Below are 72,089 nucleotides of genomic sequence, written 5' to 3'. Positions count from 1 at the left end.
ACCTCCATTCTAACTTATGCTTGATTTTGGGTAGCTAATTCCCTATTGACCGGTCATCGCTTCCTCGCCCCTTTCGACCCCTTGCTTCAACACCTCTGTGTTCTCCAAGCAGCTCCCTTTGGTCGATGGAAAGATAGACTGCAACTCCCATGCATGGCCTCTGCCATCACGTTGTAGGGTTTGCACCTATTATGTTCTCCTTAGCTTCCTTGGTAGCAACGTTCGCTTACTCGACCTTGTCCTCTGACTTGCCAAGCTCTAGCGAATATAGACTCTGGAGCAGTCCAACTCTCCAACTGCTTCGATCATACCTCTGCATGATCAAGTTCCTCTCATGAGACTCACTGGTACTTGCATTTGAACTTTTCCCTTGGTGGAACACAGCCCCCATATGCTAGTGACCAAAGCTTTCATCTGATGCAAAATTCGATGCACGCACGGAAGACCCGCCTCTGTGGTACTATGACCTTCACTCCTTAAATCCACAGCCTTCTTACCTTCGTGTTGTTCACTGAAGTGGAGCTTCCAATAGCTCGCAATCATACCTCTGTATGATCTAATCCCTCACGGGACTATATCGTGTGTATTGCATTATCACAAACTGTTCCACCACGATCCACTGCACCATGTCGCCTCCTGGTGACATCTCTATTGCATTCTGATCCTTGTGGGATGAACTCGAATTGTGATCCCTCCATATGTGACCTCTGTCAATACATTGCAGGGTCTCTTTCACCTTCGATTTTGTTCGCTCATTTGGCAATCGACCTTTATCCACCCGCTCTTGGGTCACACCTAGATGAAGCATCGCCCTAGGACAGTTCGTCTCCTAGTAGCTCCCAAAGTCCATCGACTTTGCTAAAAGTGGTGCACTATTGTTTGGATCCAGGGCTTTTGCCCCCACTAGCATAATCTCTACTGCGCACCGCTTCCTTCATGACAAATTGAATGCCAACACTGTGGCATATTCTTTAAGAGTACCCGCCTTCATGTTCTCTTGCCTTGTGCTAAGGCTATCTGAACCTAACTTTGCCTTCGCAAGTTGAGTCGCCTTAGTTCCTCCGTCAAATGCTTCTTCGAGATAAGGTGCATGTGCTCAGAAGCTCCCTTCGTCTTTGGCACTATGCAAGATGAGTCTGCTCCGTCATGAAGGACCCATGGAACAATATGATCCTGCTCTTGCCTCTGCAAGAGTTCATATCCTTGATCTCTGTCCAAGGAAAGCTCTGTGCCTCCACTCCATGTGCCATCTTCTATGCTGGCTCCCTTCATGCGGCTTGGGTACTTCGCTAAGTTACACCCAAGTTGCTCTGCTCCTCGTTTTACATTGAGTTGATGGTAGCCCTCATGGCCACCATTCCACGGGTCAGCCTCTCTTGAGTCTGATCTTCATATCGACTCCAAGTGTGTCTTCATTTGTGTTACTTTTGGGTCGCTCTCCCACTTGATCTCGCAATGCATCCACCAATGCATTCTCTCAAGCGAGATCATGCGACGACTCCTCACCGCTTGCTCTGTCCATTGAGCTTCGTGGAGTTGTTGTTTGTTGAGGTACTCCTCCTCAACATGTGCAGTCTGTTGCACATGATTCTCCCTCTAGAGAAATCGGGATCTATCCCTCCTAGATAACTATCCCGTTGAAGCAATATCTCTCTTCGTTTCGAAGACCACCATCCCCTTGGACTACTTTAATTTTCTAAACAAATTATGCATTGTTCTGCCTCCTGCAAACGCACTTGCTAGATTGCGACTCCACGTCAATACAGCCCCCGCTGCACCACTCAAGGCCTAGCAACATGCTAGACTCGCTGCACACTTTAACATCCTATGGACATATCCTTCACATGCCGAAGAAAAAGTTTTAATGCTCCATAGCATCGAGTTTCGGTCGCCTTGGGATGACCACGAACATTCCATCGTCCGTATACAAGCCCATGTATGAGTACCGAATTCTTTGAGTTAGCAATTCCCCTCACCTCTATGAGCTTTGCACAACTCTTTCGGTCGATGAGCAACTCATTCCACCTTGCATGGTCTCATCCTTTACCAAGCGCCTCGCTTGCCTTGAGCACAATCAAGTATAGTTGTTAACTTTGAGCCGTAGCTCAAACTCAGCCATCCCAACCTTTGTGCGCTCCGCATTCTTCTAAGCTTGCTTGATCTCGTGGTGCCTCTTGTGCGAAGGGTTGGACATTCCTCTGAATGCCAATCTTAGATGCCCGCTCCTCTAAGCAACTCCTTTTCCCTACATCTCCATGGCTGTTTTACCCCAAATGGTCACACGTGTGTTAACTACCCTCAACACAGCCCCACTAGGTCTCCCACGTTTGCATGCCAAGTGTTTCTATGAGTGCTTGTCCCACTTTGATATCATCTATCATGGACTTAGCTAGTTTTACCTAAGTTGTGCGGCACCCTTGCGTGTCCGTCCGCAAAGGTCAGCCTCCCCGAAACCTCCCATGGTCCCTTAGGACCTACAAAAGAGAAAACGGGTTAGAGAAAACATCTCACTCGGGATCCACAAGCAAACATTACAGAAAACACTTCATAGACAATGTAAATTATAAACAAACTTTACAAGCTCTGAACAGTTGCACAACAAAGGGTCAAAATAGTCCACTACAGATCAAAAATCTCTCACAAGTGTTCAAATGACACAACCTTTATTTATAAGCCTAAAGCAGCCACCAAACCTAACTAAAATGGGACTATTAAGCCTTCGGTCGTCCCTCTACATGCTATGCAAGCATGAACATACCAAAAGACACGAACATACGTAAACATTACATCAAACATCATGCTTAGAAGTTTGTCTGTGACAATGGGGTCTAAGAATTAGACCTTAGAAGAAAATCCTAATCACCCCTCTTCTCCTTCTCGAGTCTTTCCAAAGTCTAAGTCTAGATCAAGCATTCCTCTATCTAATCCATTGGCCCATTTGAAGTCCATGGGTACTCCACTTCCTCCTTAACCTCCTCTAATGAAAGCAAACTTTTAGTTCTCAGCATTACCTCCTAAAAAATAAATCTACTTAAAACATCCTCAAAGACATTAGGCTGAGGGCACTCTTGTTGATGACAATTTACTAAAAGGAAATCTTGAAGCAGAATGGTCGGCTCCTTTTTAGTCATCTAACATAATCAGGCGGTAACCTATTCAGGGAAGTTTAAACCATTTCCTTCTTACTCTTAAATATAAATAAATAATAATAAATCTAAGAAGGCCAACACGGTCCAAAGCATCCCGCAATAAGTTTTTAATATAATTTAGTTAACCTATGTATCTTTTATTATAAAACGTTAGAGGGGTGCTTAAAAAAGATTATAAAGAAGTTATCTTTAACTTCGTTCAAAGTTATAGATTAAATTATTTAATCCTTCTTAAATCTTTATAAAAAGAAATTCTTAAAAAATTATTAAAAGAATAAGAAGAAATTGGTCAGAAAAATATTCAATTGGCACCGATAGACTGAAGGTATACTGGTGATATGGAGATCAGAGAAAATTAAAACTTCATTAGTGACTAAGAACTCCTAAGCTCATAATCTAGTTCTTCAAGTTGAAGGTATATCCCTTTGCTTCTTCTTAACTATTTATGCTGATAATTTTTTATTTTTGCGGAATGAATTTATTACTATTGACTCCCTCTCTTAGTTTCATGATTTTGTTGTAGTGATCTTATTTATGTTGCTTGTCTTGATAGATAAAATTGGTGACCATCCATTTTCTCTTACTCTTTCTGTTTTGGACTTTAAAGATTTTTTTTTCAATCGAGTTTATAAGATTTAAGTTTCAACATAAATCATTTTACCTGATATAATAATTATTTTAGTAAGGATCAATGTGCTGCTTGCTTAAATCATGCTTTCAAGTTATGGTAAATGGATCTCTATATTTGATTATTGTGTTGTGTCTAATATTCCTAAAACTTTTTTATATCATTTCCCATCTTAGTTATGGTCAATGTTTGAGAATTATTTATTGACAAATAAGGATATCAATTCCTTGGTTCTCAAATCATTTATAGCTTCTATGGTTTGCATTCATCATCAGCTTACATCTCTTAGTCTTTCTCTTAATCATTAGAAAAAGTATAACATTCATAATCTAAAGGACTCTTTAAGCATACTACATAACAATTAGCTAATTTAGAACTTAAGAATTCTTCCATTCCCCTTTCTGATTCTGAACTTAATCAACTTTATTCCTTTCATAAGAAACTTATTGCTCTCAATATGCAACTTCACTTAAAATTATAGTCTTAGGGTAAAATTCAATGTATCAAGCAAGGTGACAAGAATACTAATTTTATCCACAAATAATAACCTATAGACACAAAAGAAATTATATCTCTCTATTAGCTAGTGAGAATGACTCCCTTGCTACTAAAACCAATGAGATAATCTCTTTGAGCCTCTACCTATAACAATTCTTCTGATTGGTCAATTTGTCTTTCTCTCTCTAATCTACCATCAATAATCTTCCCCAATCTCTATTGTCCCTTCTCTCTCTCCAATAGATTTAATCTACATTGAATCAAATGGGCTTGAGAAAGAGCCTAGGAAGGATTCAATGTTGAATTTTATAAATATTATTAGAATATTCTCAGGTCTCCTCAATAATTTCTCATTATTTCACTCAACATGCAACCAACCTAAGAGCTAGGGAAGAATTCACATTATCTTTATTATCAAGAAAAATAATCCATTAAAAGTTAAGGATTTTAGACCCATTACCTTATGTAATATGACCTATAAACTCTTATCTAAAGTACTAGCCAATCGATTAAAGCTATATCTCCAAGATTTAATTAGTCTAAAGTAATATACTTTTTTACAAGGTTATACTATTCATGATAACTTCCTCGTTGCTAATCAACTCATTCATACATTCTCTAAGTCTAAAAGCAAATCCCCTCTTGTTCTACCAAAACTAGATATAGAAAAAGAATTTGATTCCATCTCTTGAGAAGCAATAATATAGGCTCTTTATCATATAAATTTTTCTTTAGATTATATCAAATGGACTGGCATATCTTCTCCTATTTTTTTTTATATTTAATCAATGATACTTCTAATAGTTTCAAATCTTATAGAGGCATAAGACAAGGGGATTTCCCTATCACTCTACTCTTTCATTATTTCTCAACAAATCCATTCTTCCTTAATTTCTCATTATGGAGACCAAAAACTTGTCTCTCCCTTTAATCTTAAGGGAATTCATATACCTTACTTAATATTTTCTGATAACATTCCAATCTCTTTTTGAGCAAACCCAAAATCTAGTTCAAATGTTCTTAAAGTACTTAAAACATTCTAGATGCTAATTTAATACCTTAAAGTTAATTTATCTAAATCTAACATCTATTTTTCTAAACATGTCTCTCCTTCCTCCAAACACTTAATTTGTACTTCAACAGGTATTAGAGAAAATAATTAGTCTATAAAATATCTAGGTTCCTATTCCTCACTTAGTCGTCTTCCTCAAAATTATCAAAATATTATGGTTGATAAAACCGATTCAATAAGGATCTAATTTTTTGAGCTAGTAAAATGGTGCTTATTAATTTTATAATGAATTCAATCCCAACTCACTTCTTTTTAACTGTAATATTTTCGAATATCATACTTAATCATAACCCTAATCTTTATAAACTTCTTTTGAAATTCTAATTCTTCTTCCTGGTTATGAAGCTTATTAGTCGGAATATCATTTCTAAGTTCAAAGACTATGGAGGCCTTGGAATTCATTATCTCCTCACTAGAAGTACTCTTCTTATCTTAAATAAACCTAACACTCTTTGAGTTTGTATTCTTAGAACAAAATATGATGACTTACTAACTTGGACTAAACATATCATTCCTAATCCTTCTCGATTGAGTGAGATTAGTTAATTAACCATAAACATTGGGAGAGGATTTAGAAACATAGGCAATGATCTTAATATAATTATATGGCCTGATCCTTGGATTAATAGGATACCCATTAGTCATTGGCCTACACTCATTACTGTGGGAGAGTTCAAAATATTTTGTTCAGATTCAATGTTTTTTTCTACTAACAATTGGAATATTTTTTTCTCTAACTCGATTTTTTCACCCATCCTTTATTTATAGGATTCTTAGAATTTATGTATCCAGAAACTCAGAGAGCTCACCATGGAAGAACATCTTGTCCTTCAACTTTCTGTAAAGTGGATGATCCTTTCAGTTCATCCAACCCTCTAACAGTGTTCTTTAGTTAATATTATTTTTCTATTTCAAAGAAAATTTACATACTGCAATTGTTGAATCCATTAAAATTTCCAAATGAATCTTCACACCATTTTATGATCTCCTCTTCAACTTTCATATCAGACATGCCTTGGATTTGACTCTTCTCATCCTTCATTTCAACTGCCCTTATTACTTGAAGCTGATCCAAATTTTGAATTATGCTTCATTATTAGTAATTTAAATTGAGTAAAATTCTCTCTCTTTCAGGTTGCAGAAATGATTATAATTTAGCTCTATTTATTGATCATTTCTTGGCAAAAAAAGATAGCAATAACCATGTTCTTTAAATCTCATTCAACTTGCAAAAACAAAATAAGAAAAAAAAAAGGAAAAATTTAGTATTCTACATAATAATTTTTTTCAAATAGAATCAATTATTTTTTTAGGGAATTAGTTTTCTCAAGAAGATGATTTTATTACATTAAATAACATATAAATGTCTAAGGTCAAACCTCAAAGCCATCAATTATGTAATAATACACTAACCAATATAACATCACAGAGGTATACTAGTTGGAAGAAGAGATTTATACTTCATTCTTGACAATGATAGTTGTTCCATGTGTTGATTAGTGAGTGGATTACTTGCCACAAATACTCTTTTTTTTTTTTTTTTTGACATATGGGAACATAATGGCCAAACTATTGACTAAATTTGTTGACACACACACACACACACACACACACACACACACATATATATATATATATATATATATATATATATATATATATATATATATATATATATATATATATATATATATTCTTTTGATATTTGACATATCATTCAAGATCACATCAACTGAAACCATAGCCAAAGACAATACCATCTTCTACTTTTCACATGGGATAATGTGGTGTCTTTTTTTTTTTTCTCTTTTTGCAAGCTTTTCTATACTATATAAAAGTAAAAAAAAAAACAAATTTATCATTTGCAGATTGTTATTTTATCATAAAAATTATCAAGTACCTTTTAACCCTCATGTTATAAAGTTGTTGTGCTTTTCGAATTAGATGAGCATCAATTTTAATCTTTTAAGTGATTATATCTTTTCATAAATATTTTAACAAATTACACATTAATATACAATAAATAACATCAATAGTTTCTCTATAAAGGTGTCATTCTTTTCTTCCCTTTTTTAAAAAATGAGATATAGATTAGATTATTGCACTTTTTATTAAGATAAAAATGTAATATAGAAAAATCCATAGCTTTCAATTGCTTCAATCAAGCAAAAAACTATAGCAACAATATCATCTCTCTCTCTCTCTCTCTCTCTCTCTCTCTCTCTCTGATAATAGGAATAAGATTCTCTGCAAAACAAAGGTATATAAGATCATTAAATTCCAAAAGACTTGTAAGTTTAAGTTATTTATAATACGAATTAAGACATATATATAGTCTGACTCTTTAATCATTTAGCAATATAAGACTAATCATTTTATAATCTCTTAATCTATCTCATATATGAACTTTTCCAACATAAGTGACCCATTAAAGTCCCAATAGTCAGCCCAAAATTTGTCAATATTGATATTACTAATACCAAAATGGAGACTCCACCTGTAGTTATTTGAGAAGTTAGCTCTTTACCAAGATGGGGAAGCTTGAAAGTTAACCCTTCAAAGTTCATTAGTTTGATGTTATCTTCAAATCCTTTCTCCAATCAATGCCTACTAGTACTAAATGTTGTCACATTGATGATGCATAATCCACCTTCCATGCAACATCTTAGCCAAGAACATTTAATATCATCAAATTGTCATATGATAAATAGGATAGGAACCCATAACTTTTACTTCATAAGAACAAGTGTTTTGCATTCCACATAGCAAGTTCCATGTGATTTCTCCCCTAACCTGGTTCCCTTCATCTTCTACCGAGGAAGTCCAAGATATGTAAATGATTGATTCTTATCCATTCCATCTCTCATTTGAGCATTTCCATTAACCAGTGTTGTACGTGCTCTTCAGTTCCTTATCTTCCTCTCTATCATCTGAAGAATATTGTTTGATGTGCCAATCTAATCTGACAAAAATTCAAGGCAAAGATCTCCTCCCTATATGATTTCCAATTCTCAGTGCAATCCAATTCCTGAGTATGGCAAGAACTAAACCTACCCATCCACATGCATCATTTAAGTAAGACCAAAAATCCTCCTCTCACATTTCCTTTGTCATTTAATTCGATTATATTGCATAGTCGATCTCATAAATAATAGTATATGAAGATTTTATTTGAAATTCTTTTAATAATTTGTTTGAGAGCAACGCTATAATAAAACCTAATCCCACCATAAAAAAAACTCATAGTAATATTTTATTTCTTCGACATTTATTATAAACATGACCCAATCTTCTCAACAATAGCAAGAAAGTCACTATTCTCTCTCTCTCTCTCTCTCTCTCTCTCTCTCTCTCTCAAACACAATATATGTGAATCACTTGAGATTGATATGCTGCATTGCTAGTTCACACAATCTGGTTATATTGGATCCAAGTTTAAACGACAATGTGACAATGTTGGGCCCAATTTGACAACGAGTTTTGATAGAATAAATACTTGAAAACAAATTGCTCAACTCGAGATAAGAAAATTCATGATAGATTATTAAGAATTGATACATAGAATATCAAAAAATTTGTCATATATCATGACTATTATACATACGGGATAGCCTCATAAACCTTGTAAATGGAAAAAGATTGTTTCTTTCTTTGTGTACATGTTATAGCGGACCTTTAAACCTTAAGCAAATTAAGAAGATCTATTGCATTCTAGAATAAGTTATATATATATATATATATATATATATATATATATATATATATATATATATATATATATATATATATATATATATATATATATATAATGAATATATATAATGAATAGATAATTAAGACACTAACTGAAATAGAAGTGAGTAGCACATTATTTATTTATTTATTATTTATTTATATTTAACAATTTTATATTATTAATTGGAAATTTTCAATGCTCACATTCTAACATAACATTTGACCAAATATGATTGTTTTTAGTCATTTAATTTGTGTCCATTAAGTAGTCATTACCTACTCATATTTTTTATTTTCATAATTATTTCCTGCTTTCCCATATTTTGGTCGGTAAGTATTGTGTCATTGGAAACTTGATGAGCCCGAATTATCAGAAAGAGTTCTAATATTATTATGAACCAATCAAAAATTTTCTAAGTCTGATTACAAATAAATTGAGCCTTCCAAATATCATTCGACAAATTTTCGATATATGTTGAGCACGAAAACACATGAAAGATATCGGTAAATACCTTACTTGTTAATAATAAGGTAAGGTCATAATCAAATATCCTATTATTAATTTATTTTTAATTATTAATTAAAAGGTCATGTGATCTAATCTTTTATCTTTCTAACCTATCCTTGGCAAATAAGAAAATTAAGCACCAAGAAAACAAATCTCTTACCCTTGTGGATGCTCACTTAGCAATCACCTCCATTCATTCACAAAGGCAGCTGATTCAAACACAACAGAAATCAAAGACAAGGTTAATTTGATCTGAACCCTAACATGACCCAAAGACAGGGGTTGGAGATGGCCATCAAGTGCCCAAGCACCAAAGTTCGGAAAGGTCAAGACCTCATGAGTGGATTCATGGTTGGATTCAAGTAAAAAGCAGCAACACCACTCATTACCCTCACCCACCTTTCTTCTCCTTTTCCTCCCCATGCAGCCATCCCACATGATTGCTCACCCCTCCCTCATATCTTCTTGGGTTTCAGGCCAAGCTCATGATTAGTCCCCCCCCTCCTTTCCTCCTCACTCACTGTCCTCCACTACAATTATGACCAAAACCCTAATGATTGTTTCTCCTCCACCCACCATTTCCAAGATCACCTCACTCTACCACTAACTCACCTCTCTTTTTCTCTCTTTCACCCCAAATCATAATGTTCACCCTAAATTAGGTTTAGCATTTGGATGCTCCTTTACCATCCAAAAACTTGATTATATGTTTTTGAGGTTGATTGATGGAGTTGACAGCCATTTCACTGAAAGAATAAAGATATTAAAATTGTTAATTTATTATTGCTTGGCTTTTATAGTTGTAAGAATATCAAAGGCCTTTAGATATTTTATGTTTTAATATTATCTATATTTAGATTTTTTTATTAATGTTTTGTTAGTATTGGTTTTTTTTCCTATCCTTTTTTAACTTCTCACTATAAATTATGTGATCTCAAATTAGTATTTTTTTTCTATTATAATACATATAAATAATATATATCATTATATAGATCAAGAGAATAAGAGAAATCGATATTATATGTTTCTTAAATTCATGGACCAAGGATGAAGTGAGAAAAAGATATGATTTTTAAGTCATGAAAAAAGTCATCACATATATAAAGAATCTTAATATTTGAGGAGAGACAGACACATGCTACATCAAAATTTATTACAGTGAATACATAATTCTCAAAAACCAAATTGGCTTTGGCTTATAAGTTTTCTTCAGATCAACAACACAGGGTTGGGAACAATTTGGCACAGTAGATGGAGTGGAAGCTATTCCCCACCAAAAAAGAGGAGTCTTTTGTGTGAAGTTAACTTGGCAATTATCACCTGTCAAGACAAGATGGCAATTATTCTTGGCAACAATCATGGCATGAGGAATGTAATCATCAATTGGCATCAAAGATTTAGCTGACTAAAGAGCAGGAAAACACTGTGCATTGATCATGAGATGTCATGGTTAAAAGCATGGGGTATTAATAGGATGATAGAATGCTCTTCATCTGTCATTCTCTTCCTTGCCGAGGGTGTTTGCTTGCTTGGAATTCAAAATACTTATAAATCATAATTCTTTAGCTCTAAGTAATAATCAAAGGTGTATTTTTTTCTCAAAAAAAAAAAACATATTTAAGTAGTATCTAAATAAATAATCAAGCTCGAATTTAGTTAGTTAGAGTGAGATTAATGCATATTCTATCGATTACTTGTATTAATTTTTCACACTAACGTCTACTTGACCCGTCAAATTAAGTTTATATGAGCATACGATCATCAATTTATTGGACCGATAAATAGATAGATTCGAATTCAAGTTATTATCTTCATTAATGATCGAACTCTAGCTAGCCATCCTTATCTTGAAAGTATAGTCATGCGGTTAAGATAGGAAAGAAGGTACCAAAATAATGTTTAGATTAGAATTGAAGTATGATAGTAAATAGTGGGATTCAAATTCAAGAAGGGTAAGCTATTACCATTTTGTTGATGATGCGAGCGAGCTATACTTGTCCAACTTTGTCATGAAGCTAAGTTGTTTCGAGTTTTGCCATCTTCTCCGTTGTGCAATTCTTGAAGCAAAGGCATCGAAGTAGCATTGCTTTAGGAGTTGGTCATTATACCTAAGCTTGTGTGGTAGGATTCCTCCCCTCCCCCATGATTGTTCTCTTTTCCTTTCACAGAAAGGTTGTCATCGGATCATATCCTGTTCACTTCTTCTACACACCCATTACTTCCATGCGGTTGGCCAATCTATCATGTTGTGGAGGAAAGTAAGAGCTTGACAAGATCTGATTTGTCCTCGAGCAAAGACACAGCTTATCTCAAACCAGCCATGGCAGCAATTGCTTGCCTTTTGCCATGTTGAGGAGCTCTTACTTGGGGTGCTGAAAGCATCATCGCCGAGTGAGGTTTTCCTTCCACGGGATGCTTGCGAAGCCAAGCCATCGCCCACATTCGGTGGAGTCGATTTGGGAGGAGGTGTGAGATCACACGCCGGTTGGACTTGATCGTATCGGTCAGTGGCTTGCATTTGTTGCCGATGGCCACCACCTTCCTATGCCATTCTTCCGCATCCTCATCTTTGGAATGTGTATGATTGGGGTCCAATTCATATTCTAATTTTGACTCGGAGTGGGTTACAAGTCAGAGATTAGGTCCCGATTTATCTTATCAGTCTACCATCACACTCTTTCCACTTCTTTCATTCATATATATGTATATATATCCCTTCTATAAGTCACCTAATGTCTAAAAATATATCGAAGAAACTCGATCACTTAATTCAGATGCGAGAGAGAACATATGAACTCATACTGATTTGTAGTGGGAAGAAGAAGAACACTTACTTATTCAGCTTAAAACAAGAAGACACCCCATGCAACTTAATGCAATTAGATTGAGTAGGTAGAGTCGATAGCTGTTCATGGAAATGGATCGGATCTGACCCGATTGGATTTAATTGAGCTCCGATAAGGGTTACAATTTGGTCCACGAATTGCAACGTGATTTGGACCGAAATGACCAAAATACGGTAAATATGGAGAAGAATGAAGGGTTAATTGGTAAGGAGGATGACGTGGGAAGGCAAGTGGGGGCGTAGAACTGTGACCTATTAGAGGAAGAAGAAGGGAGGGGAAGAGAAATGGAGGCGAGAGAAGGCGAGGCGGAGGCGTAGGGGGGCGGGGGCCGGGGCGGTGGCGGTGGTGGCAGCGGCAGCGGCGGCGGCGACGGAGGCGGGGGATGGATGGGGCGGCGGTGCTGAGGCAGCTCGTCGGCCAGATCCAAGAGCTCTGCGAGCTCTACGGCTCTCCCTCCCTCGACTATCCTCACCTCAACCCCAGGCAAATGCCTCCCTCCCCACTCCTCCTTTCTGCTCGTTCCTCCCTTATTTGATTTAGTTTCGGTCTTCGAATTCCCGATGATCGGGTGGAAACGCATGCTAAGTTTCGTCGACAATGAAACGGCTTTGAACTAGCAATCTGTCGATCTCTTGATCATGGAGACCTGAGAACACGTTGGGGTCCGGAAATCCTAGAAGATTTTAAGGATACGCGGGAAGTTTGCTGGCTATTATCTGTTCTCTCTATTCTTGCTTGTGATTTTTGGGGGGATTCTAGTTTCCTAGTCTATCATGTCTCCACCCCCAAATTCCGTTTGCAGAGGAAGTACTTGATCGGCAGTTTAATCTGTCTTCGTTCTTTCTCTGCTTAATTTCCGACTTACTTCTATGAAGTGTGGTGGTGGTCTTAGAAAGTCTTTCGCCGATAAAGATTGATATGTTGACTATAATCGTCTCAGCCAGACTCCACTTGGGGTAGATGATCTACAAATTGCTTTTTGATCATTCTTTTCATCCTCCTCTTTCTTTTGTACTTCTAATTAATCCTCTTAGTGCCAGAGGGGAGCCTGCTGTATCTCAGTCGACCACTATTTGAACCCAAAATATGATCTTCTAGATCGGCTACCCGGCTTGCTTTCTCCAAGAAACCGGCTTCTGTGAAAACGCAAGTCCTAGATCTTCTTTGCTTCTGGAGAAGTTTGTTCTAATGCCAACAATCAGTAAGAAAACGCGAGTCTTATTCCTCATGTGATGGGCCTTCTTGCTGAACTCTGATGTTTAACTAAGCAGAATATCATCTACTTCCTTTTGGCACCTCATGCGGCACCACAACCCCTGAACCTAATGATCGATTATCATGATTTTCAGTAGACAATGTGGTTGCATCTTTAAATAGATAGTAAAACTTTAGCATTCGAGCAACCAAATTGTGCGGTAAAGTGTATGATGTTTCTCCTTCCTCCTGCTGCTCCTGACCCATAATATGCAGACCATCTACTGGTGGTAGAAACGGTGAATTTCTTCCACTGAAGTTCGAAACCTTCTAGAGGATTTGAATTATTTTTACCTAATCCAGTCTCCATCAGGTGCTTCTATGAGTCATTTCTTATCTTGATAGATTTTGATGCCATTCGTCTCAATGATTATATATTATCAAGCTGTTTTCAATTATCTTAGTTGCAAATGATGTTCATTATCTGGTTCTTGACATTTGATGTGCTTGTTTACTGTGGGATTTTTGTGTGCAGCATGCTGTTGACCCCTTTCAGAGAAATGCAGTAGAGATATACATAAAACTATTCACCTAGTATTCTAATGGAACTTGTTTGCCTCATTCCTAGCAGTGTAGCTGCCATCCATTTATGTCCACAATTCACTCCACCTTTAGCTTCTGGAATTGATGAGATTGTCCTTTAGGAAAGCTGAGAACTTTATATCTCAAAGTGACAGAGCTTCCTCGTATAAGGCATCTTCTCCAGATATGACACGCAGAGAATCCTTTCTATATTCTGTTGGTGGAGAAGCATTGTATCTCCTTGAAAACTTTCCTGGCCTCGTAGTGCATCTTTTACAAATTGGACTGCATTTGCATCCAAGTGTCCAGTATTCATGGCAGTTGAACATGGATATTTTCTTTTCGCTTGACAATCACATTGGCCTATATTTTAAGGGGAAAGAATTGGTCAAGTTGGCTAGCCTATTTGCGAAAACCACCTTTGATACTGAACTAACATTGTCTATGACAGAACTTGCTAATCTAGATTCAGTAGGTCTGAGGTAGAGATCAGTTTACCTTTAATTATGAGGTGTAAAGCAGGCTCCACATAGAAAACTCTTTCCTTTTCTACTCTCATATCATTTGGAAAGTGTCGAGCAAAGTAATGGGTTTGATGTTGAAAACTTAAGTGTGCAAATGCTCCTCTAAATCACTAATGTTCAATCAACAACTCTTGAGATAGCTCTGATACTTGATCTTGTTTTAATATTCCACAGGTATCCTTGTTGAAGTAATAAATGTATGTAGTTGATCATGCAAGATGGCCCAAATCTAACCATGAGTGCCTTAGATATCCTAATTAGACTGTTAATTTGCTTAAGGTACCACCTGAACCAATACAATTTCATATTCTCAATATCAAAGATGGTGAGGGGAACCTTTGGATCTTCTATGCTTGCCGTACATTAGAAAAATTGCTCTACATACAAAGGTCAGCCTGTACTTTCCATAAAGGAAGGAACCTAACTAAAGGTGATCTTTCTGTTTTATGATGATTTGGATACTACAGACATGGATAAACTATAGAATAAATAATTGAAAACATTATCGTTCAGGGATGGTTTGTATATGTTACAAGGTTAGACTAGCCCCTATCTATGCACATAGCCATATGGGTGGTAGGCAATAATTTTGATTCAATCGTGGGTCAACCATGGCATTAGAAACAAAATTTAGAGAAAACATAAAAAAGTATTTAATAAAAAAATATGCTATTTGAAAGGTCAAAATTTATGGACGTTGATATAAGATTTTTTTTTTTTTACAAAGGATGTGTTTATTATGTAAAATATTTGTCTAAATTCTACTTTGAAATGCTTCTGGTATTACATTATAGCACAATAGATATTTATATCAATGAGTGGACTGGCACATTTTGGGCGGTCTGATCCAACCCAATTTATGATCAAAGAAAAAACAAAACTTAAAACACCAATTAGGGCTCATGAATGCAAGCCTTGTTCTTCAAGGGAGCATGGAATCAATGCTGTCGCCGCTGTCATTCGCCATTTCCATCTAATAATGCCGCCACTGCCGTTGCCATCTGACATCACCACCACTATCATTTGTTGTCACCTACCTCCTCGGTGTGCTTCATCCTCCTCTTCTCCCTTTTTCCTACTCCATTACCATATCTTTTTCCTTCTTTTTCCTCCTTTTCCTCCACCGCCTCCACTTCTTCCTTTCTCTTTCTTTTTCTTCCTTCTCCTCTACGTCCATTATGCCTTCCTCTTCGCCTTCTTTGTCTTCGAAACACTGGTACATATACTGGTACCGATTCGATCGCAATGTAATGGTCCGGCCAATGACCGTTATTGGTCTAGTATACGATACGACATTCCTTGATTTATATGTTTGAAATTTTATGAATACTCAATCATTGTATCCAATACAACAGATGACACATAAGTGAAAGTATAATGATAAGTACGAACTATACAGATTCAACCTTGAGAGATTCAATCTTTTGACATGTGTAAATGGTTGACCTTATGGTTCAAATTCATATGATTGAACCATCTGGGTTATCAATTTTTGGGAAATTTTTTTTGATTTTTTATTATTGATGTTGGCCCAAACTACATGGCCCATTTTCCTCTAGGCAGATACTGAACAATGGTCCATAACACAATTAGTTTAGAAATTAGAATAAATGGTGTTTTATGTAGCCTATGACAGTATTTAAGGGCTTTCTCCAGCAATTCCTTTCCTATCTGTGGGCAATACCACAATATGCCATTGTGGTATTGCCCACATAATATTTAAGGATTCATAAGCTGGCAAGTTAAGGCATTGGAATATTGGATTAATGTTGTCAGCTATGCCTAGCCATGGCCTTTACAATCATTGCACCTGATTGCAGTTGCACAGTTGAAGTTGCTTTAATTAGGCATCCTCTCTTGCCACTCTTGACAGCTCACCCTACTAGGAAATTGAAAAGAACTGATGAACTCTTTCGTCTTAAGGATCTAGAAGTTGTTGCAATAGCAGGATTTTTTTCTGTTATTCATTTTGGTTTTACCCACATGATTAGCATGCAACTTGACATTCATTGACAGGTTTGCATTCATCTCTCCAAGTTGTCAAAATCTTGTGGTTGATCTGCAATACTTATCCCCCACATTGTTTAGTCTGATGGATGCAATGCTTGGCATGGATGTAATTGTATATTTTTGTAGGATCATCTTGTGAACCTGGTTCTGACACCTAACTATATGGAGCTACATTTCTCTCTAGGGCTTTTGTTCTTTGGGGGAAGAAAAATCTTCAGGGGTTATATTCTAAAGGAAAATAATGACCTTTATCACCAAAAAATAAAAAGATAAATAATCAAAAATCATTCTCAAGCTTACAGTGCTCTATATAGAGGCTGCTATTACCTGAATCCTGACTCCAATAGTCCAACAACAATTTATTATTAAAGTGCCCAAAAAACCAGCTGGTGCCCTCTTCTTCACCCTAACAGATCATTACTTTTAGGGCTTTTGGTTAGTTTGATGGTCCCCTTGAATCAGATGCCTAGGAAACCAGGTGTTTCCCTTGGCAAGGCCAAGTAGCGTCAAGAACCCCTCACCAAGTCCAAGCAGGGGTTGCTGACGTTTTATCCAAATTAGGCAAGAGATCTCCAATCCTATTGGGTCTGTTCACGTGGGCAAAGTGGCGGGTTGAGTAGCGAATAGGTCCCACGAACCTCATTGTAATACATATTGTTTCATATGTCAAATTCTAGTCTAGCACATTATTTCTTGGTGTTTAACTAGAATTATTTTCTAAACTGATTCCATTCCCAGATCAGATCTGACCAATATCTTCAATTTTGTTCATGTCATCCCTCTTTGAACCTGATGGTGATCTCAATTAAGATTTTGTCAAGTATGATGTGAATGTATTTGGAAGGCCATAATGAATTGTTAAGGTGGCCTGAGCCAATTTAGGTTAGAAGCATAAAAATAAAAGAAGATCAAATGTATTTGGAAGATCAAAGAAAAATGAGAGAAACAATTGCATTTGGATTGTCCATTGACATTTGCCCTTAACTTAATGCAGGGAAATCTCTACATAGCTGATTTCATATATGGGAACAGTTAACTTGATATTACAAGTGTTGTTGGAATAAGTTCTGGAAGGGAATGTTGGTAAAGCTATATAGGCAGAGATCTTCTATGATAGCACAATTAATAATATAAGGTCATATAATAATATATTGTTTCCCATAGCATGATGCTTTAGATAAAGGGTTGTTTGAATTAATTATTTCATTTTATACCTGGTCTGTTGCTTGTCTCAAGCATGATGCTTCGAAAATGACCATCATCACCTTAATTTGATGAAAGCAGGTTAGTTTAACTACACCAAGCAACTTCACTATGTTGTAATTTTTTTATCATTTTTTGAGTTGACCGAGAAATTGGCTATTTACTTCTGAATATTGCTGCATGTCACTAATTCAAGTCACCTTGCTTAATCTTTTTCTTTTTCAAACTTCAATATGCTAGTATTATAGTGTTATTCTGTGATGTTTGCAGTATCAGTTAGTTGTCTTCAGAAACAAAGAACTGATAGAATTTCTGTCAAAACTGGTTCTTATCAGGTGGTATATGGTAGAGTTGAACAATAACTCGTTGGAATACGACTTCTGTGGTCTTATAATGGAGGATAATTCTGACCAAAAGATGGTTGAAGTTAACAAATCTCTGCCTTGCAAGAGATCTAGAAGAGAGAGGAACCCTGCAAAAGCACTTGCATTAATTTCAACTGACCTCATGGATCAGCAAATCTGGAAAGACTTTCCAGAGGATCTTTTTGAAGCTGTAATTGCTAGACTCCCTATAGATTCCTTCTTCCGTTTCCGGACTGTATGCAGAAAGTGGAACTCCTTGTTGACCTCACACAGCTTCTCCCAACACTTTGCGGAAGTTCCACGTTTGCACCCTTGGTTCTATACGGTGACTCCTGAAAACATAAGCAGTGCAGCAATGTATGACCCTTCTTCGAGAAAATGGCATCATTTCTCCATCCCATTTCTGCCTGCAAAGACGATAATTCTTCCAGTAGCCTCAGCTGGTGGTCTCATTTGTTTCTTGGATTTAGGACACAAAAACTTCTACGTTTGCAATCCTCTAACAAACTCATTCAAAGAACTTCCACCAAGGTCCTTCCGGGTCTGGTCACGAGTGGCTGTTGGGATGATACTAAATGGGACGACTGCCAACGATGGGTACAAAATAGTGTGGCTTGGATGCAATGGAGATCATGAGATCTATGACTCACTTCAGAACAGCTGGACACGTAACGGAGCTTTTCCTTCGAGCATCAAGCTTCCCCTTTCTTTAAATTTTAGGTCACAAACTGTGTCCATTGGCAATAGTCTGTACTTTATGCATGCTGAACCAGATGGTATTTTGTCGTATGATGTGGCAAATGGTGCCTGGAAGCAATTCATTATCCCATCACCGTCGCATCTTACAGACTATACACTTGCAGAGTATGGGGGTCAGGTTATGCTTGTAGGGTTGGTGACCAAGAATGCTGTCACATGCGTCTACATATGGGAGTTGCAAAAGATGACTCTCTTGTGGAAGGAGGTGGACAGAATGCCAAATATCTGGTGCTTAGAGCTGTATGGTAAGCACGTAAGGATGACATGCTTGGGCAATCGGGGGTTGCTTATGCTGTCTTTGAGGTCAAGGCGGATGAACCGTCTTGTTACGTATAATATGTCCAACAAGGAATGGCAGAGAGTACCAGAGTGTTTGCTCCCTCATGGCCGGAAGAGGCAGTCGATTGCATGTGGCACTGCATTTGATCCATGTCCCACTGCTTTTGCATGATTGCTTTCTCCTGCTTCTGAGAAGATACAAAGTTCTGCCTGTTAGTGCATCCGATGTCCTTAGTGATCATTTTCTGAATATCTTCTTTGCCTTGTTACATCACGAAGAATACCAAGCCTTCTATCACCTCTTTAGAGGTTGTGTAAACATTTCTCATTTCTGTTCTGGGCCACGTCAAAATAACTAGCAGTCTTGTTATTTTGCATCCCTGTGCTGGTTCTTTTATCTGATTTCTTTCCAAAGAATATCTCAAGAACCAGGATGAGTTTACATGAATCACCTTAGATTTCTTTGTTGAAGGTGGCTAGTGTTTTGATTTCTTGTTCAGGCTTGGTTCAAAGTCCGTATTGTGGTCTGGTTGATATTGATGTCGAGTTCTCTGCTAAGGCTGTTCAGGCTTGTTTCGTGTGCAAATCAGCTAGCTCATGCTTGCTTGATTTGAAGGCTGAATTGCATATAGGGTTGATCTGAAGCTGATCGGGTTGAGATCAGCTCAGTTTGGCTTTATAGACTTGTAGACTTGCCAGTTCATGGAATGCTAGGAGCATGTGACAAAATGAACTAGATATTGAAATTTCTCTTCTTACAGGTTACAGATGCAGAACACGTTATGCAACATGCAATGTCACATGGAAAACATGAAGATTTCAACATCACAAATGGTAGGTAACATAACATGACTCGTTTTACATTTTATGGTTTCAGATTCACCTTGAAGTTACTTGTTCCACTGCATCACTGCTCTACAATTTCCACCTTCATATACTGTACACACCAGGGAATCCCCTAATGCAGGTCAGGGATAGTGCTCTATTTGTGCTAGAATTGGAGTCTTAAAGAGGTACTGTGACTCGATGGTATTTGTTTCTATGCTAAAACACTAGTGGATTGTGTGTTTTTGTAAAGATTCATGAGTTAGAATGATAGCATTTTTAATATAGTTGTAAAAAGCAGTGGAGATGGTGCTTTCAAATGGTGTCATTGTAGTTATTTATTGGATTTTTGTGTTTGATGCATGAACTAAATGGTGTGTACCAAATGATGTATAAGCTAGTTTTGTACCAAATGAGAACTTGGCAAAATATTAAACTGTGTAGGTCTTGTTTCCTCACTCATCATCCACTTCACTTTATATGCCAAAGGAAACACTTGTTATGAGTCCAAATATTAGCAGGTAAATAGTATAAACTATACAGTTCATTTAAGCCAATATGCAGATTGAATAGAGAGCGAGAGATTAAAGAGAAGAGGAATCATCCCAAAAGGTGAGCACTAGTATGATATTTCTGTAGATTCACACTTCCATGCAGGCATCATATTATTTTTATTACATGTTATGAATTGTTGTAGGCTATCACACTTTATGCCATGTAGATAGATCCTTGGTATTTGGAGGCAAGGCGAATATTCATGTTATGTTACTTATCCAATGATGTCAGAGCCATGGTAAGATCATAGTTGTTATTAGGATCAGCAACTCATGTCCTTCGTATTCCTGACCATATTTTTTGGTTGAATCGTTTCTTGTTCCAGTGTAGATGGTTTGGAACATCATGCACAGAACAAATACATCAACATCGATCGATACGATACGACAACAAATCAAAACTCAAGTGTAGATGGTTTGGAACATCAGAAGCTATGCACAAGCGTTTTACACAATACTTATTCACTTTTGCACAGAATAAATACAACGATACGACCGACAAATCGAAACTCAAGCAGTAGGCCACGACTACTTGGAAGCAGACACAACACTCCAGGAAAATGAATCAGGATCTCACGTACCATTTCCGTAGAGACTGGCATAGACGACCTTGGTCCTGTGCACAAGAATCATGCTCAAGATCACTGCGACGACACAGAGTCCCGACATCAACAAGGAAGAAAGGAAGAAGCATATGGCTCCTTCACACTGGAGTGTCTTCTCCTCGCTGAAGCTTGCTGCATCGAGCATTCTTCCAAACAAGAAGGCTGACGAACTATGTCGATTTCGAGCTTGTTTCTCGGCTTCGTGATCATACATACCACTAACAATCAGACCAGAGAACACTAATGAACCTGCTGGATTTGCGACGGTGAGAAAATTGTACAGTGCTCCAAAGTTCTTCAAGCCAAACAGTTCAGAGGCAGCAGCTGGCACGATAGACCAGTGCGCACCATATCCGAGCCCAATGAGCAGAGTGCCGATGTACATTGCCCGTGGCCAAGCCATTGCAAAGCAAAAATGTCCGAGTGCCATCAGAACCTGAGCTACTGCCAGCGCTACAGGCCTCGGATACGCCCGATTCCTGATAAGATTATCCCAAAAATGGTGGAAGGATGTCACATAGAGACATCATTAGTACAAAAACATGGAAGCATTTCTCTTCTATTTTGATCCTACTCCATTACGTTTACAGGTGGAAATAATTCCTCTAATCCTGGTCTTTTGATGTAAACATATATTCCCTTATCTGCTGATTATATATATATATATACTCGTCACATATCCAACATGTGGTATGGTTTTAGAACTTGATTATATCCCAAATTGTATTATATTTCTTAGCAATTATTTCCACCCAGAAAACTTTAGGGAGGAGATAACAGAATAATGATGATGCTTTATTTAGTAGCTCCATCTACTCGATGAACTGCTATTTGAAGGTCAAATTCACTCTAGGGAGAAGAATATTGCAATTGAAACCACGAAAAGGAATTGCTTTTCATCACAAGCATAACCACAGACATACTAAGATGGATACTAGAAATAAAGAAAATGGGACATAAACGTAGCTAGTATCTTGTAGTTATGGTTCATTCTTTCGAAAACAAGAATTGCTCATATGGTGCCTAAAGAGCAAGGATGTTTCATGACATTATTGATTTGGCTGTAGAATCGATGATAAATACATTAGCTAGCAGATAGAAGCAATATGAACTAATTATTTGCATGGAATGATGAGCTGTGCAGCAAAGGAACAAAACACAGTTGGCATATAATACCTGACGATGATCTCAGAAACATAACCTCCACCGATACGTCCAAGAAAATTCCAAATGCTGATCATGGAGACAAAAATATGAGTGTCCTCATAACCCAAAGATTGGCTCATCTGACCCAAATTATCGATGACCGTCAGACCAGATCCTGATCCCAACAGCAGAGAGAAGAACAATAGCCAGAAATCTGCTTTAATTAGAGCTTGTAACAGCGTGAAGTCCTCTCCCCGACGTGGTCCTCTTTTCCTCCTGACTCTCACAGCTCCTTCGGCTGCAGCCTGAAACAGTCTTGCTTGCAACTGCGCAATTCTTTTCTGCCTCTCTAATTCAGGAAGCGAGTCGACTTCCTTAGGCTTCTCGTCTTCAACCTCGCTCAGAATAACCTCAGCTTGTTCCTGGGATCCGACTCCTCCCCCTCCTCCTTTCGTATTCTCAGGTAAAAGACTCTCTCGAGTGGCTGCAGGGTCTTCGGAGGAACTCGACGTCAAGAGCACAGGTATTGCTACAGGGACTAAAAGAATAAGGATCAAAATGAGAGTAAACGTGGTGATCACAGTTCGGCTCAAGTCGATTAGATCTTCGAGGAGCATGACACCCAGCAGATAAGCAGCCAGAATCAAGCACACACTGTAGATGAAGCTAAAGCTGTAATCGTCAGAAGGCCTCACTTGTCTGTGACCCCCAACAGGTCTCACGATGAACATCAAGGCCATCACCACCATGGTCGGCCCAACTGCGACCATAAAAATGAGAGCCGCATGATTCGGGATGTGGATCATAGCATATAATTGAGTTAAAATAGCACCACTTAGACCGGCAAATCCCTTCAGGATGCCCACCACAGGTCCCCTGCTCTTAGGGAAGTTTTGCACACAAGAAACCAAGGCAGCAGTGTTGAAGTATGTCTCTCCATTGTTGCCAACAAAGATCAGAATGCACATCTGCACCAGACACACCAAAACCAACATAAATTTGGCACGCTAGATATCAACATAAAGAGCCAGATCGAAAAGAACACCTATTCCGATGATAAAGGCTAAATCACATTTCTTTTTGGAAGTTAAAAGAGAGTACGAGAAGCCTCGAGGGAAGAGCACTAGTACAACAATGAGTGACATGCCAGAAAGAGTCAGCTGGCCGGCTGGCTGGCTGCAAGAGCAGCGATTCACAAATGACTCAGTTCAGATGTACTTGCAGAACTTAATCCTGCAGAGAAAATTCTCCAAATTTTCTTCGAATGAAGCAATTCAGACACAGTCCCCTCGAGAGATCCTCTCAGAAGTCAGAACCCTTATACTATCATAAAATGCCAGTGTGCCAAAAACTGTAAATTTCCACGCTTTTATTTACCAATTATAACATGTCAATCGATCAAAGAATTCAGTAGTTCCAATGTAAAAGAAGCAAAAAGAGGTCAACGCCGAAAAGAAAATTCAAAGTAGCAGTAAAACTGTGATTCTTCAAAGAAAGAAAGGAAAAAGAGCACGTTTTGCCGAGGAACATAAAGCCCGGGAAAAGGCTTGGCTTACCACCCAGAGAGGCAAAACCGGCACTTGTCGTGTCACGACGAGCCAAACCAATCCATAGCCGATCAAGTTCTGCAGCGCGCCGATGAGGAGAGCGACCCAAAGGGGAAGGATTTCGCAGAGGGTGCCGGCGAGGAACCCGACGCTGTCGCCGAGGTCCTTGGCGACGCCGAGGCTGGCGATCTGGCGCTGGTTGTAGCCCATGGAACTCTTTATCACCGGCGAGATGCTGCCGAACAAGTAGCCGATCCCGGCCCAGGACTGCATCCACATTGCCGCCACAAACACCAACCATCTGTTGTGGAAGAAGGACTGCAGGTTTCCTTGGAGCCTGTCCATCGTTCCTCGCCTCGCTAGGTTGAGCAATCGAGTCAAAGGTGGGACCTTTACCCGTTTACCAACGGTGCCTGGTTCAGGAACAACGAGGGAAAGTGATCAAGTCGGGTTCTTTCTTCCTTTTTGGAGCTCAAGTGTGGATATTCTTCTCTTTCCTCCTTGATTACCTGGATTTGATAGCTTCGGAAGAGAAGAAATCCAAACTACAAGCCATGTAAAGATGCGATCTTTTGGCCTTTTCTGTGTGATTCTCAAGCAAAACACTGGGATCAAAGCTCCAAAACAGGAACTTTCTTCCTCTCTTATATTCTTCTCTCAGAAAAGGAGAAAGCTGGCAAGCTGGTGGTGAAGAAGCAGCGGCAATGAGATCTTATAGAATCTAGGAACCAAGAGAGGAGCCTCACAAATAGAAAGAGAGTTCTACTTCTCTTCTTCTTCCACGAAACAATTTTGTAGATTCGAAAAGGACCGTGTGTGAGGGAGACTGAGACACACAACTAAAACCCAGAGGAACAACTATACCAAGACGCCAGATGTCTCCCTTAGATTCATGAAACGCGAAATGATTAGAGCTTTCAGCTTGTGAACATGACATTTCTGTCCTCCTCAAGAACTTGATGACACTTGGAAACAGTTCATCGAACAATGATTTCGTTTGTAGCTCAACGACCAGCGAGCGGCCACAGACAGTCTCCTCCTCGTTTTCTGGTCAGTTCAGCATCGTCTGGCGTGCAAGCTTCGCTCCAATTTAATCATAGACCTCATGTATTTAATCAATGATGGATGATAATTATTTTAAATTAGATGGCTAATAAATCCTAAAAGCTCCTAATTTGTATTAGCCTCTAAAATTCTAAACCTACTCCGATATCATAAAAAAAGAAAAAAGAAAGGTATTTTTACCGACCCTGATATCATGAAAATTTGGGATAGAAAAGATACAAAGTACGATCCGAGAGGGAGAAAGGGTGAAGAGGAGGAGGAGAGGAAACAAAGGGGAAGGGAGAAGAGGAGCTCGCACTAGTAATGATACTATGAATCTTATCAAAATAAATATAACTTTTTCTTTTATATATATATATATATATATATATATATATATATATATCTACTAAAGAGTTTTCTTTAGTAGATTTAGATAGGACAATCGAGTTCGGATGCCTAAATAGTTGGGTTTAGATTCATACCGAATAATATATATTAATAGGAATGCTATCCATTTGTTGGTCCTATCCTTATCGGTATCTAATCCATGCTCAGCCAACACACCCTATGGATGTAGCAATCAAACAAGCGGACATGTAATGCGTATCACATCACATCCTCTCTCTCTCTCTACCAGCAGATGTTCCAAGCTCTCGATCAGCATCACTTTCTTCTCCATGGCTTCTGTCCACGAGCTGTGTGTGTGTGTATGTGTGAGTGAGCGATAGTATTGCGACCCTTCGCTGCATGAAGGGTCAAAATAACACGGGCGGCACGAATATTGACGCAGCAACGTGGGCACGAAAGGAATGGAAACTGCACCGAAACATGGAACCTTCTCACCTATCGCTCCCACCACCAGGCCATGAGTGCAGTCACGTTCAAGTCGCAGGACGATGCTTTGACGTCATCGGTCGTGTGATGTGCTGTACGAAGCAATATCTTGTTACCGTGAGATATAGTTTCTTGTCCACAAGATTATATCATGATAGTAAATTTTACTTGAAATATAATTTCTCGTTATAAGATTTTTGGTTATCAGTAAAAAGAAAAAAAAAATACAAGTTTGTAATATAGTTTCTTGTTAACATGCATATAGAAATTAAGTTTAAAGTCATCCAATACTTCATTTTGTAAGTCGAAATCAGCATTGTTTTGTATTTATATTTAAAGATAATACTTAAATGTTGAATACTATGTTTTCTTTACAATTGACATTGTTGGAAGATTGCAATAGACTTGAAATGCTATATTTTCTTTATAATAGAATATACTGTTATGATTTTTTATCCGTATATATATATATATATATATATATATATATATATATATATATATATATATATATATATATATATATATATATATATATATATATATATATATATATATATATATATATATATATATATATATATATATATATATATATATATATATATATATATTAAATAGGATAGTTTATCAACTTCAGGTTAAATATTTTTGGTCAGTGGTTTAAACCAAACGAAGTTGATAGATCAATTAATCCATCAGACCCGGGTCATGACATTTGGTATCAGAACCGATATAGTATTTGAGCATGATGAGAAAGCTCGAATAGAAAAAGACTATTCATGGATGGAGTCAGAGGACTCATGCTAAACCTTGACGAGGACGATAAATCTTTAAGTGGGGGAGATTGTAACACCCTCAAATTGACTTATCAACTTCAGTTTAAGTATTTTTAGCCAGTGATTTAGATCAAATGAAGTTGATAGACCAGTTAACCCATAAAGCCCGGGTCGTGACATTAACAAAGTGAGAGAAAAGTAAACTTTGGACCAAGAACAGAATAATACATGAAGGTAATGCCACAAATCTCGTAGCAAGCAGATACAAAGAGAGCAACCTCTACAAAGAACTATGTACGACCGCTAGATTACAGTTAGACAAACAGATAAAGCACCCGTTTTAGTTGGTAATGGCGAAAGATTATATTTAAACATATACACTGATCTAGAACTCATCTTCTAACCAACCTTTCGGAATGATCCATCCTTTAGCTTTTGCCGATCTTCTTTATCGTGTGCACGATTAAACTCAAGTTTGCTGTGATAGTTCCACACATCATGATTATTCTTCGGTTGTTTTATTATGTACAATTATCCAGCTTGGCCTGCAGAGAAAGAGAAAGGAAAGACAAATTATGGCCACAGCAGAAACTGCAAAACAATTAATTACTGTCAACTATACTAACTACAGCATCACAAATATTCTCGAAGAAGAAATATTTGATAGAACCTAATGATAGAATTAAGGTTTTATCGTAAAAGAAAGAAGTGCTCCGATATCAAATGATAAGATCCTAAAGTCTTATCGTAAAATACTCTGATACCAAATGATAGAATCCTAAGGTTTTATCGTAAAAAAATGAAAGAAATGAAAAAAAAAAAGGGATGATCACTTCGAGGGGATCGACCTCCTAGGGTTTGGTCCACAGACTAGAATAATATTTTCTTCATTGATTGGTTCATTGATTGATTGCTTGTTGTAACGAGAACGCCAAGGATCGCCGCTCTAATACCAAATGATAGAACCCTAAGGTTTTATCGTAAAAGAAAAAAGAGCTCTAATACTAAATGATAAGACCCTAAAGTCTTATCGTAAAATGCTCTGATACCAAATGATAGAACCCTAAGGTTTTATAGTAAAAGAAATGGAAGTAAAAGAAAGGTTTTATAGTAAATGGAAGTGATCATCCTCTTTTCTTCCATTTCTTTTACGATAAAACCTTAGGGTTCTATCAGTATCTTTTGGGATGAGATGTCTGCTCATATAGACACGAGTTTAAAGATGGCAAGAACATAGGATGTAAGAATCACGAACTCCAATATTTTACTTCAAAGAATCTTCCTGTCTATAAGATCATTTAGATTTCAACATGTAGAAGATAGCATCAATGAATCTGTAACTTCACTGCTAAAGGTCACATTCAAGATGTACCTAAGAAACTTGTCGAGGAAAGACATTCTGAACCGGACCAGAAGGTTGCTGATTGCCAGACCATTGTGCTTCAGCTGCCCCTTATTCAAGATTTTGTGGAAGCTGAATCAGGACCTTTGGGTGAAGACAAGATGATCGAGTCCTGAAAGGGGAATTTCAAGAGAGAACAGGCAAGAAAATTTCAGAACCTTCAACTTAACATTACAAGGGGCATCTAAAACTTCAGTTACATAAACTAGTGCTTAATCATAACTCCAGCTAATCACATGATTTTTAACAAATCTAACAAGACATGATAGACTTCTAAATAAATGACATTCCAGAAGCAGCAGCCAATTAAAGTTTCGTGTTGAATGATAAAAGATGCACCATTTCCATCATTTCTGCAAACTCGGGAGTAAGCTGTAAAGCTGTACCGTCACAATCTTCACACGGTGTCATATGAATTCTAAGTTTTTTTTTTTTACCTTAACCTGTTGGTAGCTTTCAAGCATCCGTCGGTACTGCTGCCGTGCTCGAGGGCTCCCTACCACGGATGTGACCTTGAAGACAGCTTCATTAATAGCTGTATCCAAGTTTTGCCTACGTAAAACCTTGACTATGTCATCTTCTTCCTCGTCGATATATTCTGGCTCAGCTTGAAACCCCCGTAAGCCAACTCCTCTTCTATGCCATCGCAGCAGGGCCTTTTCTAGGACACCAACGCTCCAAAGGAGCTCCTTGTAATTTTCCCTTGCTAGACGACCTCTTACATGAGCCTGTCATAACAACAATTGAAAGAAGAAAGAAAAAAAAGTCATGACCATATGGCAAAGGCAGAGTACTGTCTATCAATGTCTACTCAAATAAAATTAGTGTCAAAACAAACACTTGTTCCAAGTAATGCAACACGTTACGGGTTGTTACTAGAAACATTCAAATGCAATTTTATATTCATGTAAAAGGATTTTATAGAATTCATTGAAAGTGCTCTTTGGAAGCAAGATTGTGATGTACAAATAGATTCTGGCCAAAGTGTGTGCAGTTCATAAATAACTAGAATACATTATGAAACCTAACTTCCAGAAATATATCGGACTTTCGTGAAGTTAAATTTATTAAATGTCTGAGAGACTTGTGCTTTAAGTGTCGACATCTAGGAAATTTCTCTCTCAAAGAGGAAACCACACTCTAACAATTTAAAGTATTAAGAATTATTTTTATGCCACCATTATTAAAGATGAATTTGTTCATAACTACATTTACTTGTTGGTATATTTCTATATTTCATAGACATTCTATGAATAGTATAATAAGCATAATGATATCGAAGTTGCTTATTCTATGCAAACGGTAATGCCGAATGTAACGTGCAACTCATGTCCCGAATGTATGCAGAAGATCAAAAGAGAATGCAAATTTCAAGTACCTGTATCTTCACAATACATCTACGTTTCTGTAGAAACTCCTTTCGTCTTTTCCAACGCTGATAGTTCCTTTGAATCGACAAAGCTGCTTGCTCATATTTTTGATCACTAAAACCATAAAATGCTTTATGTGACCTTGATGCAACAGAAAGTTCATGTACGCCTGCTGGAGACATACATATGGCAGCTTCTTGTTGCTTCCTCCTGAAAGAATATGCTCGGAAAGCAGCTTGTATACGGGCTGCAGCTTGAACTGCATTTCTGACAGCTGCTAATGAATCTTTAAGTGAAAGTTGATCCTCTGTCCCACCATCTGAGTGGGCATGGGCACTCCTCTCAGATATACTGTTCACACCTCTCTGGACCTCCACATAAGCAGACTCCTCGAATCTCTCATTTCTCTCAGTTGTCAGAGAAAAAAGATGACTGGTTAGTGCAGCTTCTGAAAGATATCCAGCAAGACCTTTGTGACCACTGGCAGCAGCTAAAGAAGCTGGCGTTTTGCCTGCTGGATCATGTGCACTTGGATTTGTGACAACTCCGGCTGAAGCACCAGCAGCAAGAAGTGCAGCAACCATTTCTTCCCTGCAAAGTCGATTTCCCAAAAGCTATTTAAACATGTGTAAGTTATCAGGAATCAAGCTCAAAATTAGATAGATATGTTCTTTTAATTCTTCAAATAATTTCATTTCAGCCACACTCTAGGATTCTAGGTCAGTGCAAGCAAATGGATGCACTGATTTCAGATACCTTCCAGAACTTGCCGCCCAGTGAAGTGCAGTCCATCCATTTGAATCACGGTAGTTTATGCATACACCAGATTTGAGAATTGGAAGTAAGGCCCACTGATAACCCAAGGCCGAGATCATGTGTATGATGCATTGTTCTTGTTTGGATAGCGGATGATCTTTTTCGGTAGCCCCTTGATGCTTAAATGATAACCACTGATGCAACTTATCTTTTAATAGTTCTTGAAGGATTGCATTCATTATCTTTTCTGGAGCCATAGAGCCAGATAGGAGAGCTTCGATGATTGGTTCTAACCGATTTTTGGATCCTTCCAACTTCCTCAAAGGATCAACTTCCAGTTCAAGATCTTCTTGAGGGTTTGATGCACTAGAAAAAAGTATCTGCATAAATTTGACCAGAGATAAGAGTTCCGCTGAGATTTTTGTTGCAACAGCTCCAACTGATGTACTACTGCAGCTTGCTTTTTCTGGCTTCTCACGAAATTCAAACTCATGTGGTTCACTGCAGGGTTGGCTGTTGCCAGATGTAATGCACAGTTTGACTTTTCTGGCACTTTGCTGGGGAGTTAAGCAACGGAAAACACCATCCTGAACAATTTCCAAAGGAACTTCAATATCTCCAAATAATACAGTCCATGTATGCTCAAAAGGACTGCAATGAAAGTCTCCTGTGATGATAACCTGCAGAGTGACAGTTCCATGTTAAAATGAACTCGACGACAGGATATGCACCGGTATCAAGCTATTGACCTATTGACTGGTACAGTCATGGTAAACACCTGATATCATTGAATAAAATAATAAAATAAATAGTATATGTACCAGTATCAAGCTAAACATTTCAATACCAGTATTTGGTTGGACCACTAGATACAAGTCAATACATATAGGTCCAACCAGTAGGTAAGACCTTGCTTAATACTTAAAAACTACTCCCTCTTGTAGTTAAGGTCACCAATTTTACTAACGATGCAAAGAACATATATTTCAAGGTTTGAAATTTCGTACCGTACCGGAGTTTCGACGATCTCTCGGTACGGTACGGAACGGTATACCGCTCGGTATACCGAGCGGTATACCGAGTGATATATGTATATATATATATTATATATATATTTTTTTTATTGGCCGACGTCGCATCGCCTCGGCGACGTCGCCTTTTCCTTCCCCACACGGGGCGACGTCGCCGAGGCGACGTTTATTTAATATATATATATATATATATATATATATATATATATATATATATATATATATATATATATATATATATATATATATATATATATATATATATATATAACGACGTCGCCGAAAAAGGCGACGTCGTGTCGCCTCGGCGACGTCTCCGAAAAAGGCGACGTCGTGTCGCCTCGGCGACGTCGCCGAAAAAGGCGACGTCGTGTCGCCTCGGCGACGTCGCCAAAAAAGGCGACGTCATGTCGCCTCGGCGACGTCGCCGAGAAAGGCGCTGCGTTACCGCCCGTTACCGAATGGTACCGGGCGGTAACGGTCGAAATTTCGACCGTTACCGCCCGATATTACCCGTAACGGCCGATACGGGATATTTTTGCGTGTACCGCCCGGTAGGGGGCGGTCCGCGTACCGGTCGCCTCTCGGACCGGTACGTACCGCCCGTACCGGGCGGTACGATTCGGTAAGTAAAACCTTGATATATTTTACTTTAAAAAACAACTGCATTTCTAGCTATTTCAAATGGAATATTATGTAAATGCTGGTTTTGTTATACTCAAAAAATAGGGTACACTGAATTGAAGAAACAATTGGAAGTTGAACATCACACTCTAATTTGCAATAGAAACCAAGGTTCTAAATCTCAATGGAATACCAATTTCAGTAAATTTGCTGGACTGATATGATGTCGATGTACCAGGTGATAAACCAAACCTTTTATATCACTCAGTACCAGCAACAAAAATAACAAAGAAATAATACCAACTGGTATCAAAGCATGTAGCTGGTACAAAGGTTTTCAGTTTCCGACATTGGATCCATACCAGTCCAATTCATTCCTAAGTACCAAGACATGGTATGTCAGAACAGTCTATAATACCATTTGGCTAGGGGAGGGAGAGAGGAATAAGGAAGGAGGAAGAAGAAGGAAGAAGAGGAAGAGGAGATATATCATCGATGAGGCCGGCTGTGAGTGGCATATAAAGCACAACGGTAGTTGATAGTGAGCATGGGCAGAAAGAAAGCAATGAAATTTTAGAAAAAAGGTGTAATAAATTAGTTTGGGATATAGAAAAAAGAGGTTAAGAGATGATTCCAAAAAATTAAAAATTCAAACATTTAAAAAAGTAGAAATGAGTAATTTGATATCATGCAACTAAATCATTGGAGATGATGTCACAAAAAGGAAGCATCATAGAAAATAATCTATTTTCATATTTCGAAAAGAATATGAAGCCAAATATAAGCTTATTAAATTTCTAGGATTGTTATACTATCTATGGTTTCCCCTGAAAATCTGAAGCCTTTAATCAGAATCTGTAACCAAGTGTTATTTATCCTAAACCAAGTTTTTTCAATATTTTAATTACATTAATAAAATTTAATAATAATTTGAAATATTATTTTATAAGCTTAAACACTCAGTAAGTTCAGCTTCCTGCTTTCATAATTTTATCATGTCAGACCTATTAAAAGAGCCATGCAGACAGACCATATGATTGGATTATTGACAATCTTGTATTTGATTTTCTAGATGGATACTAATGCTAAAAAGGAAAAAATAAAAAATTAGTCAAGTACTTCAGCTGGATATAGAAATTAACCATAGAAATTAGTCAAGTTACTTTTGGAAGTATAAGTGGACATCCTTGCTTTTCTGGAGCAAAACATATTAGAGGATTCACAAAACTTTAGGTTTCAACAGATTGTGGTAACTAATCAATACAACATGCAACTTCTGGAACTAAATAGCATGTCATAATACCTATAATAAAGGCAGTTAATTGAAGCAGGAAATCTTTCAAATTTGCTTTTGGTCTCGGTGTCGTGTACATCTCTGATACTAACACTTACCAGATAATTCTCATTCCATGTTGAAATTTTCACATGTAACCAATGATACATCATCTAAGGCTTCTAATCATGCTAAATAAGACAATATTTTGTACACTGGAATTTTGACTTTAAATAATGTGGATATCTATCTAATATTTTAGTATCTATGTAAATGGTTTCTATATGTTGTGCATATGGTGATAACAGATTATCAAACTCGCACATAACATACACTTACAACACACAACTACAGTAAATATATGGAAAATATGTACTTGGATAGTGTATCTATGATGTGTAGTGTCCTACTTTACAAACATTTGCTATATGTGTTTGTATTGTGACGTCTCATGACCTTCGTCCATGCTCATTGGCAGTTAGAAATATCAAAGCAAGTGGGCATATTCCTGTCATACATTCTGTTCACGTTTGAAATATCATAAAGCAGTCATCTACATTCTCTACCATTACTTAGTTACTCTAGAATCAATCTATCTATTCATGTTGCTAGTACTCCATGATATTAAAAGACAAGAAGGATAACCTGAAAACCAACCATTGAACATACACAAAAGTTAAAACCATAATTGTGATTTTAAAACATGTACTAATTCTAGTGCATATTACTTCCTACTCTTAGCCACCATCAAGAGGGCAAAATAGTACATACTCTCAAGGAATACATTTCAGAAAGCTAACCCAGAATCAGTGTCGACAGAATACAGTGGATATCAGCAAATACCTTTGTTGGTTCAGAAGAAAACGCCCACTCAGGAACGACTTCGCGTATGGTAAACAGATGCCTTTCTGCTAATGTCAAACCTGATTCTGTTCGACGAGGAGCTCCAAACTGACTTTGGTCAAACCACATATCTGTAAACAAAGAAGAAAACTCACTTATTTCAGCTGAAGGAGCAGTTTCGCCAGTTCCTTGTATCAGCAGACTATAATTGGCTCCATAATTGTCTGCTTCAGTGGCATAAGATTGTGGAAAAAGGGATCCATGAAGCCTTTCCAAACCATCTTCAGTTCCATCATAAACAAGATGAATTATTAATCATATGGAGCTAACCTTCTTCAAGGTCTAAAATTAATAAGATTATAATGTGCTAAAAAAAATAGGCTAGCTGATATGTCAACAAAGAAAATTTTCATGACTGGGGACTTCATTGTAATCAAAGATAGCTAAAGTGGTGTTAGTTCAAATTATCATTTTCTGTTGTGTATCTATTTGATATCACTAGTTCTGTTCTTCTTCCAAAACTTTATCATAGCAAATCAATTCATGGTCACAAAATGTATTCAGAGTAAGGTAGAACAAAGTTTAGCTTTTTTATGTAAAAGATATAGTAATGCAAAGTAAAAGAGAAGAAAAAGTTCAGATGTAGAGTCTCTTTTGAATGAAAAAGGCTGTTAATCAATAAGCTATTAACTTGTTGATATATTCAAAATTCAGAAGTTAAAATCATAAAAGGTTAAATAGATGGTTCACGACAACCAAAACGTTTAAATACAACTAAAAAAGAAACAAAAACATGGCTCAGTAATGCTTGATAAACTGTTCTGCATATAATATTACTTTCATTGATTCAGCTCATCAAGAACCACAAGCAATAAACAAAGCTTAACAGATACATGATTCCAAATCTATCCAACTTGATCAAACAACAAAACATGCATGAACTCTTCAACTTACTGTCATATTGCAGACTATCTTCATTGTGACCGTTTGACATTTGTTGGAATTTATCAAGTGGATTCTGAAGTGCCTCCTCTTTCGGGCTCCTTGTTTCATCTTGTGTATTATGTGTTTCCACATTCAGGTTGCAGAATGGGGGCAGTTCTTCTTCAGAAGAAGCAAAGCTATCCTTGTCCTTATCTAAGCTTAACTGCTCTTCAAGCTTTCTCAGTGCTTGACTTAATTCTGATTGCAATAATTGGTTAGTAGATTCTGATCTGTCCATTGTGTTTAAGTGGGACATCTTAATGTTTCCTCCAGTGACCTGAGAAATAATTTCTTCCACTGATCCTGGACTACATGAGTTCTGACAAGGATCATTAAATTCAATGGTACAAGAATGAATTCCCTGTGCTTGATCATTACTGACACTCGTGCTATATCTCAGAGTTGGACAAGAATCAATTGAGCTGCTGACAATAGATTTAGGAATGTGTCTTCCCTGGGTTGCAGAACAAAGAACAATAATCATATCACCAGCCATGGTAACTTAAACCTTGTTTCTCAGCAGTATACTAGTGGCACAAAGAACTCAGAAAGCATAAGCAGAACACTGATGACTCACAAAATAAAACTTTTGCTGAACTAAACTTTCAGTTTAGATATAAATAAGAGCTGTAATATTTTTCACAAACAGTCACTCATAATTTGATATTTCACTAATCATTCTATATTTATAAGTGATGTCATAATTTTTTTTTTCTAGTTCCATATTTAAGATTTGCATAAACTAATTTACTAGTTAGAGCAAAACTTGAATATATATACATATAAATACATGTATATATACATGTATGCATATATATGTATACATGCATATATATACATATATATATATATACATGTATATATATATATATATATACATGTATATACATATATATATATATATATATATACATGTTTCAAGAATCATTTTGAGGACTATATCTGGTTCTTCATCTGATACTTCAAAAATCATTTTGAGGGTTACATCTGGAAGGCTTTCAACTTATTCATATTATGCAATCTCATTTGTTAAAATCCAAGTACATAACATTTTTCCTCTGCAGGATAATTTTATATATGTCTTCCACTAGGCTACAAAGTCACTAGATAGTAAAAACTGAAAACCACTTCCAACGACACCCCTTCCTCCTTCCCTCCACTTTCAAGGAAAAAGAAAAGAAAAAAGGATCTCAAACCAGTTTTAAAGCATAATTTGATTGTGATAAAATACTTGATAGATAAATCCCAGAAGGTCATAAAATAGATCATCTCCAGATACTAAGTGGCACTTAACAAACAAAGTAGAATAATTTGAAGTTGAAGAGAACCAAGTACCAATTTAGAATTCATGAAAAGGCATATAAATAGCAAGGTTTTAAGTTTCAGTCCAAGATCTCTACTGATCACTGCCGGACCAATATGGGTCCGGTACACACTGGCAGACTAATATATGGTATATTATCAATATGCAGGCACACCAGACAGCACAGACCAAATATAAAGAGGGAGAGAAGAAGGAAGGAGGAGGAGGGAGAAGAAAAAGGTGGAGGAAGGGAAGGAGATAGCAGACAAGGCAGAAAGGAGGACAGTGGAGGAAGAATGGAGGAAGAGAAGGCAAGGCAGAGAGGAAGTGGCAACACAAGAGGAGTGGTAGAAAAAGAAGGAGGAGGAAACGGAGAAAGGAGGAAGAGTGAAGGAAGGATAGAAGGCGGTGGAAAAAGAGGAGGTACACCAAAGAAGAAGCAGTAGAGCCATGACAGTGAAATAACAGAGTGATGAGAAAAAGAAAGGAGGGAACAGAGAAGAGAGACCAAAGAGAGGGACTGGAGGAAAGAGTGAAAACTAGAAAAAAGTTAACTGTCATAAAAAATATATAAAAATAATTTTAAAAAAGGGGTATGAACACCGGGCTATAGGTTAAGCGCCCACTGGTCTTGGTTTTATTCACCAACACTGGGAGGTAAGCTAGGTTTAGCAGGGTAACTGTGCATTAAGTCATTAACATCTGTTTTGGACTGGACCAGGTAAAATCACTCAGTCTGCATCCCAATTTCTAATCAGACAGGTGAATACAAGTCAATATGGATTGGTCCAACCAATTTTCAATCCTTGGTAAAGAGTATGAAAACAAATTCTTTTAAAAGATGCTTGTGTCCTAGCTAAATGCTCCCATATTATGTTGCTTTCTTTTGTCTTGGCTTTTTCCTTTCTAAGGTGATTACTATGATATCCTTTCTTCATATTGGGGTCTTTTTTCTTCTTCAACAACTTAAATGTCTTCCCCTTCCATAAACATGACTGAGCTGAAAAAAGAAGCATGTCCAGAATTTGAAAAAAAAACAAACCTTGATAACATCTCTATAGTGTACGAGAACAATGTGGTCAAAGGCCCTGCAAATAAGTAAACACAATAAGTAGGCATGTACAAATCTGTGACTACAGCAATATATTGGAAACTAGATTCCTAAAACTGAAACTTCAATATAAAGTGGTCTGGCATAACATTGAGAATGGAATTCATTACAGTTGTCAGGCTGTCAGTCTTATCAGCCGTAGCTCAAGCTTAGTTATGTATGAAATAATCAACCATAACACTCATTCATATTACTAACTAGAAATTTCATTAACAATATAATCTAGTTTACTATGACCAAAAATGATATTTCCAACTTCGATGAAGATACCTTTTAGTATTTGGCTATAATGAACTTACTGATATCAGTATAAATTAAAATGCTACAATCCTTCCTGAAAAGGTTGGTGAATATACCCAGAATTGCATACAGCACAAGTCAGATGAACTCCATGTGCCCCAAACCACAATAGATCCTTCCATAAGAGAAAGAAGAGCGGGAAATAGATAGAGACTTGGCAGAATAACAAGTCCCAATATCGACCTTACATTTAAAAGTCCCACAGGGCACTTAAAGTGGAGAATCCTGAAGAAGAATATACAATACATGTGATCACCCACAATTAACAATACATCTATGGAGCTTAGCCAGCAACTACCAGCAGTCAGAAAGATTTCAAGATGCATCTGTTTCTCTCAAGCCTAAGATGTCTACATAGAGGCCAACAGCTACAATCCAGAATCCAGAGATTAGCACAAGAATAAGTTAATATCTCTTTCAATGCTACATTTTCTGAGTTTTATATGGGAAAGTAAATCAGTGACAACTCAGACATATATGCAGGTGTCGAATGCAGCAGCAAGATGGAAAGGAGATGTAGGCACAAGCAGAGGAAAGATAACTTGCATTGCATAGATTACATATGATGCTTGTGTTTTAATGTCTTGAAAATGTGAAATTTATGAAGATGAGGCTAAAGGATACTTAAAAACCAAAAAATCCTCTTTTCTCAGCTCTTCCACTTGACAATTAAAGTTCAACTCAATGATTAATAAATGTCTAGAACATGGATATAATGCATATATTTCCAACATAGAACACACAATTTGAGCATCCAGGTAACCCTGCATTTTTTTTTTTGTATCAAGGTAAATGAGATTAATTTTCTAAAATGAAGTCTATGTAGCCGCATATGTGTACACAATCATATGGCAGCATTACATAGGATCTATACAGATGCAAAAATACAATTTGATTGCATATATAGCCTATATGGTGCCTTATGTGGTCAACAGCCACTTGAATGATTCACATAGACATGTATATGCAATCACATATAAGTAGCCAAATATACAGTCTGCATAAGCAGGGACATCCTCAGTTCTATTATTTGTGCTATTATGTTATTTTAATAATTTAAAACATAAATTTTTACCATGTATACCTTTCGCATGTATTGTAAGGGCAAGTTTTAGTGTCATAGTAGGACTTCTCAAGGGTCAAGATTGCTAAAACTGGGGAGGGAAGAATCTCAGCTTAAACAATTAAAGATTCTAAAATGAATTTCAAAAGCATTATTTCTAGTATCTGTTGATTCTGATATGAGACAACCGATCCATATCAATATCATTCAAGAACAATCTGATTTTAATCGATTTTTTTACCATATAGTTAAAAATCAACAGGAAACAACTAGAATCAATTGAACCCAATCAAAGTTGACCAATACGGGTCAATTTTAGCCAACTCCACAACGTCTAAAGAAAAGCATAGAAGAGAGAAGTAGGAGGCAAAGAAGATAAAAGCTGAGGTATAGAGAAGATCAAAAAATAAATGATTATGACTATGAAACAATAAAGACACTACTACCATTTGTTTATTGTTGCATCCACCACACTTACCATCTACCATAAATGTTACAATATGTATCATTCATCATATACTATAGAGATAAAAGGGTATTGAAAGAAAGAAGGAAAGGATATAGAGTAGTCTTTTATCTCTTAGAAAAATAGAGATGCTATCACCTACAATGAAGTGTGGCTTATCTTCAAGTTGGTAAATTTATTAATAATTAAGGATTGCAATACCACATGTTATGATTTGGTATAGATGGTATAACCGATCCAATATCTTATGGATAAATTGGACAATTCAAGCCTGGTATAAGGCATACAGCCCGGTATAGGTTTGTACCAGCAACAAAGTTTGCAATACCCCTACCCCTAAGTACAATTCGACACTGGTGGTATTAATCAGTCCAGCAGCATACTGGTATGTGAGGCCTATACCATCTGGTACAGGGCCTGCACTGTTGTTACACCCAGTTCAGGATGGTAGATGACCTGTATTGGCAGTTTTTTTTTTCTATAGTTTCAGTTTTTTCAGTCTTTTTTCAGACTCAGTATGTATCAGCGTACTGACACCCAGTAGACCGATACAGACTGGTTCAATACCAGTCGAAGCCCTCATAGGAACATATCGGTGCACAAAATTATGAATCTGGCCATACAATAATTTTTTTAATTTTCAGGCTCTTTTTAAAGCTTGATATTTTGGTATGTACTGACACATAGTATGTTGGTACAGCTTGGAGCCGTATTAGGCCAGGTTAGGATTGACACTGGTCCAGTATCCAAAATTAAGGACTTTGGTAATAATATCTTTATAGTTTATACAATGACAATACCAAGCCATAATGTCTCAACTAGTTTGGGTTGCCTACATGGATTTTTCTCCACTATTAAGCTCTATGTAATCTGAGATCTGTAATAAAACCAAGAGCATTCATATCTCCATTACTGGTTCTAGTAAAGTCTTCTTAGGTCTCCTCTATCCTTACACCACTAATTCAAATTGCTTCATATCATTTAGTCACAGTATTTATAGGTCTTCTTTGAATCAATATATACATTTCAGATCATTTTCTTTCTTTTTATCCTTTATTACGGCAACAAATAATTTCTTTTAAATTGAAACATTTCTTATCCTATTATTTATAGTAACCCCACATATGCAGCCTTATAATTATTTTAAAAAAAATAATTTTAAATGGAAACACAGTCATCACACAAAAACCCTAGCATCCATTTCCAAATTTATCACTTAGATTTTGTTCTATAAATAATGTGCTTACGAATCTCTCAATCCTATTGAATAACTGATCTAAGATACCTTAACAAGGTCTATCGTGCCGTGGCATACCACCGGGTATGGATAGTATGTATTGATCCGACAAGGGACCGATACATGGACTACCCTATACCGAGTGATCTATGTTATATAACCCCTTATCGTCCGATACTAGATCTGTACAAGTCAGAATGGTCAAAATCCGATCGTTACCGACCTGTATCGGTCGATAACAGTTGGATTTTGATCGATACTGATCAAGGGCCAGGATTGATTTCATTCAAATAGTCCATTTAACCATTTGAACCATTGCAAAGGGTTTTTAAACCCTTTTTACCCCTTCATTCTCTCCCCTTTCACTCTCTCTAACTCATCTACTCAATCACTTTTTCACTCATATATTTCTCTCATTCTCTCATTTGTACTCTCTTAAACTCCACAAGGCTACAATTTGTGGATTGGATCAAACTTCATAGGCTAATTAAGGAGGATTAACACCTAAGTTAGAGGAAGAACTCCCTAATTAAAGGTATGTATCTTTTTTCTCAATTTTTGATGATTTTTAAATTAAATAAGCCTATTAAATGTTCTCTAATCAAATATATATGTTACTTTTTTTCTTAATTTAGATTTTTTGCTATATTTATATTAAATTTATATTTATTTCTAACTTAAAAATCTTAATCTATTTTTTTTTTAAGGACTATTTGGAGCTATTTTTTATCAATTTCTTATATCGTTAGCACGACGAGGTACACCGGTATGAGGCGGTACATACCATACAGCTGATTGACCGGTACATCAATTCAGACTGGTAAGGCAAACCTTGCCTGAAACTCTTAGTTACAAAGACTTTTTATTCCTAAAACTACATTTCAAATATTTGATCATATTCCTACTTAATTTATAATCTTTATTTCTAAGGTATGTCTTCATAATTCAAGTTTAAAATTTAATCTCAACTAAACTATCATCAATCAAAAGAATATCATAAGCCAATAAATAAACCATGATTATTTATTCAGTATGCATTAGTTTATCCATTACCAATTTACAATGATAATTTATGTTTATTTTTAATATAATTTTGAAGATGTATGAAACTTGTTAAACAGATTCCCTATAGTCCTAATCAATTAATGCAATTTCACTAGGATCGATTCATATCAACCAGTATCTTTTGGTACAGGCATGAACTAGCAATGTGGATCGAGAGGGCATGCACTTGTCTCTCTCTCACATGAACCCTTCTTGCATCATCAACCACTACCCCCTTCAACAGACTTCATTTCATAACTACATGTAAACCGAAGTTCCAAAATTAATCTCATGCACAAAGTATCATATAAACTTATGGTTTAAGGTTGCTAAAAATTGCTGACAGCAAAATAGATATAGCAGATTCTATTTATTCCAAAAGAAATTACAATACTAAGACAATTATGAGCAAAAGCAAGCTATAATACATGGTTCAATTGAAATTATGATAATTAATAATTCCAACTATCCAGAAGTAATTAGAAGTAGAATAACTCACGGATCTAGCATCCAATAGCTCCTCCTTTGAAAACAAGAATTTGGTTCCCCATGGGCATAATAACAATTTATTGCTTCATAATTTCCAATCTGGCAATGAGTATGCATATTGAGACAATGAATTAGCATAAAATTCATCAACAGCATAACCAAAAAATATACTAAATTAGCCAAAGTATCAAAAACTGACCAAACAAAAATCATTTATATTGCAAAGCAAAAAAATTAGAAAACGAATGATAAATTTGACCATATGATGACATGCAATTTTGATCTACTTTCTTTCTACAATTAAGGAAAACAAAAAAAAGTTGGCATGATTTCTGAAATATGTAGCATAGCAGTTTTTGGTGCCAAATGCAACTCCTAAACTCATGACTACTGATTGATGTTAGTAAGAATTATAATTTCGGTTCGTACTAGTGCACCGAGCAGGCGGGATACACACCGAGGCATACCAACAGTATGCCCAAAATCATAAAAAATCTAAAAATAAAAGAAAGTTAAATTAGGGTTTTTAAGTCAGAAATAAATATAAACTTAGTATAATTTTAGTAAAAATAATATAAATTGACCTAATATCAATCAAATTTTGATTAAATCATCATTAAAACTACTACTAATAATAATAAAAACCTTAATTAAAATCTACTTAAACCTATTATACCATCATAAACATATGATCCAATTTTTAATATGCATAAAATATAAAGATTTGACCTATTAGGTGCCTATTTTCAAAAAAATCAATATTAAACGCACTAATTACAGCATTAAAAATCTTAATTACTCCATAATTAATACTATTCTACCATCCAAAATATATCAAACAGCATATTAGACATTAAGTCATACACCACATATAATAGGCTTAATCATATCATAAATCAATAAAAATCTAGAAAGAGAATATGTACCTCTTGATCAGAGTGCTCTTCCTCTTAATCCTCTCAAATTAGCCTCCTAAATTTGATCTAATCCATAAATCATAGCTTTGTTGAGTTTAGGAGAATGAAAATATGAGAATAGGAGCGAGATGTGAGTAAAAAAGAGTTTGAGAGAGTTTAAAAGATTGAGAGAGTGAAATGAATTGAAAGAGGGGGGAGGAAAGGGTTTAAAAACTCTTTTCTAAGCCTCAAATGGTCAAATTGACTGTTTAAAATAGGGCAATCTCAGCTCTTGATCGATAACAATCGAAATCCGATCATTACCAACCGATAGAGGTTGATAATAGTTCGATTTTGATCGTTATCGCCCGATACAAATCCCGTATCGCCCAATACGGGGTCAAGTGATTGGTGCTGCTCGATAGAGGGCAGTCTGCATACCAGTATCCTGTTGGACCAGTACATACCGCTTGTACCGGGTGGTACGCATTGGTACAGTAAACTTTGATTGTTAGGAATATATTTTTTCTAATACATACTTAGAAGACAGCTATTGTCAAAAAGTTTCTCTCAATTATCTTGGATTTCATACTTATTTTGCGCCTTATAAGTCATTGCTTTTACAGTTGCAATTAGATCCCATAAAGTCCAAGAATTTATTAAAGGCCTATCAGGTAATAGCTGAATTTACTCTATGTAACAACCCATTCACTAGATAAAAATGTCTGTTTGTTCTTCTAAGCTCAGGCTTACAGATTCATATGTGGGATGAAGTCAATAACTATACGCTTTACAAAATGGATATACTGTGATGGGATTCAGTTGTATTAGAAGGAATTGCTCTCAGTTCTCGTACTATGAGTTCTAAATTCTCACTTCTCATACTATGAATTCTAGAGTGTTGGATGGCACTATCAAAATTATTTCTCAAAGGTTCTTATTTACTAACAAAGTACTCTCACTTCTCGTACTATTTGCTTTACAAAATGGATATACTGTGATAGAATCCAGTTGTATTAGAAGGAATTGCTCTCAATTCTCATACTATGAGTTCTAAATTCTCACTTCTCATACTATGAATTCTAGAGTGTTGGATGGCACTGTCAAAGTTATTTCTCGAAGGTTCTTATTAACAAAGTACTCTCACGACTCGAACTGAGTTTTAAAATCTCACTTTTTAAACTATGAATTATAGACTGCTGGGTGGCACTACCAAAGTTATTTCTTGAAGGTTCTTAATTATAAACAAAGTAGTTTTAACTTTTGTGCAAAGATGTTAATTGTTAAAAACATTCTACAATATTTTCTTGAATTGCTTTCTATAGATCAAGAAGCTTAATCAAGTTGCATAAAAGACGACAAGCTACACATGACTTGCTACAATTTTTCTTTGAACTGCTTGCATGTCCATATCAGATATATAGTGGACATACGGTACTTCTTGGACATTTGTGACTTCATCTTAAATCCAATATCTTTAAATAATTACAGCCATGATTGGACTGTCTCATGATGCTTGTAGGATACCTCATGTATACTTCTTGGGAAAACTTTGTTTACATAAATGTTTATCATCTTTATACTACTGGACATATGATTAGATACATCGTTTCAGGTCACTTGCATTAAACATTTAATATGCAAAAGTAAAATAATGATATTATCCCATTTATTTTAAAATTGATTATTATCTTGTCCATATTCTCAAAGAACTTTCATGAAGAATAGGTCAAAGGTGTCAGTTACCTATTATTATTTATCTGTATGTGCCTATATATTCTAATACCATAAATAAATATAATGATAAGTAAGGTATGCAATACCGTACCATACCGGTGTTTCGAGGTTGGCTCGGTACGATACGGTACAGGCATACCGAGCTGTCACGAACAAACTTCTAAACAGGATGTTTGATGTAATGCTTATGTATGTCCGTGTCTTTTGGTATGTTCATGCTTTGCACAGCATGTAGAGGGATGGCCGAAGGTTTAATAGTCCAATTTTAGTTAGGTTGATGGCCGCTTTAGGCTTGTAAATAAAGGTTGTGTCATGTGGACACTTGTGAGAGATTTTTGATTTATAGTGGACCATTTTGACCCTTTGTTGTGCAACTGTTCAGAGCTTGTAAAGTCTGTTTGTAATTTGCATTGTCTATGAAGTGTTTCCTGGAATATTTGCTTGTGGATCCCGAGTGAGGCATTTTCTCTAACCTGTTTTCTCTTTTGTGGGTCCTAAGGGACCATGGAATGTTTCGGGGAGGCTGACCTTTGCGGACGGACACGCAAGGGTGCCGCACGACTTAGGCAAAACTAGCTAAGTCCGTGACAGATAGTATCAGAGCGGGATAAGCACTCATAGAAACACTTGGCATGCAAACGTGGGGGACCTAGCGAGGCTGCGTTGAGGGCAGTCAACACACGCACGACCATTTGAGGGAAAACGGGTATAGAGATGTAGGGAAAAGGAGTCGCTCAGAGGAGCGGGCATCTGAGATTGGCATTCAGAGGAATGGCCAACCCTTCGCGCAAGAGGCACCACGAGAACAAGCAAGCTTCGAAGAATGCGGAGCGCACAAAGGTTGGGTTGGCTGAGTTTGAGCTACGGCTCAACGTTGATAACTATACTTAATGGTGCTCAAGGCAAGCGAGGTGCTTGGTAAAGGATGAAACAATGCAAGGTAGAATGAGTTGCTCAGCGACCGAAAGAGTTTGCAAAGCTCACAGAGGTGAGGGGAATTGCTAACTCGAAGAATTCGGTACTCATGCATGGGCTTGTATGCGGACGATGGAATGTTTGCGGCCATCCCAAGGCGACCGAAACTCGGCGTCATGGAGCATTGAAACTTTCTCTTCGGTATGTGAAGGATACATCGGTAGGAGGCTGAAGTGTGCAGCGAGTTCAGCATGTTGCTAGGCCTTGAGTGGTGCAGTGGGGGCTGTATTGACGTGGAGTCGCAATCTAGCAAGTGCGTTTACAGGAAGCAGAACAATGCACAGTTTATTTAGTAAATCGGAGTAGTTCAAGGAGATGGTGGTCTCCGAAATGAAGAGAGATGTTGCTCCAATAGGACAGTTATCCAAGAGGGATAGATCTCGGTTTCTCCAAAGGGAGAATCATATGCAACAGGCCGCACATGTTGAGGAGGAGTACCTCAACAAACAATAACTCCACGAAGCTCAATGGACCGAGCAAGCGGCAAGGAGTCGTCACATGATCTCGCTTGAGAGAATGCATTGGTAGATGCATTGCGAGATCAAGTGGGGAGCGACCTAAGACAACACAAATGAAGGCACACTTGGAGTCGATATGGAGATCAGACTCAAGGGAGGGCTGACCCATGGAACGGTGGGTGCGAGGGCCACCATCAACTCAATGCAAAAATGAGGAGCGACGCAACTTGGGTGTAACTTGGCGAAGTACTCAAGCTGCATGAAGGGAGCCAGCATAGAAGATGAAACATAGAGCGGAGGCACAGTGCTTTCCTTGGACAGAGGTCAAGGACATGAACTTTTGCAGAGGCAAGAGCAGGATCATGTTGTTTCATGGGTCCTTCATTCTGACGGAGCGGACTCATCTTGCATTGTGCCAAAGACGAAGGGAGCTTCTGGGCACATGCACCTTATCTCGGAGAAGCATTTGATAGAGGAACTAAGGCGACTCAACTTGTGGAGGCGAAGTTGGGTTCAGAAGGCCTTGGCATGAGACAAAAGGACGCGGAGGCAGGTACTTTTGAAGAATATGCCACAGTATTGCCATCCAAGTTGTCATAAAGGAAGCGGTACGTAGCGGAGATTGTGCTGGTAAGGGCAGAGGCCTAGGATCCAGACAATGGTGCACCACTTTCAGCGAAGTTGATAGACTTCGAGAGCTACTAGGCGACGAACTGTCCTAGAGCGGTGCTTTATCTGGGTGTGACCCAAGAGCGGGTGAATGAAGGTCAATTACCAAAGGAGCGAATAAAATCGAAGGTGAAAGAGAACCTGTGATGTATTGGCAGAGGCCACACATGGCAGGATCACAATTCGAGTTCATCCCACAAAGATCAGAATGCAATAGAGATGTCACCAGGAGGTGACATGGTGCAGCGAATCGTGGTGGAACAATTCGTGGCAATACGATACACACGATACAGTCCCGTGATGTCACGAACTTAGCTGGTTTTGCCTAAGTCGTGCGGCACCCTTGCGAGTCCGTCCGCAAAGGTCAGCCTCCCCGAAGCCTCTCATTGTCCCTTAGGATCACCAAAAGAGAGAACGGGTTAGAGAGAATGCCTCAATCGGGATCCACAAGCAAACATCTCCGAAAAACACTTCATAGACAATGCAAATTACAAACAGACTTTACAAGCTATGAACAGTGGCACAACAAAGGGTAAAATGGTCCATTACAGACCGAAGATCTCTCACACGTGTTCACATGATACAACCTTTATTTACAAGCTTAAAGAGGCCACCAACCCAACTAAAATGGGACTATTAAGCCTTCGGCCACCCCTTTACATGCTGTACAAGGCATGAACATGCCAAAAGACACGGACATACATAAGCATTACATCAAACACCTTGTTTAGAAGTTTGTCCGTGACATTCTCCCCCACTTATTCCTTCGACGTCCTCGTTGAAGCCTTTGTCAACACTGCAACTCCTCGCCTTTGCTGAGTCTTCAATCTTCTGCTCCAGCTACATTGCGCCTCTTGGCTCCTTGCTGCTCTCCGTTGCTGTTTTTGAGTAGTCGAACCTTTGATCCGCCAAGCTGCTTCAACTCACCAATGACTCTGACTCTGGTGTGGGGTTGGTTGAGTCGTGTTGATCCTTGTTGATTCCTGCGGATCCCCCAGATGAAGGAAAAGACCATCCTTACTACGCCAGTCTCTCGAATTTCTCATGCTGCTAGAACTGGTTGGATACTTGTTGGAGCTTTAACGAGCATCATCTCGCAAACTTCTGAAGTTTTGAGTCATTCCTCCACAAAATCTGCTCATTGACTCTTCTTTCACTTAGTTGTCACATCCAAGTAGGTTCGCATCACTTCCGCTTTCGATTGGCATTTCGTTGGGAAATGAAGCGGACAATCTACTCTCAGTAGCACTGATCACCGTTGGTGAGGATTTGACAACTATTGTCTTCCATTATCTTTGAAGGGTCTTTGAACATCTGCAGAGCTCCTCTGCTAGATAGATAAGAGAATTGGGGTACTCGGTTTCGCCCATTCTCTTGAGAGTTGAGAATGCAAAGGTTACTTGACTTCGCCTGCCTCCTCGAGGTTGTACTTCATGCATCAAGCTGGTTACTGGCCTTCGCCTGCTCTTTGCTCACACTTCTGAAGCACTTGAAGTGTTTGCACTCCTTGCGTTGAGTTAGTTACTGTGATTCACCTTCTCAATGCCATCGAACTTCTGGAATGCGGGAAGTTTTCACCCCAACTTGGAGTAATTCTCTCATAGGTTTGGTCGCTTCTGGGATTATACCGTCTTCTCCATCAACCCTACCGCCTACTCCACTGAGTAGCAAAGGTACAGCACCGCGTACTGTCTGCTTCGTTCCTTGGTTATGCACTCTTGCATGACCCGAAGTCCTTCACTTTCGGCTATCTTGATGAGAAGCACCTTGACACTGGTCTTACGAAGTTCTTCGACCTCTGCCCTTCAGCCTTATCTCGGTACTTGGAGATTGCCTCTGCATTCTCCACCTCCTCGGCCCCTTTCACGACCAAGCGCTCTCCCTCCATGAGAGCAAGGGATCAATGACTTTCACGGAAGTCCCGCCTCTGCGGTACCATGGCGCTGCCATGCCCATAGCCCTACTATCCGTCGCCTCGCATCTGCATCCCTTTTCTTCACAATCAGTAGATATGCCTCTGTGGCACTCCTCCCAGTCCACCTCCATTCTAACTGATGCTTGATTTTGGGTAGCTAAGTCCCTCTGGACTCGTCGTCGCTTCCTCGCCCCTTTCGACCCCCTGCTTCAACACCTTTGTGTTCTCCAAGCAGTCCGTTTGGTCGATGGAAAGACAGACTGCAACTCCCATGCATGGCCTCTGCCATCACGTTGTAGGGTTTGCACTGATTCTGTTCTCCTTAGCTTCCTTGGTAGCAACGTTCGCTTACTCGGCCTTGTCCTCTGACTTGTCGGGCTCCCTTAAGCGAATATGAGCTCTAGAGTAGTCCAACTCTCCAGCTGCTTCGATCATACCTCTGCATGATCAAGTTCCTCCCATGAAACTCACTGGTACTTGCATTCGAACTTTTCCCTTGGTGGAACCCAGCCCCCATATGCTGATGACCAAGGTTTTCATCCGATGCAAAATTCGATGCACGTACAGAAGACCCACCTCTGCGGTACCATGGCCTTCACTCCTTGAATCCATAGCCCTTCTTGCCGTCGTGTTGTTCACCGAAGTGGAGCTCCCAGTAGCTCCCGATCATACCTCCATATGATCTAATCCCTCCCGGGACTAGGTCGTGTGTATCGCATTGCCATCGAACAGTTCCACCACGATCCGCTGCACCATGTCGCCTCCTGGTGACATCTCCATTGCATTCTGATCCTTGTGGAATAAACTCGAATTGTGAACCCTCCATGTGTGGCCTCTGCCAATACATCGCAGGGTCTCCTCCACCTTTGATTTTGTTCGCTCCTTTGGCAATCGACCTTCATCCACCCACTCTTGGGTCACACATAGATGAAGCACCGCTCTAGGACAGTCCGTCGCCTAGTAGCTCCCGAAGTCCACCGACTTCACTGTAATTTGTGCACCATTGGCTGGATCCTGGGCCTCTGCCCCTACCAGCACAATCTCCGCTGCGCACTGCTTCCTTCATAGCAACTCGAATGACAACACTGTGGCATATTATTCAAGAGTACCCGCCTCTGCGTCCTCTTGCCCCGTGCTAAGGCCTTCTGAACCCAACTTCGCCTCTGCAAATTGAGTCGCCTTAGTTCCTCCATTAAATGCTCCTCCGAGATAAGGTGCATGTGCCCAGAAGCTCCCTTCGTCATTGGCACCATGCAAGATGAGTCCGCTCCGTTAGAAAGAAGGACCCCTGGAACAACATGATCCTACTCTTGCCTCTGCAAGAGTTCATGTCCTTGACCTCTGTCTAAGAAAAGCACTGTGTCTCTACTCCACGTTCCAACTTCTATGCTGGCTCCCTTCATGCGGCTTGAGTACTTCGCCAAGTTACACCCAAGTTGCTCCGCTCCTCGTTTTTGCATTGAGTCGATGGTGGCCCTCGCGCCCACCATTCCACGGGTCAGCCCTCTTTTGAGTCCGATCTCCACATCGACTCCAAGTGTGCCTTCATTTAAGTTGCTTTGGGTCGCTCCCCCACTTGATCTCGCAATGCATCCACCAATGCATTCTCTCAAGCGAGATCATGCGACGACTCCTCGCCGCTTGCTTAGTCCATCGAGCTTCGTGGAGTTGTTGTTTGTTGAGGTACTCCTTCTCAACATGTGAGGTCCGTCTCACATGATTCTCCCTCTGGAGAGCCGGGACTTATCCCTCCTGGATAACTATCCCGTTGGAGCAACATCTCTCTTCGTTTGGGAGACCACTATCCCCTTGGACTACTCCGATCTGCTGAACAAACTGTGCATTGTTCTGCCTCCTGCAAACGCACTTGCTAGATTGCGACTCCCCGTCAATACAGTCCCCGCTGCACCCCTCAAGGCCTAGCAACATGCTGAACTCGTTGCACACTTCAGCCTCCTACGGACGTATCCTTCACATGCCGAAGAGAAAGTTTCAATGCTCCATGGCGCCGAGTTTCGGTCGCCTTGGGATGGCTACGAACATTCCATCGTCCGCATACAAGCCCATGCATGAGTACCAAATTCTTCGAGTTAGCAATTCCCCTCACCTCTGTGAGCTTTGCATAACTCTTTTGGTCGTTGAGCAACTCATTCCACCTTGGATGGTCTCATCCTTTACCAAGCACCTCGCTTGCCTTGAGCACCATCAAGTATCTTTGTCAACGTTGAGTCGTAGCTCAAACTCAGCCATCCCAACCTTTGTGCGCTCCACATTTTTCCAAGCTTGCCTGTTCTCGTGGTGCCTCTTGCGCGAAGGGTTGGCCATTCCTCTGAATGCCAATCTCAGATGCCCGCTCATCTGAGCGACTCCTTTTCCCTACATCTCCATGCCCGTTTTCCCCCAAACGGTCGCGCGTGTGCTGACTGCCCTCAACGCAGTCCCGCTAGGTCCCCCACGTTTGCATGCTAAGTGTTTCTATGAGTGCTTGTCCCGCTCTGATACCATCTGTCACGAACTTAGCTGGTTTTGCCTAAGTCGTGCGGCACCCTTGCGAGTCCATCCGCAAAGGTCAGCCTCCCCGAAGCCTCCCATTGTCCCTTAGGATCACCAAAAGAGAGAACGGGTTAGAGAGAACGCCTCAATCGGGATCCACAAGCAAACATCTCCGAAAAACACTTCATAGACAATGCAAATTACAAACAGACTTTACAAGCTCTGAACAGTGGCACAACAAAGGGTAAAATGGTCCATTACAGATAGAAAATCTCTCACACGTGTCCACATTACACAACCTTTATTTACAAGCCTAAAGAGGCTACCAACCCAACTAAAATGGGACTATTAAGCCTTCGGCCGCCCCTTTACATGCTGTACAAGGCATGAACATACCAAAAGACACGGACATACATAAGCATTACATCAAACACCTTGTTTAGAAGTTTGTCCGTGACAGTGAGGGACTAGATCATACAGAGGTATAATCAGGAGCTACTAGAAGCTCCACTTCGGTGAACAACACGATGACAAGAAAGGCTATGGATTCAAGGAGTGAAGGCCATAGTACCGCAGAGGTGGGTCTTCCATATGTGCATCGAATTTTACATCGGATGAAAGCCTTGGTCATTAGCATATGAGGGCTGTGTTCCACCAAGGGAAAAGTTCGAATGCAAGTACCAGTGAATCCCATGGGAGGGACTTGATCATGTAGAGGTATGATCGAAGCAGTTGGAGAGTTGGACTGCTCCAGAGCCCATATTCACCTAAGGGAGCCCGGCAAGTCAGAGGACAAGGTCGAGTAAGCGAATGTTGCTACTAAGGAAGCTAAGGAGAACAGAATCGGTGCAAACCCTATAACGTGATGGCAGAGGCCATGCATGGGAGTTGCAGTCTGTCTTTCTATCGACCAAAGGGAGCTGCTTGGAGAATACAAAGGTGTTGAAGTAGGGGGTCGAAAGGGGCGAGGAAGTGACGACGAGTCCAGAGGGACTTAGCTACCCAAAATTAAGCATCAGTTAGAATGAAGGTGGACTCAGAGGAGTGCCACAGAGACATATCTACTGATCGTGAAGAAAAGGGATGTAGATGCGAGGCGACGGATAGTAAGGTCATGGGCATGGCAGCGTCATGGTACTACAGAGGCGGGACTTCCATGAAAGTCATTGATCCCTTGCTCTCATGGAAGGAGAGCGCTTGGTCGTGAAAGGGGCTGAGGAGGTAGAGCATGCAGAGGCAAACTCCAAGTACCGAGACAAGGCTGAAGGGCAGAGGCCAAGGAACTTCGTAAGACCGGTGTCAACGAGCTTCTCATCAAGATAGCCGAAAGTGAAGGACTTCGAGTCATGCAAAGGGTGCACGACTAAGGAACGAAGCAGGCAGTACGTGGTGCCGTACCTTTGCTACTCAGTGGAGTAGGCGATAGGGTTGATGGAGAAGACGGTACAATCCCAAAGGCGATCAAATCTATTAGAGAATTACTCCAAGTTAGGGTGAAAACTTCTTGCATTCCAGAAGTTCAATGGCATTGAGAAGATAAATCACAGTAGCAAACTCAATGCAAAGAGTGCAAACACTTCGAGTGCTTCAGAAGTGTGAGCAAAGAGCAGGCGAAGGTTAGTAACCAGCTCGTTGCATGGAGTACAACCCTTAAGGAGGCGGGCAAAGTCAAGTAACTACTGCATTCTCAACTCTTAAGAGAATGGGTAAAACTGAGTACCCCAATTCTCTTATCTATCAAGCAGAGGAGTGCTGCACAGGTTCAAAGACCCTTCGAAGATAATGGAAGACAATAGTTATCAAATCCTCACCAATGGTGATCAGTACTACTGAGAGTAGATTATCTGCTTCATTTCCCAACAAAATGCCAATCGAAAGCGGAAGTGATGCGAATATACTTGGAAGTGACAACTAAATGAAAGAAGAGTCGATGGACATTTTATGGAGGAAGGACCCAAAACTTCGAAAGTTTACGATGCGATGCTCGTTAAAGCTCCAACAAGCATCCACTCAGTTCAAGCAGCATGTGATATTTGAGAGATTGGCGCATAGTAAGGATGATCTTTTCTTTCATTTGGAGTATCCGCAGGAATCAACAAAGATCAACACAACTCAGCCAACCCCACACTAGAGTCAAAGTTATTGACAAGTTGAAACAGCATAGCGGATCAAAAGGTTCGACTACTTAAAAGCAGTAGCGGAGAGCAATTGGGAGCCAAGAGGCGTATTGCAGTTGGAGCAAAAGATTGAAGACTCAGTAAAGGCGAGGAGTTGCAGTGTCGGCAAAGGCTTCGATGAGGACGTCGAAGGAATAAGTGGGAGAGAATGCACGGCCAAACTTCTAAACAGAATGTTTGATGTAATGCTTATGTATGTCCGTGTCTTTTGGTATGTTCATGCTTTGCACAGCATGTAGAGGGACGGTCGAAGGTTTAATAGTCACATTTTAGTTGGGTTAGTGGCCGCTTTAGGCTTGTAAATAAAGGTTGTGTCATGTGGACACTTGTGAGAGATTTTCGATCTGTAGTGGACCATTTTGACCCTTTGTTGTGCAACTGTTCAGAGCTTGTAAAGTTTGTTTATAATTTACATTGTCTATGAAGTGTTTCCTGGAATATTTGCTTGTGGATCCCGAGTGAGATGTTTTCTCTAACCCGTTTTCTCTTTTGTGGGTTTTGTGGGTCTTAAGGGACCATGGGAGGCTTCGGGGAGGCTGACCTTTGCCTGCTCTTTGCTCATGCTTCTGAAGTACTCAAAGTGTTTGCACTCTTTGCATTGAGTTAGCTACTGTGATTCACCTTCTCAATGTCATCGAACTTCTGGAATGCAGGAAGTTTTCACCCCAACTTGGAATAATTCTCTAATAGATTTGGTCGCCTCTGAGATTGTACCGTCTTCTCCATCAACCCTCCCGCCTACTCCATTGAGTAGCAAAGGTATAGCACCACGTACTGCTTGCTTCGTTCTTTAGTCGTGCACCCTTTGCATGACCCGAAGCCCTTCACTTTCGGCTATCTTAATGAGAAGCTCGTTGATACCGGTCTTACGAAGTTCCTTGGCCTCTGCCCTTCAGTCTTGTCTTGGTACTTAGAGTTTACCTCTACATGCTCCACCTCCTCAGCCCCTTTCACGACCAAGCGCTCTCCCTCCATGAGAGCAAAGGATCAATAACTTTTACAAAAGTCCCACCTCTGCGATACTATGGCACTGCCATGCCCATGGCCCTACTATCCGTCACCTCGCATCTGCATCCCTTTTCTTCACGATCAGTAGATATGTCTCTGTGGCACTCCTCCGAGTCCACCTCTATTCTAACTGATGCTTGATTTTGGGTAACTAAGTCCCTTTGGACTCGTCGTTACTTCCTCGCCCCTTTCGACCCCCTGCTTCAACACCTCTGTGTTCTCCAAGTAGCTCCCTTTGGTCGATGGAAAGACAAACTGCAACTCCCATGTATGGCCTCTGCCATCACGTTGTAGGGTTTGCACCGATTATGTTCTCCTTAGCTTCCTTGGTAGCAACGTTCGCTTACTCGACCTTGTCCTCTGACTTGCCGGGTTCCCTTAAGCGAATATGGGCTCTGGAGCAGTCCAACTCTCCAGCTGCAGCTGCTTCGATCATACCTCTGCATGATCAAGTCCCTCCCATAGGACTCACTGGTACTTGCATTCGAACTTTTCCCTTGGTGAAACATAGCCCCCATATGTTGATGACCAAGGCTTTCATTCGATGCAAAATTCGATGCACACACGGAAGATCCGCCTTTGCGGTACTATGGCCTTCACTCCTTGAATCCATAGCCCTTCTTGCCATCGTGTTGTTTACCGAAATTACATACGATAAGTCATTTGTAATGTTTTATATCTATAATATTTTTCTCCTTTATGCCAGTGCAGTATTGCATGTTGTTCATTTTCTTAATTTTTTAAGATTTCATCTATTGCCATATCCTTGCAACCCCTCCCTGGTACTGTTTATGGCTTCATGCTTAAATTATTACTTGTAAACAAATAAACTTCAGCATATCTAAAGAAATAGGACTAACAAAAACATTTAAGGAATAAAAAAAGGATTATCTTGATAGAGCTATTATACACAGCCTTGTCCCTGCAAGTAAAAAGACAAATTTCCTTGACTGGAACCCTGCTCACACAGGTCATAAAGGAGTAATTTTATAATGGCACAATGCTCACCCTCATCAAAAAGATATGGATGACATTAAACAAATCTTTTGATGAGGCAAAGCAAGCAAACCTCAAGACACAGAATGAAAGAAGAGAAGAAAAATCCTCTGCACGAAGACATGGAGAGTATAAAAGCAGCATCCTACATAAAGAAGCATACTAAAAGCTTAACACTATGTACCTTAAGTCGCTCATGCCCTTCACGGATGGTTTTACCGTTTCTCTTTTTCCTCCATGAGTGGCCATCATTACGAAAATAACGAAGCACTCTGCGGTTGAAAAGAAACAAAGAACCACCTGTCAAGAACAAGAAAGTCGAATCAGAAAATTGAAAAGATAGAGGGCTGAAGACCCTTAATCAAGCACATTAGAACACTGTAGGTATAAGATTCAACAGAATGCATCGATTACTAGGTGGCTTCTGGGGAGGCTTCTGAGTGATCTCAAACGTCTCATGATTCTGCAGAATAAACAAGACTTCTACTGGCTTCAACCACCGGAACTGAGTTTCTTTACTTAACTTATTGATATCAAAGTCTGTAACTGCACAAAAGAGATGAAGCAGCTTAAGTCTGTTCCTGCCTTGCTTTTCACGTAAAAATCATATGAGATAGAGAAGATTCTAAGACACTTTTTGACACAAAATTGACCATTCAGAGGCAATAAAAGCAGAATCAACAAGTGTATTCATAGCCAGAATATTCCCAGAGACACGATCACAGCTAAAAATTTGCCATCAGCAGTCCATTCTTTCCACATGAACCAGAAGAAGATAAGTCATACAACTCCACTCTCATCAAGAAACAAGAAACCCAATCAGCAAAAAGTCAAAAAAGCCGAAATGTAAGCTTAAAGCTCCAATCTTGCAGGGGGGATAGCAATCAAGAACCAATCTTTTCACAAAGAAGAACTTATCCGGTATCACACAACTAAAACGGAACCAAGATTCCTTCTTTTTATAAAAAAAGTTAAGACAGTTAGAAGAACAATTACCGCTTAAAATCAAAGGAGAGAAAGTAAAGGAAAAGGCAAACAAAAGAAGGAAAACCCAAAATCAATCCGAACGCACCTCGCTGCATCATATCAGTCCTCCGTCGTGGGACCCGAGATCGAATCAAATCGGAAGGAACTCTCAGGTTTCAACCTTGGAGAAGGAAGCAACTCCGAAGGCAGCAACAGTCGGAGAGACCGCCGGCGGTGAACCACGGCGATGAGCGGAGAGCGGCGAAGTGCCAAAGAAGCACGGAAGCAGGAGAAAGAAAATACAAAACCCGAAGTATATATCTCTCTCGGTTTCAGATGTGAAAGGAATGGAGTAGAGAGATGAAGAAGAAGAAGAGGGAAGAGAGACTGGGAGGGGAGGGGAAACAGACAACGGCAGGAGAGAGATGCCCGCGGTCGCTTCTTTACAGTATTGACGACGGTATGTTGACCCAAAACGGGTCGTGCATTTTGATGCACTGATTTGCCACTATTCCATATATTGTTGTGAGACAATATTTATATATAGTATGCTTACCCCCAAAAATTCAAATTTATCATATTATATACATACATACATACATACATACATACATATATATATATATATATATATATATATATATATATATATATATATATATATATAATTAAACATATGGATATATCATCATAATTAGTGTTCATGAATTGATCATCAGGGCAATGAGATTTGAATTTACCTAACTTGTTGATGCTCTTTAGTTTAGAAATGATTACTATAAATATTACACATCAAATTGGATGGGTTCTTTTTTTTTTAACTTCATTGGTGTAATGCAGTCTTTTGATCTTCAACTCTCTTCCAATCTTCTTTAGGTACTTTATTTTTTCTCCAACATCAAAGTTTGACTCTGTGAAGGAACACAAAAAGATAGAAAAAAATAAAAAAATGAACATTAGTGTAATTTGTAAAGGGTATTTATTTATATATTTAATTTATATATTTATTTTTTTCAAACTCACTGGTAATGATGGTGGGTAATATACAAATGGTAATGAGGATGAGATAGGTAGAGGATCTAAATATTTGAAAGTACATATATATATATATATATATATATATATATATATATATAATTTTTTTTTTTCAGAAATTATGAAAGAATAGATATGTAAAAGCATGTTATATAATTGTAAATAGAGCAACCATGTAAGGGGCAATACATGAAAGAGCCTTAGTTTTATAAGAATGTATTCCATATCCTAACTTAAATTTAAAGGAACAAATACAAAAATTTTTGTTCTTATTTAGTCTACTCTTGTCTCTTATCCCCATAATTAAAGCAGAAAAAAACAGGGAATGACAACCCAAAAGGTAATAAGAGCATGTTGGGCACATGCTCTAATGTTCTGTCCATCAAAGTGAAAGACAAATAGACATGTTTTAAGGATGTGAGTCTGATCTACAAAATTTGCTTCTTCTTCTTTACCCTTCATCCAGTCTGAAAATAAAGAATTGATTAATGAATGGGATTAGGGGTACATAGAAATCAAAACTCAACATATATTTGTAAGCAAGTGATATTAAAATATTTCTACATAGGTAACTTATATGAGCATTTTAAAAGGATTAGAGGAATAATGATATATATAACAAGAAATTGGAGACTATTATGTAAATTTGGATACACATAAAAATTTCTTCTTTTGTTACCCTTCCTCCATTATAGAAGAAGGAAAAAAAATATATGTTTATGGATCGAGGGGAATTTATAATTTATTATAATAATTTATATCAATAATGGATAAATTTATTACTCACTCATACTATAAATCTATATGGTATATGTATTTTGCTAATGATATTATCTTAATTGGTGACAACTTAAGTAGAATTAATTATAAACTCGAGTTTTAGATCAAGTAGAATTAAGATTGAATGCATAAAATATAATATTAGTGATTTTAGAAATAAACAAGAGAATATAATTAAGTTGGAAGGATAATAAGTTTTTTAAGTAAAAGCTTTATTTGTTTTAGATCAATTATTCAACTTAGACGAAGATATCGATGAAAATATTATTCATATAATAAAAGCATGATAGTTAAAATGATAAGAGGGCATCATGAGTTTTGTATGATCATCGGATATCTTTATGATTAAAAAAAAAATATAAGATAATTGTGAGACTAATAATGTTTTATGGATCTGAGTGTTCGACAATTAAAAAACAACATATATAAAAAATTTATATTATCAAAATGAGAAATACTTTTATTCATAAAGAACTAACTATATATTACTTTCATAAATAATAAGACGAGAAAAAATTATTTAAGATTATATGAACATATGCTAAGGAAACATTCAAATACAACAAATAGAAAATAAAAAATAATTAATATTAGTGATATGAAAAAAGATAAAAAAAAATCTAAAATAATTATAAATATTTTAAACTTAACTAAACATATGAATTCATAGTTTTATTGTTATTACAATAATTGGATCTCATGATTTGCTATAATAATGGAGTGCAATTCATTGAGAAATGTTTTTTTTTACAAAAGTTCGTTATAAGCAATTCATTATTGTCGAAAGTTCATCATGTCTATTTCAATAATTCTCATCGACTGACATCTGACAAGGACATCAGAATAGACACCTGTCCTTCAAAAGACATCATTATCCTCCAAAGAGCAGTCTAAGTTAGCTTAGTGTATGACATGTACATTATGGCGATTAAATGGGTCAATTTGGTGGACAATGATGTCTTAAAAAAGATTCTCCAAAGCCATATATGTATTGGTAGAATGTCACATCACATACACTAATAAGGCAAATGTGCACATATATATATTCTTCATAAGTCTGTAGTTTTCATATTTATTCCTCTTAATGTAAGTTTAGCACATGAGAATGTATTTAATTTCTGTTAGTTAAACTATAATTTACATTAAATACCATTTAAAATACTAAAATATTTTAGGTACAATTTTTTTTTCTTTAAGAAAACTAATGTTAGTCATGGTTGAAAGTGTTTGACCTGAGTTTTTTCTGTCTAGATGTCAAGACCAGTGGCATATAGGTAGGAATATATCATGTTATATCAAATTTATAATGACAAATATGTTATTTCAAAGCTTTGCAACTATAGATATGTAAGCCCTAAGCATCATAAGATAGATCCCTTGAAGAAAATATTTTTGTTTGGGTATGCTTTGCTGCCTTCAAATTAATACAGCATAAATAATTCACCATGTTTAATCATTTGTGATTTTTGAACTAGTGGGAATTTGAGCTCCAAAATACAGAAGAAAAAAAGTTCATTTTGAATTTTGAGATGGATTCATAGTCAGCTTTGAAAAATATTTACAAAATATTAAAAAGAAAAAACATGAACTCTTCCATAAGAAATTCACTTACTGTATGATTTCACCTGCCTAACCCCTTTTCCTCCCTAATCATGATGTGATGTTTAAGCATCTCATTAAAATTTATGTATGGTTTAGTATTAGAATTATTAAATGTTTCATAATTAATAATAATAATAATAATAATAATTGTTGGTATGAATTGATTAGCATATCGTATGATAATTTATTTTTATGGATGATTTATCAATAAACTATTAGTAATAGAGTAGTAGTGCTAACAAAAAGTCCAATAAAATATTATAGTGTTAATTTATTTAACATTATACTACTAATATATATATTTTTTAAAAAAATATTACTTCATGATTGTGTTTTAATAAACACATTTCAATTTGATAATGTATGTTTCATTAATATTTTACGATTAACTTTCATCAAAAGCTTAATAACATTCATAACATTGATAGGTAAGTTTATCATCAGTCTTTAAGCATATTTAGAAAACAATGAAGACAATTTTCCATAAAATCAACTGAATTCCTTTTAAATAATAGCATGCCTGTTTATTTTTTTGTTATAAGAGCTTATATTTGAATCATGTCAAAAAAATGTAATGATTTATGACCAAATTAGGCCAATCACAATATGTTTAGTTTAATCTTTTCTTTTTTTTTATCAGTCTCTTAGTAATGTAATATTTATCCTTTAATTAATTGACCTCCTTCCCCCTTTAGATAATGGCTATTTAACTTTGGGTTTGTTCATCCCTGCATCCTTGACTTGGGTGAAAGAAATGTCTATATCTGCTAGCGCTTATGGCCAACCAAACACACCCCTCCCATAAAGCTGGTCCATGAAAACCATCATCACTTGTTTCAGTGACAAGTATAAAAAATGGAAACATATTCATCATCATTAATAAACATTGTTTTGGTTGGACTTCATCTCTACTGATGTAGAAATTTCTTTCCCACAAGTAATGCAAATGGGGTCTGATGATGATGATGGAGCTTTGTCTTCAACAAAGAGTGGTTGATTAAAAGAGGAAATAAAAAAAGCAGTCCAACTATGTGAGAATATCGAGGGAAAGAGACTAGCACCCATTAAAACAACATGTCAACAAAGTTGATCATCATCATCCACAAAACACCATTAGGTTCAGCTTTTTTCACCCACAGAGGCAGCATTTTTGTTTCCACATAGTGGGGACATATGAGCCAGTCTTCTTCCATCAAGTACGTTCTGAAGAGTCTTCTTCTATGACAAAGAAGGCGATAATTAAACAACAGTAAAACTTTCTGGGAAGGACACTCATAAATGTTCTTCTAGAAAAAGATAGATAGCAATAAACAGTATGTATAATCATCAGCAAACAATGAATGGTTGGGGTTAGGTTTCATCCCCAGTCGAGTGCATTTTCTTTCCACGAGTAATGCATGAGCCAATGAAATCTTGTCTTCCATGAAATAATTTTTTTTTTGTTTTCAGATCTATCCCATACTGCTCAAAACAGTGAAGAAAGAACACTCTGATGGCACTCATATCTGGGAAAAAAGACTAATGTTCAGCAAGCAAGACAGGCCACCGACGAACATGATTAGGGTTAGATTCTTCTCCCCGGTGATCGTACATCATTTTCTTCAGAGCTATGCCACACTGTCCAAAACAGTGACAAAAGAACAGTATACAACAATCCGAGTGAGGGAAAAAAAGACTTATCTATACTGATGAAGAAAAATATGCTGCAAACAAGCATGATTAAGGCGAAGAAAGAACAATAAGACAACGGTCCACTTCTGCTACAATAGCATGTGTTCCAATGGGGAGAAGAGCTCGGTATCCATCAAGAAAAACGAAGGAATCCCTCGTCTTCTGGCCCAGTCAAGGTCGCTCTCGCGGTCGGTCGAAAATGAAGGCTTCTCTGAATTCCATGGTGGAAAACATGGTTCAGACTGTCCCAAATTTTGTTTGCACATCACAATCAGATTGTCGAGTAGACGACCGTAATACCTCTCGATGGCCTACTTATCGTCCTATGATATTAATTATATTAAGCTTCATGCGTTCGTTTCATCATCAACTTGTTCTTCGGGAGTGGCATATTTTCGATGGAATTCAACGTGGAAGAAAGATATGGATCTTATATTATTTATCAATTACGATGATAATTATACTAATTTATTAAATAATCTCTTTCGTTGTCACCCTCTCCATCTCATCTGTGACCAAGTCATATTTATGAATATATTTAAAGACTATAATATCCTATAAATTAAACTTGGAAAGTTCTGAATTATCTTCTTTTTTTTTTTTTCGATGTAATCGACACAAATAACAACATCTTTGGAAATTGTTAAAGTTAATTATAAGCTTTTTGTTTGCCTTAAACATACATAATTCTCATATCGCTAACATAGAACATAAATTTTAATATCTTCATCATGAAAAACAATCACATAATGCATAGTACTTTCTTGTGATTCTAAATCTTTAATCACCAACAAATTATTTTGGATCAGCAAACTCATTCACATCAAGTAAAAGATATTTTATATTTTCAACAAAAGTAAAATTGTCTATTTTAAAAGAATTTGTCACCCATTACTTTTTTTTTTTTGTCTAAATAAATTTCATATGCTTTTTCATTTTATTTTTCTTGTATGATCTCAACACCCTCAATCTGAATAATTTTTTTATTAGGAGAATGAATTGTTCTTGATTTATTTAATAACTTTATTTTCTTGGACATTATCGTCAAATTGAGTAGGCTCTTAGTAATCTTCCAAGTCTCAATCATGTGTCCATCACATTTCCTTTTGTATTAATAACTTGGCTAATCTAATACTATGAGAGGAAATATTTTTTTTCATGATTATATCCTTTAAGATTATTTAAGTCTCTCTTTTAGTACTTTCGCTGGAGAATATGTTTTAAGTGTGAATATATATATTTTTTATTTATCATTATTACTTGATGGATGAATTATAATACTTTGTGATCTTCTTCTCTGTGGAGAATAAAGGATTATTTATATACTTCTGAGAGTGTCCCAAATTATCTATTGAGACTTTTTAGGGAAAACCAGTAAAAAAATGTCCAATAAATACATTCACATCTACAAAAATTATCACACATAATAAATACCCTTGTCATTAGATTTTATGAAGCTTAGCAAGAGGTCAAGCACAGTTGCTTCTGTCTCTCCATGATGAACCAACCTTTTGATGGATCAACTAAGGAGTCTGACACACTCAAGGGGAGTAATTGGTCTGCATTGCTCTACAGATAGATTCACATCAGTTTCTTTTGGGAATGAAAGCTGTTTGAATCTCGGATTTTGATGATGAAATCAATTGATGAGTTAATTGATCTAATCCATATTATTGAGTTAAGTGTGCAGGATTAACTACGATAACCAGAAAACACAAAGCAAGAATACCGGAGTTAAGATCGATGGACGTTTAAGAGTCCAAAGAATCGTCGGAGATGCTGTCGGAACCAACCGAGAAGAAATCGGGAACCTATCGAAATTTTCGGAAGTTCACCGAAGAGATCGTCGGAGGTTCACGGAGATCACCGAGAAGGCTCGGCTACTCGTTAAAGTCATCACAAGATCGGGAGCTTGATGGGAGTCCGTCGGAAGAAAGTTCGTCGGAAAGCTCGCCGGAACAAGACTCGACGTTCGCGGTTGAAAACTTGCTTAGGATGTGTTTTGTTATGTAGTTCACTTGTAATTAGGATTAGGATTAAGAGATAATCCTATATCCTGGTTAGGGGCCAACTGGGCCCAAAGTCAGATTTGGTTTGGGCTAAAATTAAGCCAAACCAATGAACCGGAGAGCCAGGCGGTGGCACCGCCTGGCTGGGCGGCGAGAGCTGGGCGGTGACACCTCCTGGGCTGGGCGATTGCACCGTCTAGCACCCGAGCACTGGGCGGTGGCACCGCCTGGCTGGGTGGTGGCATCGCCTGGCTGGGCGGTGGCACCGCAAGCATCGGGAACCCAAAGAGAATTCAAATTTTGGAGCCCAAAATTTGAATCCTCTTGAGGCCTATAAATACCCCTCAAATCTCAGCTGAGATAACAACTTTTGAGAAGCATTTGATTAAGAGAAAAGTCTTAGAAAGTCTTAGCAAGTCTTGTTTTCAATTTGCTAGAGAGTTCTCCTCATTCTTTCTTATTGAAAATTTGTAAGAGGTTGAACTGCTTGTAAAAGGTTGTAAGAGGGGTATTTAACCTTCCATTTCAAGAGATTTGCTAGTGAAAGGTGGGAGCCTCATCGAAGAGGGGCCTCGCAAGTGGATGTAGGTCATTTGACCGAACCACTCTAAAATCGGCGTAATCTCTGGTTTGCATTTCATTATTGCTATTTACATTACTGCAAACCTTCTTACATGCTTTAGTTCCTTATTACCTTTGCTGCGCAACTTCAAGAATACGCTTTCAAGTTAAGCCTTTCAAGTTCCGTTCTTATCGTACGAAAGATTTTTCTAAAATCGAAGTTTTAATCCGCCGCACTAATTCACCCCCCCCCCCTCTTAGTGCCGCTCCGATCCTAACAAGTGGTATCAGAGCGAGGTTATCTCTCATATTTGGTTTAATACCCAAGAGAGATGGCTTACTCCGGCATGCAAGAGGGTCATTCTATTGCACAACCACCTTTGTTTAATGGGTCGGATTACACATATTGGAAGACTCGCATGAGGATCTTCCTCATTTCTATGGACTTTGAGCTTTGGTCTATTGTCGAGAATGGGTTTCAAAAATCTTCTCTTCCGATGAGCGAATGGAATGAATCGAAGAAGAAGGTTTTTGCTTTAAATGCAAAGGCTATGAATGCCTTGTTTTGTGCACTAGACAAAAACGAATTTAATCATGTTTCAATTTGTGATTCGGCTTTTGATATTTGGAGAACTCTTGAGGTCACTCATGAAGGCACTAGCCGAGTGAAAGAGTCCAAAATCAACATCCTTGTGCACTCTTACGAACTTTTCCAAATGAAACCAAGTGAGTCCATCGGAGATATGTACACCCGGTTTACGGATGTCATCAATGGACTCAAAGCTCTTGGTAAAGATTTTACTAACTTTGAACTAGTAACTAAAATCTTAAGATCCCTCCCTAAAAGTTGGGATCCAAAAGTTACGGCCATTCAAGAGGCCAAAGACCTTAAAGCATTCCCTCTTGAAGAACTCATTGGGTCTCTAATGACCTACGAAATGACATGTCAAGCTCATGACGAGCTCGAGAACCCCCTTCCAAAGAACAGGAAGGATATGGCACTCAAATCACAAGAAGACCACTTGAAAGGAACATCAAGTGATGAGGACAGTGACAATGACATTGCACTTTTGACTCAAAAATTTAAAAAATATTTAAGAAAGAATAAATTTAAAAATAATATAAAAAATAAATTTGAACAAAAGAAGGACCAAGTGATTTGCTATGAATGCAAAAAACTGGGCCACTACAAGAACGATTGTCCTCAAGCCAAAAAGAGAACATCAAAGAAGAAGGCGCTCAAGGCAACGTGGGATGATTCGAGCGCGTCCGAAGAAGAGGAGTCCAACACCGAGCAAGTTGCTCATTACGTGCTAATGGCTTTAGGAGAAGAGGTATGTGATTTATTTAATAAAAAATTATCTTTTGAAGAACTCTCTATCGCTTTTCATGAATTATTTGATGAATGTAGAACTGTTAGCAAGAAGTTAAGTATCTTAAAGAAAGAGCATGCTTTGCTACAAGATAAGTTTGAGAATCTTCAAACTCCTCCATGCTCTAAGTGTGAGCATTTAGAAGCAATACAAAATGAAAATTTGCTTCTTAAAGAAACCTTAAACAAGTTTAAGGTTGGTAGCAAAGGATTAGATATGATCCTTGCACACAAGGGTCACATCGCAAATAGAAATGGAATTGGATTTGTAAAAGGATTACATCAAAATCCTACCACTTTCATAAAAGGATCTACATTACATGTTTCCTCTTATATGAAATGCAACTTCTGTTGCAAATCCGGACATATTGCCTACAAATGTCCATTTAGGAAAATTAGTTCACAAAAATTAATATGGGTTCCTAAAGGAACTATAAAGGATTCAATAATAAATAACAAAGTTAGTGGGTCAATTTTTGAGGCACCCAAAATCAAATGGGTACCTAAAAATCATCCTCTTTTGTAGACAAACCCACAAGCTAGGAGCAAGAGATGGTATCTCGATAGTGGATGCTCAAGACATATGACTGGAGATCCATCTCATTTCTCTATGCTCACTAGCAAAGAAGAAGGGTACGTCACCTTCGGAGACAACAACAAAGGCAAAATCATTGGCAAGGGAACTATTGGTAACAAATTTAGTTTTTCCATTGATGATGTTTTACTAGTTGATGGATTGAAACACAATCTCTTAAGTATTAGTTAACTATGCGATAAAGGTTATATCGTTAGATTTGAATCAAATATGTGCATTATTGAAAAACCAAATCATAACATGACTATGATTGCTTTAAAACAAAATAATGTCTATACCATCAATCTTGATGAACTAAGTAATGAAATGTGTTTCTCCGCCGTAAATGATGATGCTTGGCTTTGGCATAGGAGATTAGGTCATGCAAGCATGAAAACAATATCTAAAATCTCATCTCAAGAATTAGTACGAGGGATTCCGAATATGAAGTTTATTAAGGATAAGGTATGCGATGCATGTCAACTAGGCAAACAATTAAAAACAAGCTTCAAACCAAAAAATCAAATTAGCACCACTAGACCATTACAATTGATCCATTTGGACTTATTTGGACCAATTGATACAACAAGTCTAGGTGGAAGCAAATATGCTTTTGTGATTGTGGATGACTACTCTAGATACACTTGGACCTATTTCTTAGCTCACAAAAGTGATTGCTTCAAGTGTTTCTCTAAATTTTATAAACTCACTCAAAACGAAAAAGGCTTCATGATTTCATCAATTCGGAGTGATCACGGTGGTGAATTCCAAAACCGTGACTTTCAAAATTTTTGCGAAGTTAATGGGTACAATCATAACTTCTCAACTCCAAGAAATCCTCAACAAAATGGAGTAGTTGAAAGGAAAAATAGAAACCTATAAGAAATGGCAAGAACTATGTTAAATGAACATAGTTTACCCAAATATTTTTGGGCCGAAGCCGTAAATACGGCTTGTTACATCATGAATAGGGTCTTAATAAGACCATCTCTATCAAAAACTCCCTATGAATTATGGAATAATAAAAAACCAAATATTTCTTATTTTAAAGTTTTTGGTTGTAAATGCTTCATTTTAAATGAAAAGGATGCCCTAGGTAAATTTGATGCTAAATCCGATGAAGGCATTTTTCTTGGTTACTCCTCCGTTTCTAAGGCCTTTCGTGTCTTTAACAAAAAGACCTTAGTAATAGAAGAGTCTATTCATATAGTTTTTAATGAAATTTCTGATTTAAAGAAAAATGATTTTGATGATGATCTTGGTTTTGATAATTTGAATTTAAACGAACCCCCTCCTCAAAATAGCCATTTGAATGCATCTTCTTCCGAAATTTCTTTACCCAAAGAATGGAAGTATGTAGATGCTCATCCAAAGGAGTTAATTATAGGAGATACAACAAAAGGGGTTCAAACTCGTTCTTCTTTCAAGAATTTTTGTGCTAACGCCGCTTTCCTTTCTCAAATTGAATCTAAATGCATTGACGAAGCCTTAAAAGATGATTTTTGGGTCATTGCAATGCAAGAAGAATTGAACCAATTTGAGAGGAATGAGGTATGGAAGCTTGTTCCTAGACCAAGTGACCACTTAGTCACAGGTACTAAGTGGGTCTTTAGAAACAAGCAAGACGAAATTGGTATCGTGGTTAGAAATAAGGCTAGATTAGTGGCCAAAGGTTTCAACCAAGAAGAAGGTATCGATTACGAAGAAACCTTCGCTCCCGTGGCTCGATTAGAAGCCATAAGGATGCTCCTTGCCTATGCTAGTAGTAATAATTTTAAACTATTTCAAATGGATGTCAAAAGTGCTTTCTTGAATGGTTTTATTTCCGAAGAAGTATATGTCGAACAACCTCCCGGATTTGAAAATTCTCTTCTTCCTAATCATGTATTCAAATTGACTAAAGCTCTCTATGGCTTGAAACAAGCTCCTAGAGCTTGGTATGAAAGGCTTAATTCCTTTCTTATTTTAAATAATTTTACCAAAGGCAAGGTTGATACTACATTGTTTATTAAACATTTTGAAAATAATTTTCTTATTGTGTAAATTTATGTTGACGATATTACTTTTGGCTCTTCGGATGAATCACTATGTGAATCATTTGTCAAATGTATGAGTCATGAATTTGAAATGAGTTTAATGGGTGAATTAACTTTCTTTTTAGGATTACAAATCAAACAACTTAGTGATGATATATTTCTTAACCAATCCAAATATACATTAGAATTGTTAAAAATGATTTAACATGGATAATTCAAAAGCAATAAACACCCCTATGAGTACTGCGACTAAGTTAGATATGGATGAAAATAGTAAAAATTTCGATCAAAAAACATATAGGGGAATGATAGGTAGTCTACTCTACCTCACCGCGACTAGACTAGATATTATGTTTAGTGTAGGACTTTGCGCTAGGTTTCAATCTAATCCTAAATTATCTCATCTAAAGAGTGTTAAAAGAATATTTAGGTATCTTAAAGGAACTCCAAATTTAGGATTGTGGTATCCAAAATCTGAAAAATTCGATCTAATAGCTTATGCAGATGCCGATTTTGGCGGATGCAGGATAGATAGAAAAAGTACATCCGGAACATGCCAATTTTTAGGACATGCACTTGTTTCTTGGACTTCCAAGAAACAAAATTCAGTTGCACTATCTACGGCGGAAGCCGAATACATTGCTGCAAGTGCATGTTGTGCACAAGTCATTTGGATGAAAAATACATTAGAAGACTATGGAATTCACTTTAAAAACATTCCCATAAAATGTGATAATACTAGTGTTATATGTCTTACTAAAAATCCAATTCAGCACTCTAGAACTAAGCACATCGACGTTAGGCATCATTTCATACGCGATCATGTCCTTAACAATGATGTTGTTCTAGAATTCATTGACACAAAGCATCAATTAGCAGATATATTTACAAAAGCTTTAAACGAAGATCAATTTGAATTCATTAGAAGGGAATTAGGCATGTTAAATTGTCCCTAAAATGAGCTTCACGAAAAATGACTCATCCTTTTCCTTTCTTTTGTGGATTTGATTTCTTCCTTCTTCTTCAATTCAAAATGATCTACTAAAGTATAACTTATGATCTTGAGGGAAGAAGCTAAACAAAAGGGAGGAAGAAAAAACTTTTTTCTTTCCTCCGCGGGATGCCAGCGGTGGCACCGCCAGATCCGGCGGTTTCACCGCTCGGTTTGGCGGTGGCACCGACCGAGCGACCCTTATTAACCCGAGGGGTTAGGGCCGGCGGTGACACCGCCCCCAACCCGAAAAAAAGGCTCTCAAAACCCTCTCCCATTCCCTCTAAACCCCATTCTAACTCTTAGAAGCATTGGAGAAGGATTCTTGGTGGTCCAAGCTTTCTATCTCTCAACATAATCTCCATAAGGTAACACTTGAAATCCCTCTTTTTGGTATCTCATTCCCTCTTTTCTTTCCTCTTTCCCTTGCTTATTTTTCACAATTTCATCATCATCTTGTCTAGATAATGGCTCCTAAGAGATCAAAAGGAAAAAGGATTGAAGGAGATTCATTTGACCATGATCTTTTTAGATCAAAAGAGGTAGCCCTTAGCTTTCCAAAATTTGAAACACGATGTATCCATAAGGGAAAATACGTTGATCTGGATGAACTAGAGGACTTAGAACCCATTTGGTGGTTTGCACACCTAGAAGCTCTACCTCTACTACAAATAGATGAACCAATCTATCCGCGATTAGTTAGATTGTTCTATGCCAACCTATATGAGGACAACGATAGCCTAAGCACTTACCTTCTAGGAACACCCATTAGAATATTTGACAGCACTATTTGTGAGCTAATTGGCATAACTGAAAAAGATAGGGGATGCTATTTTAAAGGTAAATGGGACGTCAACACAATAGGAGCAACCTATACCGAAGCCATAGAAACAATTTTTGCAAATCCAAACCTTGACTTCCTACCCAAGAGCTGTGAACACCTACTGCCTTTCAACTCTAAAATTCTTCATCACATTATCACAAGCATCATATTCCCCAAACAATTTCATCTTGACGAAATAAGTCAAATAGAGATAGGAACCATGTATTGGATTATGACCGGTCAGCATAATTGTTTTGGGTACTTAATTCGTCAACACATGCAGGATATTATGGCTAAAGATACTATATTGCCATATGGGAGGTTAATCACTAGATTTCTTCATGCCTATAACATTTGCATTCCACCCGATGAAGAATCTATTCAAAATGATCGATATAACATAATAAATAAAAACCTACTGAAAAGACTTAGGTGCACTTTTAGCAATGGCATATGGGTTAGGCAGCCTAGAATGACGGATCCAATTCCTCCACCAATAGAACACCCCGAAACACCAATTCTTATGGGAAATGAATCTCCTCCTCCTAGTCCCTTTGGCGCAGCACCTTCAGCTCCTGTTTCCTCCTCTGAAGATCTCATTATGGTGGAACTGTCTCAGATCAAATCACAGCAAGTATAAATTCAGAATCAACAAGTTGAAATTTTGAAGACACTACGACAAATAAATGAAAAAATAGATATCCTGTATCAGCACTGTGGATTACCTCCTAAGGATTAAATTGATGTATCTTTTTATTCTGTTCTGTTTGCTTTTAACAACAAGCTCAAAGTTTGTCATCGATTGAACGATAACTGATCCTTCCTTTTAGATAACTACTGTTTTGATCTGCATAAATGATGATGTCTTTTGGATAAACTATTTCTGGCAAATTTGAATGATGAACTTTGGTTCCTATTAAATGCTAAACCTTTTTTCTATAATCATCAATTAGCTGGCTTGTCTCTTTTTGGTGATGACAAAGGGGGAGAAGTGATGACTAAGTGATGACTTACACCATAACAATAGCATGACTTATATGAATTACAAAAACTTTGTGATATGAATGTCTTATATGCCTTGCAAAATCCTTGAAAATATCGCAAGATTGATTGATCATATTGAAGACATGCCTTACATTTACATCATGAAATTCATGTTGAAAATCTTTATCTTCTATCGTAGTAAAAATTATCTCTTATCATGATTTTCATCGAAATTTTGTATTTACTATTGCTTAATGAGAATGACGATAAGTTCTACGGTTATAACTTATCGGTTTATGCTTGAATTCTATGGATGGAATTCAAGTGTTTTCATCTTCTCATAATATGGCATATAGATAGGGGGAGTTATGTTTAACTCCGTCATCAATTGATTGTCATCATCAAAAAGGGGGAGATTGTTGAATCTCGGATTTTGATAATGAAATCAATTGATGGGTTAATTGATCTAATCCATATTATTGAGTTAAGTGTGCAGGATTCACTACGATAACCAGAAAACACAAAGCAAGAATACCAGAGTCAAGATCGATGGACGTTTAAGAGTCCGAAGAATCGTCGGAGATGTTGCCGAAACCAACCGAGAAGAAATCGGGAACCCATCGGAATTTTTGGAAGTTCGCCGAAGAGATCGTCGGAGGTTCATGGAGATCACCGAGAAGGCTTGGCTACTCATTAAAGTCATCACAAGATCGGGAGCTTGATGGGAGTCCATCGGAAGAAAGTTCGTCGGAAAGCTCGCCGGAACAAGACTCGACGTTCGCGGTTGAAAACTTGCTTAGGATGTGTTTTGTTATGTAGTTCACTTGTAATTAGGATTAGGATTAAGAGATAATCCTATATCCTGGTTAGGGGCCAACTGGGCCCAAAGTCAGATTTGGTTTGGGTTAAAATTAAGCCAAACCAATGAACCGGAGAGCCAGGCGGTGCCACCGCCTGGCTGGGCGGTGACACCTCCTGGGCTGGGCGGTTGCACCATCCAGCACCCGAGCACTGGGCGGTGGCACCGCCAGCATCGGGAACCCAAAGAGAATTCAAATTTTGGAGCCCAAAATTTGAATCCTCTTGAGGCCTATAAATACCCCTCAAATCTCAGCTGAGATAACAATTTTTGAGAAGCATTTGATTGAGAGAAAAGTCTTAGAAAGTCTTAGCAAGTCTTGTTTTCAATTTGCTAGAGAGTTCTCCTCATTCTTTCTTATTGAAAATTTGTAAGAGGTTGAACTGCTTGTAAAAGATTGTAAGAGGGGTATTTACCCTTCCATTTCAAGAGATTTGCCAGTGGAAGGTGGGAGCCTCATCGAAGAGGGGCCTCGCAAGTGGATGTAGGTCATTTGACCGAACCACTCTAAAATCGA

General features: G+C 37.9%; 3 protein-coding genes and 1 long non-coding RNA gene across 7 annotated transcripts; 2 read left to right on the top strand and 2 right to left on the bottom strand.

Moving 5' to 3' along the window:
• Positions 1–12,730: 12,730 nt before the first annotated feature.
• On the top strand, positions 12,731–19,823 carry LOC103972833 (F-box only protein 6). The gene is made up of 2 exons (XM_009387206.3): positions 12,731–12,919; positions 18,285–19,823. The coding sequence occupies exons 1-2, from the start codon at positions 12,819–12,821 to the stop codon at positions 19,522–19,524; spliced, it is 1,341 nt and encodes a 446-aa protein (XP_009385481.2). The 5' UTR covers positions 12,731–12,818; the 3' UTR covers positions 19,525–19,823.
• Positions 19,824–20,200: 377 nt separating this feature from the next.
• Positions 20,201–21,195, top strand: LOC135596042 (uncharacterized). The gene is made up of 3 exons (XR_010480752.1): positions 20,201–20,789; positions 20,875–20,970; positions 21,058–21,195. It is a non-coding gene; the product is annotated as an uncharacterized LOC135596042 (long non-coding RNA).
• On the bottom strand, positions 21,129–24,759 carry LOC135581413 (protein NUCLEAR FUSION DEFECTIVE 4-like). Of its 2 annotated transcripts, XM_065087698.1 has the most exons (4): positions 24,539–24,758; positions 24,039–24,442; positions 22,513–23,450; positions 21,129–21,815 (listed from the first exon to the last, which is right to left on the bottom strand). In XM_065087698.1, the coding sequence occupies exons 2-4, from the start codon at positions 24,372–24,374 to the stop codon at positions 21,305–21,307; spliced, it is 1,785 nt and encodes a 594-aa protein (XP_064943770.1). In that variant the 5' UTR covers positions 24,375–24,442; positions 24,539–24,758; the 3' UTR covers positions 21,129–21,304. The 2 variants fall into 2 exon arrangements, with proteins under 2 accessions (XP_064943770.1, XP_064943762.1); XM_065087690.1 differs by having other exon boundaries at positions 24,039–24,759.
• Positions 24,760–26,877: 2,118 nt separating this feature from the next.
• Positions 26,878–56,718, bottom strand: LOC135596020 (calmodulin-binding transcription activator 4-like). 3 transcript variants are annotated; one of them, XM_065087667.1, is made up of 12 exons: positions 56,382–56,718; positions 55,724–55,855; positions 55,494–55,609; positions 41,996–42,084; positions 37,318–37,363; positions 34,943–35,426; positions 33,989–34,269; positions 30,218–30,897; positions 29,470–30,052; positions 28,529–28,819; positions 28,062–28,203; positions 26,878–27,234 (listed from the first exon to the last, which is right to left on the bottom strand). In XM_065087667.1, exons 1-11 carry the CDS (start codon positions 56,392–56,394, stop codon positions 28,147–28,149), a joined length of 2,772 nt encoding a protein of 923 aa, XP_064943739.1. In that variant the 5' UTR covers positions 56,395–56,718; the 3' UTR covers positions 26,878–27,234; positions 28,062–28,146. The 3 variants fall into 3 exon arrangements, with proteins under 3 accessions (XP_064943739.1, XP_064943749.1, XP_064943745.1); XM_065087677.1 differs by having other exon boundaries at positions 33,989–34,119; XM_065087673.1 differs by having other exon boundaries at positions 55,724–55,849.
• Positions 56,719–72,089: the final 15,371 nt, after the last annotated feature.

Source organism: Musa acuminata, chromosome BXJ1-2, assembly GCF_036884655.1.
Source record: "Musa acuminata AAA Group cultivar baxijiao chromosome BXJ1-2, Cavendish_Baxijiao_AAA, whole genome shotgun sequence".
NCBI classification, from domain to species: domain Eukaryota; kingdom Viridiplantae; phylum Streptophyta; class Magnoliopsida; order Zingiberales; family Musaceae; genus Musa; species Musa acuminata.
This window is presented reverse-complemented; position numbering and strand designations above follow the sequence as displayed.

Bases quoted from the DNA above. Each gene is read 5' to 3' on its own strand.
- LOC135596020 (XM_065087667.1), bottom strand. The intron at 30,898-33,988 runs GTATTTGCTGAT...GTCACTCTGCAG, and splicing joins TTTCTTCTGAACCAACAAAG to GTTATCATCACAGGAGACTT. The intron at 28,820-29,469 runs GTACTTGAAATT...TTGTTATGACAG, and splicing joins GATGTATTGTGAAGATACAG to GCTCATGTAAGAGGTCGTCT.
- LOC103972833 (XM_009387206.3), top strand. From the start codon at position 12,819: ATGGATGGGGCGGCGGTGCTGAGGCAGCTCGTCGGCCAGATCCAAGAG. The intron at 12,920-18,284 runs GCAAATGCCTCC...GGTTCTTATCAG, and splicing joins TATCCTCACCTCAACCCCAG to GTGGTATATGGTAGAGTTGA.
- LOC135581413 (XM_065087690.1), bottom strand. From the start codon at position 24,374: ATGGACAGGCTCCAAGGAAACCTGCAGTCCTTCTTCCACAACAGATGG. The intron at 23,451-24,038 runs GTAAGCCAAGCC...TGTCTGGTGCAG, and splicing joins CGGTTTTGCCTCTCTGGGTG to ATGTGCATTCTGATCTTTGT. The intron at 21,816-22,512 runs GTATTATATGCC...TAATCTTATCAG, and splicing joins GTTTCTGAGATCATCGTCAG to GAATCGGGCGTATCCGAGGC.